At 39.9% G+C, this 72,089-nt stretch overlaps 1 non-coding gene across 1 annotated transcript; it reads right to left on the minus strand.

Annotated features, from left to right (window-relative positions):
• Positions 1-29,065: 29,065 nt before the first annotated feature.
• Positions 29,066-29,172, minus strand: LOC142180484 (small nucleolar RNA R71). Its single transcript, XR_012709107.1, has one exon. It is a non-coding gene; the product is annotated as a small nucleolar RNA R71 (small nucleolar RNA).
• Positions 29,173-72,089: the final 42,917 nt, after the last annotated feature.

Consider the following 72,089-nt stretch of genomic DNA (forward strand, 5'->3'; position numbering starts at 1 on the left):
TAAATCGGGTCAGATTTATCTACTCAGCACAATTATTGTAGAGGGGTATGTTATCGGTTAGGGCAGATCACATTTGTGTTCTTATATGTCAATGTGTTACTCTCCAATGCTGCGATGGGTTGTGATCTGTTGGTTATCTGCACACCGATGCAGTTATGTTTGGGCTTTGTAGCGAAATTCGAGTGAGATTGCTCTTGGGGTGATGAATGGTTGATTGTGCCTTGGTTATGGTCTTCTGGTTTGTGGTATATAGTGATATCCATATCTACATAGTTATGGTCACGTTCTTTGTGTGTTTGATTTTCATATGCTTATGGTTGTTGATTGGGAGTATCATGGCTCGACGTATTCCAGGTGGACCGGTGTCGGATTGGGTTATGCATAGCAGCGGCGTTATGCTAGGATATGTTCCTTTATGCTTATTTCGTGTGTTATGTTTCCCCTTGTGTGGTGGATTGATAGAATTGCGCTTCGTGGTGGTATTTGTTGAGCTGGCGGAATGGGTTCTTCATTTCCATTCTCTTTCCATCATTGCGTATATTTGAGTTATTGTTCGTTGGTGCTCGAATTGCATGGTATGTAGCTCTAAGTAGGATTTGCATGACATGTTGGTAGAGTAGCTTGTACTAGATGAGGTGAGGTTATTGGACTTGAAATGAGTGCCATCGAATTTGATTAACGTATGTTTATAAGAATTGTGTCACTAGTCGGCGTAGATTTTGGCTATGGTTCTTATCGGGCAAGAGAGCTCCATAACTTGTTAATCAGATGGGAAGTTATGATTTTATGTATTTATCTTTCATCATTGGTAGTGTACGAAGGTTCAGAACAAGATTTTAGTTGATATGCGGTTTGTTATCGGTGTCGGGGTGGTTATCGAGCAGCTATTGCAGTCGAAAGTTATTGCTATAAGTATTTAAGTTATGTGGTATATCATGTGATTATGTCTTGAGATATGGTTATGGATTGATACAGCTTGTTCAGAGTTATACGGTGCATAGATGCAAGAACCGGGTCATATAATAAGTTCTGGATGTTGGGGATTTGGGTTTTAAAGTTTATGGACTAAGGTTGAAGTAAGGATCCTCTGTTAGGTGGTGTTGTCGGGATTATATAGATTGGGGTGACGTGGGATCATCCATGTCTATGTGTATGGTGAGGGTATATGGCGATTTGATGGCTTTGGAACGACTTTGGCACGTTCGAGGACGAACGTATGTTTAAGTGGAGGATAATGTAATGACCCGACCGGTCGTTTTGAGCTTTAGCGTTCCATTCATTTGTTGAGACTTTGAGTACCTTAATATTATGTATTATGACTTGTGTCTATGATTGGTTTCGGTTTTCGAGGTGTTCGGGATTTGATTTGGAAGAATGACTCTCGTTTTAGAAGCTTTAAGTTGGAAGAGTTGATCAAGGTTTGACTTTTGGGTAAACGGACTCGGAATCGGGTTTTAATTATTCTAATACGTTTTTATGATGATTTTGGACATGTCCACAAAGTTTGGTTAAATTCCGATGCGTTTTGAATAAGTTTGGGTTGTATGGTGATTGTTTTCGGTTTCGACGTTGATTTGAGCATAACGTTACTATATTGACCAAACAACCTTTAATTCATGTTTTGACTAAACCATTATATCTTTATTGTAATTTTAAAACCATAGAAACTGGAATCATCAAGTTTCGATATCGTATGATGAACTTATGGTCCTTTTACTAAGAATTGGGTTGCTAGATTTTTCAGATTAATTACGAAATTGTCACTGAATTCATATTTAAAAATCTACACTATTTTCAAATATTGAAACCAACATATCACCTTCATCATAAGGTCAAATGGAGTGATTCAAAAGCCTAAATTGACTGGAATTTCATGAGGAATCTACTGAAGGCATCAAAAGTGAGTTTAGGGATCATTTGGCATGCAAAACGAGGCAGAACAACTGGGCATTTTTGGCTATTAATATTGTTGGAGTTTTTCTCATCTTGAAAGTTTGGGATTGGGAGAATTCAAGGATGTTCTTCAAGTTTCTTCCATGGGGTAAGTATTTTCTACTCGATTTTGATAATATTCCGTGAATCCATCTTCGTTTTTAGTATTTGATTGTTGATTTCAAAAGAGAAATTAGAGGTTTTTGTCTAAACTTTTCTAAGGTGAATTTTTGAGTTTTGAACACCGATTCAGAGTCAAAATTAAGTGAAATTAGTATGGTTGGACTTGTAATTTAATGGGTTGTCAGATTTTATGAGTTTTGTCAGGTTCCGAGGTGTGGGCCAGGGTTTTACTTTTTTGTTGAATTTGGATAAATGTGTAAAGATTCGACCTTTATCAGTTGGGTTTGCCTCATATGGCATTATTTGATGATTTTGAGTTGCTTTTGGCTAGTTTCGAGCTATTCGGAGGATGGTTTGAGCGGGATGGTGCTTCTAGTATATCGATTGGGCTTGTTTGAGGTAAGTATTTTGCCTAACTTTGTGTGGAGAAACTACCCCTTAGGATTTGGGTTGATTGTGCTATTTGTGTTATGTGAAGGCTGAGTACGCAAGGTGACGAGTGGGTACACAGGCTATATGTGGTATTTGACCCGTCTAGATTATCTAGACTCTCTGCATGCCCTTAATTGAATTGTCATAATATTTTATATCTCTTATTGTTAATCTACTCTTACACGCTCTATTTGACGTTGTTAGCACTTGCTCTACCTCTTACTTGTTATTTTGCTCTTATATGCTTTAGTTTAAGTTATTACCTTCCTTATTATCTTGTTACCTCTTAATTTTTGAATCACTTTTAATTGAAGTTGTTATTTCGTAGAATGTTATCTTGTTGAGTTATTGATGTTGAAGTTGTAATAGCCGTTATCACATTGAGGCGAAGTTGTTAATTGTTGAGATACCTTTCCTTGTTGAGCATTCTCATTCATTTTGTTATTGTTGAAATCTTGTACATATTGTGGTTGAGCCATGGGTTATTTGTTATGGAAATATTAGTGTTGTTGACTTTGTGGCAAGTTGTGGCATATGGGCACTTGTGGTGCGAGTTGTGATTGTGTTGTGATATTGATACGCATGTGGTGGTATAAGGCTAGGGGTTGATACGCATGCGGTGAGATAAGGTGGTCTTGATATGCGTGTCGCTATAGGGGAACTACTTGAAGCCACGCGGTGAGATAAGGTGGGCTAAACCGCGTGCAGCTATTTCGGGGAAAAGATGATTTTCAAAACTAAATGTAAGGCCCACGCGGTAATATAAGGAAAGATTGTGATTCAAATTGTGAAATGTGAATACAAGGTGGTACCTCGGTTGTGATTTTCATTGTACATTCCATGTTGGAACAATTTATTGATTTGAACGGTCATTGTTCTTCCTTTAATCATTCATCTACATTTTAATTGTGTTTGGTTATTCATTGTTATCTTGGTGTTGGAACGATTGTGGTTCCTTGTGCGAGTAATGCATTCTACGTGATTTGTTGTGTTTCTTTAAGATACCAATTTGTGCGTCCGTTATAACTTGGTGAATTGATTGTCAATGTAAATTTAATTGCGTGGAGTCACTAATATTCTGTTGAGTTGTTGGTAACATAATGGTTAAAATAAAAGAATTATTAATATGCTTTATTCTATGTGCCTCTTAAGATAGAACTCGTTATCTCACTCGGTGCCTTATTATTCTTAATTTTTATCGCACTTTCACTATAATTGGGTTCTCAAACTAAACTCATCACCCTGTTAGATGTTTACCTTACTTAAAATTGTTATCATATTTTTCTTTCAAAAATTCTATATTTAATTCGTTAATTTAACTTATGTTTTGCTTTGTTTAAAAAATGATACTTTTACTCAATTTTATTGATTTTAAACTAAACTCATCTTATACTATGTTTCGTACATATTGGATATTATTTTACTTTACTTGATTTCTAAAATAAACTCATTATTTCATTTGACACCTTACTTTATTCAAGATTGTTATTATGTTTTATGGTATCTAAATATATCTTTAGTTCATCTAAATTAATATTTATAACAGTTGTAAAGTACATGGTAGCACATGGGCTTTGCCGTGCGAAAGTGATTATTATTGTGGGCATGAGGTGCCATATGTGTAAGATTTAGAAATTGTGGTTCATGACTTGTGATTTATGAGGTGTGGTGCCTCGTGGTAATTCTTGTTGTAAGTCCATGCATTGGGAGTGATTTGATTGTTTTAGTTGTCATCCGTTTTTTCCTTATTTGAGTTCATTTACATCTCATCGGTGTTCTGATTATGTTGTTTCTTTATTACTCGTTTACTACTTGCTGCCATTTATGTTTCAATTACTTTATTGTTTGTTGTAAATTAATAATTTTTCCGCCGTTGGTCTTACATTGATGTTCTTTCCGTTGTTAGCTTATGTATATCTTGAACAGGTTTCTATGTCTAGTATGTGTGTTGACCTGGCCTCGTCACTACTCTATTGATGTTAGGCTTGATACTTACTGGTTACTCATGCTATGCTTCTGCACATTTTTGTGCAGATCCAGGTATTCTGATTGTGTTGTTGAGAGTTGCGTCTGCATGGCGGGAGACTTCAAAGAATACCTGCTTGACGTCCGCAGGCCTCGGAGTCACCATCTTACTTCAATATTCTACTGTTAAATTGTAATTCAAAATAGTATTGTGTTAAGAAATTCCAGTGTGTTTTAGTAGTGCTTATGACTCCGTACTACCGGTTTTGGAAAAATGTATAACTATTGGCCGCATGCGGTTATGTATGTCATTTAATTGTTTATGATAAATGATTAAATAGTTCAATTCTGTTATTAAATCAATATGTGTTAGGCTTACCTAGTCTTAGCGACTAGGTGCCATCACGACATTCTAAGGTGGGAAATTGGGGTCGTGACAGTTACAGTGTCGGGCCTATGAAAAAGATATTAATTTTTGAGACCTGGTGATGATATTCAGACTGATAAAGGACAAGATACTACACTGTCCCCCAGACCCGGAACAAATATATTTTAACGAGGCGATGACGAAAGTCAATGAAAAATAAAAGACGAGAATGTGAATGTCCGTACTTCAGGAGGCAACACGGTTGGCCACCGGCGTTGCTACCAAGTCGACATTCACGTTCTAATGTCTTATTGCTATATGGAATACACCATCCGAGCCTCCAAAGAATATTTTTAAATCATTTTCAAAAGAGTATTTTCCTATATTATTTTTAAAAATATTTCCCAAAAATATGTTTTCAAACAATCTTTCAAAAACAAAACATTTTCAATTCATTTTCATAGAGTATTTTCCTATATTATTTTTAACTATTTTCCTAAATTCTTTCAAAAACATTTTCCAAAAACACTTTCAAAAGCAATCTTCCAAAAACATTTAAAAACCAAAAACCATTTCAAAATATGTCGTTTAATTTATTTTACCTTATGTTATTTTATTAACAATTTCACTGCTCTTGTTTTACGAGGTACTATCACATGGAGTTGCTTTCAGGAGACGTCACCCAAAGACGAAAAGGCAAATCCCCATCAAAGCTCCCCGCTTCGTACTTTCTATTCTTGGATGTATCCAAAACGTAATAATCCGGAGTTGCTTGCTTTGATGTTTATCTATTTGCCAAACACTTAGGGTGAATTGAATTTAGTAATAATCCGGTTAACTTGTAACATTGTACATTAGATAATTCACATAATTTGTATGAATACTTAGGTTGTCAAATATGTATATTAAACTTGGTCAATCAATTAGAATTAACGTACACATAATCAATTAGGTTAGTTGTATACCTAAAATAAAACATGTGATCATCTTTTCATGAAAATAAAAACTATCATTTTATCGTATTTTCTTAAAGCTATACTAGCATGTCTTTCGAACCTCTCTATATGTAAATTATTCTTCAACTAATATATTTTGTGTAGGCATAATTTGTAAAAATATTGGAATTGAATTATTGTGCTTTTCTTTGAGCGATTTGGGCCTTGTAGTCATTTGGGCTGGACTCATAATTTGTGTTTCAAGACCATGACTCGAGAGATGGTCTTTAGTTACTCATTGAATGATAACTCTTTTTTAGTGCGAATATTTCTTTGTATTGATGGGATAATTTTCTATGTCATAAATATTTTGATACATTTTTCCCATGCCATACTCATTCCATTCATTAAATTAATTCTTTTAGTTTATCCATTATCTACTAAGATTGTTCAAAGATTATTCTTTTCCATTTAGAGTGAATTTTTATTTCTAGCTTTTCACTTAAATATTTAATTTTTGCACATAAATCAAAATCTTTCAAAGTGTATTCTTTAATAAATATTTATTTAGTTAATTTATAAACATTTCACATGTAACTACATAATATTTTATATTTTTCATTCCTTTAACACTTACTCATTCATGCTAATATTTTCGCACTTTGTTTCTTTGGTCGAATTACTCATATGCAAATAATCATTCTTTTCTTTTCACTTTACTCCTCAATGCATGTTCCCTCATACTTTAATCACTCATTCAAAGTTTTTGTCTTCAAATCGTAAGTAGATTCTTTTAATCTTATTCTTGTGAAATCCAAATCTTTATTTAAATATTTTGAGCCAATATGTATTCTTTAAGCACAATTCTTTTTTATTATTCAACTCACACTACGATACGATTCTTTAATTTATTTTTAATACCTTTCACACTCCATTCTTGTTGTATATTTTGTTACATATTTAATCGTTCTTTGTCTAAATTAATTTTCACACTTAGTCTATTCTTTCAAAACATAACTCTTTGTACACTTCATATATTCTATACGGTTTGATATACCTTAATCATTTCGTTTTCAAAACACAAAGTCAATGGCATACTTTCTTTGCACGTGATCTATTATGTATTTAATTATTCATTTGGGTACATGTTAATCACCCTCTTATTTGAATTCTTTGTGAATAGTAGTGTGTATTTACTTGAACCTCCCCTCTTATTTGATCGAACCCACATGAACCACATTTTGTTGATCTTGAGGGATGCCTAACACCTTCCCCTCGAGATAACTTGAACCCTTACTCAGAATCTCAACGGTTTCGTAGACCATAGTCGAAGTGTACATTATATAGTGTAATATGGGTGTCCTAGTGTACCTTAAATATTAGGTGATGATTATAAATTTTAACCAACCTTGTAGAGTACTATAAGTTGTAGTTTGTTTTGTCTTGTGCAAAATAGCGTGCAAAAACATGGCGACTCTGCTGGGGATACTTCAAGTTCTAACCACATCGGATTCGATCAATTCATTGAGGGATTACAGGTTCATTACAGGTTCTCCAATACTCCAATTTTTATTCTTTATGTCACATGCTTCAAGTCGTATATTCTCTGTTTCAAGTTGTATAATATTTGCTTCAAGCTGTATATTCTTTGTTTTAAGTTGTATATTCTTTGATTTAAGGTGTATATTCCTTGTTTCAAGTCGTATATTCTTCATCGCATATTTCAAGTTGTTTATCCTTTGTTATGCGCTTCAAGCGATATATTCTTTGTCGCACGCTTCAAGTGGTGTTTCTCTGTCATGCTCATGTTGTATATGCTTACCACATGTCTATGTTGTATATCCTTTCACATATGCCTATGTTGTATATTTTGTCACATGCTTATGGTACTGCTGTATTAAATTGTCATCACTTTTCTATCGACTCTTGGTCGTACACAATAACACACAAGTCACGCGAGGGTTGTCTTTTCACCCCTCCGAACCTTCTTTCAAAACTCTTTAGTTTCAGAGATTGGCATACGAGGTTAACTACGTACCATCTCACAGTTGTCCTTAACTCATGTCCGAATCTAGGTAAATCTATTCTTAGAATTCCTAGGTTCACACAATCTTGCAGCTTGCTTTAGCTGAATTAATCCTTGCATATCCTTTACTTGCTACATATTTTTTGTATATTTGTTATATATTCTTTGTCTTCCATTGTTATGTATCCTTTATCTGTTGCATGTACATTCTATTTGTTATTTACTATTAGGTTCTTTTTGTCTGACTAAACTCTGGTTGACTTGTGTTGAAGACCTTTCAAATATACATACCCATTCCGGTTTTCATGACCATCCACCATAATCATACCATCATTTGGACTCTACTATATTTCTTAAAGATACGTCAATCCAGCTTGGTACATATTCCAATTTGACATATGTTTCTCAACCATGCCTCATACTTTCACTGACTTTCGCCATTTGAGACAGATCCATGGACTATGCTACCGTCTATCTCTTATGCAAGAGTTATCAGTCTCCACCCACCCAAGAATTCTCATTCACTTTCAAATAACATCATTCTCAAAGAACAATCACCCACTCATGATAACCATAAAGATCCCACATAATTCCAGTAGTTGGCTCGAACTACGTTTTGACCTGATTCTTGCTTTGGCAAGATACGTAGGCGACCCTACATAAGGGTTTGATCTCCCCACTTTTTCATGAAACTGGGGAAGTTATTTTGAAATAGTGCAATGATGCTCTCAACCCAGAAATCTTCGAGAGCGTCAACCAAATATAACCCAAAAATCCAAACATCAAAATACCATGCCAACCTTACTCTGATCCTCACCCGACTTAAATCCCAACATATAGGACGCAAGTCTTTACTTCAAACATTTGGCTATGGAGTCTTAGTGTTCACTCCCACTTCCCAAGTTCAAAGGTTCAACACAAGTCAACCCATTATTACGACCCCAATTTCCCTCTGTAGGATGTCGTGACGGCACCTAGTCTCTAAGACTAGGTAAGCCTAACATTATGCAGAGATAACCGAAATAATAGTAAAAGGCTCAAAATCCAACAACTAGTATAAGGAAGATCTCAACAAATTAGTATATACATAATTGCCCAAAATCCGGCGAAATACAAGTCACAAGCACTATGAAGTGATACAGAATATCTCTATACAATAGTCTTTAAATAAGGACAAGGAAATAAAATAATCCAGGTGGAGGGGGACTCCGAGGCCTGCGGACGCTGGCAGGTGTACCTTGAAGTCTCCACGCACGGAATCTACTAGCTGACGCCCGGACTGGTAGGAAGTACCTGGATATGCACAAAAGGATGTGCAGAAGCATAGCATGAATACACCACAACAGAACCCAGTAAGTTCCAAGCCTAACCTTGGTAGAGTAGTGATGAGGTCAGGTCAAGGCCTTACTGGAATAAATAAAAGACTGAACAAATATAAGGCGGTGTAATAATGACAGTAATGAAATTGAAACAACAAATAGCATATCAAGGTTAGCTACACATAACTAAAGCAACTAGTGCAACACGGAGAAAATAATTAATAATATGCTAAAGAAACAACAACCAAAGACAAGTGCATAGCGGAGAAATGCCAACAAGAGTCACTACCGAGGTATCACCTCGTAGTCTCAAATCACAAGAATAAATCATAATCTTTTCTTATATCACTGCGGGAGCCTTTACGTTTGGTTTTGAAAATTATTTTCCCGAAATAGCATCCCGCGTTTTAGCCTACCTTATCACACCACATGACTTCTAGTAGTTCCCCTACTAGCCACGTGTATCAAGCCCACCTTATCTCACTACATGCATTTCAATCCCAAAACCTTATTCCACCGCATACGTATCAATATCACAACGTATCACTAATCGCACCTCAAGTGTTCAATATCACAGCTTGCTAGAGAAACCAAACAAAAATAGTATTTTCATAGTAAAGAGCCCATGGCCCAACCACAATGTACACAAGAATCTCAACAATAACAACCGAAAATGAACAACTCAAAAGAATGGTATTTCACAGCTTAACACTCTGCCTCAATGTGAATCACGACCTTTATATCTCAATACCAATTTCAACAACCAAATACTCCACAATTTAACAACTTCAAGTAAAGGGTTCAACGATCAAACAATGCATACGGAATAAAGGGAACAAGAACTTTAATTAAACATGTAGGGAAATTAGCATGTAAGAGAATAAGACAAGTAGACATGTAAAAATAGACTAGAAATGATGACTATAACATGTTAAGGTAACTTAATTACGGCATGCAAGGAATCTACATAGCTAAAACTGGTAATTTCCACATTTAGCCCGTGTACAAACTCGTCACCTTGCGTACACAGCTTTTACATATCACAATTATCACAACCAATCACAAATCCTAAGGGGTGATTCCCCCATAAAAGGTTAGGCAAGTCACTTACCTCGAAACACGCAAACTCAATCCACTAGAAGGTCTTTCTCACGATTATCCAACTACGAAGGGCTCGAATCTAGCCAAAACAACTTCATATTATAAATATAAACTATAGGAAACTAATTCAAACAATGAAATTACGATCTTTGCAAAGAATTATAAAGTCAACCCAAAAAGTCAACTCGGACCCGCATCTCGGAACCTGACCAAAATTACAAAATCCGAATACCCATTCGATAACGAGTTCAACCATACAAGAATTACTGAAATCCGACCTCAAATCGCCTTTTAAATCCTCAAACTTTAGCCTAAGAAGTTTCTACTTTTTTCCCCAATTTTCCAACTCAAACCACTAATTAAATGATGAAATTATCAATAGATTTATGTAAATTAATCAAAACCGAGTTAGGAATTCTTACCCCAATAATCTCTCTGAAAATCCCACGAAAATTCGCCTCACACCGAGCTATCTAAGTCCTATGAAATAAGAGATAAAACCCTCATTTTGAAATTTAAGTTCTGCTGCCCAAATTTCCTCTTATGCGAACGTGAGAACCCATTCGCGAACGCGATGACCAAAGCTCCCAAGCTTCGTGATCGCGAAGCCTCACTCGCAAACACATAGACCAACTGCGTGATGTCCCCCCAGCCTGCCTTTCCTCTTCGTGAATGCGGCTCCCTGTCCGCGATCGTAATGTATAACTCCCTGACCCTTTGCGAACGCGTGGCCTTCTTTGCGAACACGAAGGGTAAATCTCCAGAAACTCCTAAAGATTCTACGCAAATGCGGGAACACCTTCGCGAACGCGTAGAAGGAAACCAGACTTATAGAGAAACCAAAACTTTTGTAATCCTCAATGTTCCGAAATGCGCCGAACATGGTCCGAATTACACCCGAGGCCTAGGGACCTCATCAAAACATACCAAAAAGTCCTTAAACATCATACGAACATGCTCGAGGCATCAAATCACCTCAAACAACAGTAGAATCACGATTCACAAGCCTAAGAAACTTATGAACTTTCGAATTTCAAAACAAATGTCGATTCATGCTAAAACAACTCCGATAGATTTCAAATTTCGCACACAAGTCATAATTGACATTACAGACCTATTCTAACTTCTGAAATCAGGATCCGACCCCAATATCAATAAAGTCAACTCCCGGTCAAACTTTCTAACCTTCCAAACCTTTAACTTTCCAACTTTCGCCAATTCTCGCCGAAACGACCTACAGACCTCCAAATCAACATCCAGGCACGCTCCTAAGTCCAAAATCACTATACGGAGCTATTAGAACCGTTAAAACTCCATTTCGGAGTCATCTAGGCAAAAGTCAAACTATGATTAACTCTTTCAACTTAAAGGTCCAACTTAGGGACTATAGGTCCCATTTCACTGAGAAACTCACAAACCAAAATCAAACACCCTAGCAAGTCACATAATCACAATGTAGCATAGAGGAGGCAAAAAATAGGGGATCAGGGCTAAAACACTCAAAACAACCGGCCGGGTCATTACATCCTCCCCCTCTTAAAATAAACGTTCGTCCTCGAACGAGTATAGAGACATACCTGAAGTGGTGAAAAGATGAGGATAACGGCTAAGCATATCATGCTCGATCTTTCAAGTTGCCTCCTCGACTGGCTGACCCCTCCACTAAACCTTCACTGAAGCAATGTTCTTCGACCTCAACTTTCAAACCTGCCAGTCCAAAATGGCCATCGACTTCTCAACAAAAGACAAATCCTTGTCCAACTGGATTGAGCTGAAATCCAACACATGAGACGGATCACCGTGATACTTCCGGTGCATTGAAACATGAAATATTGGATGAACTGCAGCTAGACTTGGTGGCAGTACAAGCTTGTTGGCCACCTCTCCAATCCTCTCAAGAATCTCGAAAGGTACGATATACCTAGGGATCAACTTACCCTTCTTCCCTAACCTCATAACACCCTTCATGGGAAAAACCCGGAGCAAGGCCCACTCCCAAACCATAAATGCAGCGTCGTGAACCTTCTGATCTACATAACTCTTCTGTCTGGATTGGGATGTGCGAAGCCGATCTTGAATCAATTTAACCTTTTTCAAAGCATCCTGAACCAAGTCTATACCCAATAGCCAAGCCTCACATGGCTCAAACCATCCCACCAGAGACAGACATTGCCTCCCATACAAAGCCTTATATGGAGCCATCTGAATGCTTGAATGGTAGCTGTTATTGTAGGAAAACTCCACAAGCAGCAAGAACTGACCCGACGAACCCCCAAACTCCATCACACACGTACGAAGCATATCCTCCAATATCTGAATAGTATGCTTGGGTTGTCCGTCTGTGTGAGAGTGAAATGATGTACTCAATTCAACCTGCGTGCCTAAATCACACTGTACGGCCCTCCAGAATCATGATGTAAACTGCGTACCCCAGTTAGAGATGATGGATACTGGCACGCCATGAAGTCTGAGAATCTCGTGAATATAAACCTGAGCTCGTTGCTTTGAAGAATAAGCAGTCAACACTAGAATGAAATTAGCTGACTTGGTCAACCTATCCACAATCACCCAAACTACATCGAATTTCCTCTGAGTCCATGGGAGCCCGACAACAAAATCCATAGTAACCCATTCCCATTTCTATTCTGGAATCTCTAGCCTGTGAAGCAATCCACCTGCCCGCTGATGCTCATACATCACCTGCTGATAGTTTAGGCACCGAGCTACATACTCCACTATGTCCTTCTTCATTTTCCTCCACTAATAGTGCTGCCTCAAGTCCTGATCCATCTCGGCGGCACCCGGGTGAATGGAGTATCGCGAACTGTGGGCCTCCTGAAGAATCAACTTAGGTAAACCATCCATATTGGGCACACATAGCATGCCCTGCATCGGTAACACAGCGTCATCCCCAATAGTGACCTCCTTGGCATCGTCGTGCTCAACCGTGTCCTTGAGGACAAGCATATGGGGGTAGTCATACTGACGCTCTCTGATACGATCATATAGAGAAGACCGAGAAACCACACAAGCCAAAACTTGACTCGGCTCCGAAACATCCAATCTAACAAATAGGTTGGCCAAGGCCTGAACATCCTATGCTAATGGCCTCTCTGTTGTCGGTAGATATGCTAAACTACCCAAGCTCTCTGCCATGCGAATCATGGCATCGGCCACCACATTGGCCTTCCTAGGATGATATAGAATGGTGATATCATAATCCTTAAGCAACTCTAACCACCTCCGCTGCCGCAAGTTAAGATCCTTCTATTTGAACAGATGTTATAGACTCCGATGGTCGGTATAGACCTCACAAGGGACACCGTACAAATAGTGCTGCCAAATCTTCAAGGCAAGAACAATAGCTGATAACTCGAGGTCGTGGACATGATAGTTCTTCTCGTGCACCTTAAGTTATCTAGACGCGTAGACAATCACCATACCATCTTGCATCAACACCGCATCGAGACCATACGCGACGCATCATAGTACACAATATAAGACCCCGGACCCGTAGGCAATACCAACATTGGGGATGTAGTCAAAGCGGTCTTGAGCTTTTGAAAGATCTCCTCACACTCATTGGTCCACATGAACGGAGCACCCTTCTGGGTCAATCTAGTCATAGGTGCAGCAATAGATGAGAAACCCTCTACGAATCGACAGTAATACCCTGCCAAACCAAGAGAACACTGGATCTCAGTAGCTGAAGGCGGTCTGGGTCAACTCTGCACTGCTTCAATCTTCTGCAGATCTGCCTTAATCCCATTAATCGACACTACATGACCCAAAAATGCCACTGAATCAAGCCAGAATTCACACTTTGAAAATTTTGCATATAACTTCTTTTCTCTCAAGGTCTGAAGCACGGTCCTCAGGTGCTGCTCGTGATCCTCCCGGCTCCAAGAGTACACCAAGATGTCATCAATAACACAATGACGAATGAGTCAAGATATGGCTGGAATACATTGTTCATAAAATGCATGAATGTTGCTGGGGGGTTTGTCAAACCAAATGACATCACAAGGAACTCGTAATGACCATACCGAGGCTCGAAGGTAGTCTTCGGGATATCTAGCTCTCCAATCTTCAACTGATGATAGCCTGAATGCAAGTCAATCTTAGAGAACACTCTAGCACCCTGTAGCTGATCAAATAGGTCATCAATACATGATAATGGATACATGTTCTTCACTGTAACCTTGTTCAACTGGCGATAATCAATACACATGTGCATAGAACCATCCTTCTTCTTTACAAACAAGACCGGAGCACTCCAAGGTGATACACTGGGCCGAATGAAACCCTTACCAAGAAACTCCTACAACTGCTCCTTTAACTCCTTCAACTCTGCTGGGGCTATACGATATGGTGGAATAGAAATGGGCTGAGTGCCCGGTAACAAATCAATACCAAAATCGATATCCCTGTCGGGCGGCATGCCCGGAAGATCCACCGGAAATACATCTGGATAATCCCTCAGTACCAGAACCGACTCAACGGTAGAAGTATCAACACTGACATCCCTCACATAAGCTAGATACGCATCACATCCCTTTCCAACCATCCGTTGTGCCTTAAGGAAAGACACCACCCTACTAGGAACATAATCTAAAGTACCTCTCCACTCTAACCACGGCAAACCTTTCATTGCCAATATCACCGTCTTGGCGTGACAATCAAGGATGGCATGATAGGGTTATAACCATTCCATGCCCAAGATAACATCAAAATATACCATACCGAGCAATAATAGATCGACTCTGGTCTAAATACCACCAAGAACAACTAAACACGGCAGATACACACGACCAACAACAATGGAATCTCCTACAGGTATGGACACAAAGACAGGAGAACTCAAAGAATCACGAGACATACCCAAATACGGAGCAAAATAAGATGATACATAGGAATAAGTGGAGCCTGGATCAAATAAGACTGATGCATCTCTATGACGAACCGGAACAATACCTGTGATAACTGAGTCGGATGCAACCGCCTTCGTCCTAGCAAGAAGAGCATAATATCTGGCCTGGCCTCCCCCTCTAGGGCGACCTCTACCTGCCCGACCTCCACCTCTAGCTGGCTGTGCAGGTGGAGTGGAAACTGGTGCGGTAACCACGGCCTGAGAAGCCTAAGGGCCTTGTGGAATGCATGGGGCCTGAGTAGTCTGTGGATGTGCACCCCTCCTGAGTCTAGGGAAATCCCTCACCATATGACGAGTGTCACCACACTCAAAACAAGCTCTCGGAAGACGTGGCTGCTGAGACTGACTCGGGCCTGGTCGGCTGGACTGACCGTTGAAAGCACCCCTTGAAGGAGGTACACTAGACAATTGCGGTGCATAATGGGGAACCTGAGGCCTGGGAGTGCCTGGAATACCACTGGAAGCTGGAAGTACTTAATGAACAGGGCAGCTCACATAGCCCCCACTTTGACGGGCTACAACTGGGGCACGGGCACCACTATATGTGCCAGAATTTTGAGGCCTCTTGTCCTCCCTCTCCTCTCTCTCTCCCAGGCCCACATACCCTCCAATCTCCTAGCGATCGCCACTACCTGCTGGTATGAGATGTCCATCTCCAACTCTTGGGCCATACTAAATCTGATACCAGGGTTGAGTCCCTTGATAAATCGACGAACTCGTTCTCTGACAGTAGCAACTAAGGTTGGTGCATGCGTGGACAAATCATTGAACCGGACTGCATACTCCGATACGGTCATAGAACCCTAGTGCAACTACTCAAACTCTGCGCGCCATGCCTCGCTAATCCTCTAGGGAACCAACTCCCTCCCAAATATCTCTAAGAACTGATCCTATGTGAGTGAAGGTGCCCCGTCCAGACTACCAAACTCATACGCTCACAACCACTAATAAGCCGCTCCCTTAAGCTGGAACGTAGTCAAAGCAACCCCACTCGACTCCACCATTCCGATAGTACAAAGGATACAGTGGTGCTTCTCAAGAAAACCCTGGGCATCCTCTGAAGCCAAACTCTGAAAGTAGGAGGGTGGTACTTCTTGTACCCCTCGAGCCTAAGCTGCTCTCCCTCAGAAGCTATTGCCCTAACCTCGGGCTGAACTGGGACAACCGGCTGCACTAGTATGACCTTTGGGACCTGATCAACCTAGACCCGCTGCTATGGGGTGAAGGAGGCGTGAGTCTGTGCTCCTCCCCCGGCCTAAGATGTGGCAGGAGCTAGTGGAATCAACCCTGCCTGAGCTAAAGTACCGAACATGCTCAGAAACTGGGCGAGAGTCTCCTGAAGTGCTGGGGTAGTAACATGCGTCTCAGGTGCGTTCTCTCCAACTGGAGCTACTGGTGGCTCCTCTGTAGCAGCTCGAGCAGGTGCTCTGGCTGCACTGCATTCCCGTCCTCGGCCTCGGCCTCTCACGGCTCTAGCAGGGGGCTCGGGTGTCTGATCATCAGATCCAGATGTACGTGTCCTCACCATCTGTGAGAGAATAAAAAGATAGAGATTTAGAATTTTGAAATCAACAAATTCGCACGATAAGGAATCAAAGAAATGAAACTTTTCCTAACAGTTCTATAGCCTCCCGAAGATAAGTACAAACGTGTCCATACCGATCCACGAGAGTCTACTAAATTTGCTTCTGACTCATAATAACTATAAACCTAGAGCTCTGATACCAACTTGTCACGACCCCAATTTTCTTTCATAAGATGTCGTGACGGCACCTAGTCTCTAAGACTAGGTAAGCCTAACATTTTGCAGAGATAACCAAAACAATAATGAAAGACTCAAAATCCAACAACTAGTATAAGGAAGATCTCCACAACTCAGTATATACATAATTGCCCAAAATCCAGTGAAATACAAGTCACAAGCTCTATGAAGTGACACAGAATATCTCTATACAATAGTGACTAAATAAGGATAAGAAAATAGAATAATCCAGGTAGAGGGGGACTCCGAGGCCTGCGGACGCTAGCAGGTGTACCCTGAAGTCTCCACGCACGGACTCTACTAGCTGACGCCCGGACTGGTAGAAAGTACCTGGATCTGCACAAAAAGATGTGCAGAAGCGTACATGAGTACACCACAACAGAACCCAGTAAGTTCCAAGCCTAACCTTGGTAGAGTAGTGATGAGGTCAGGTCAAGGCCCTACTGGAATAAATAAAAGACTGAACAAATATAAGGCGGTGTAATAATGACAGTAATGAAATTGAAACAACAAATAGCATATCAAGGTTAGCTACACATAACTAAAGCAACTAGTGCAACATGGAGAAAACAATTAATAATATGCTAAAGAAACAACAACCAAAGGCAAGTGCATCCCGCGTCTCAAATCACAAGAATAAATCACAATTTTTCCTTATAACATCGCGGGAGCCTTTATGTTTGGTTTTGAAAATCATTTTCTCGAAATAGCATCCTGTGTTTTAGCCTACCTTATCACACCACATGACTTCTAGTAGTGTCACGACCCAATTCCATGCTAGGACGAGACTGCACCTAACGCCGCCGTTAGGCAAGCTCATAAGCGCAACTACCATTTATTTATCCCTTTTTAACATATATTTAACTACACTGAATTTCATGCAACTGTGACAAGTCTTTTTAAACAAAATAGCAACATAATAAGTACATAGTCTAGGGTGATCAAAATGACAAGTACAACAGTACATAAGTGATACAAATCCCCAAAACCCGGCGTCACAAGTACATGAGCAATCTAGAGAATATACAAAACTACTAAAAACTATTGTCCGAAAGTAATAGACAGGAATAGTAAATAAGATGGAAGGAGACTCTGTTGCTGCGGATCGTAGCAAGGCAAGTAGCTCACCCCTAAGTCTTCGTAATGACCGGCTACGCACCAACGTGACCACTGGTGGAACCTGTCTTAGTACCTACACATCGGTGCAGAACTGTAGCGTGAGTACGAAGAATAACGCGTACCCAATAAGTATCTAGTCTAACCTCGAAGAAGTAGTGACGAGGGGTCGACTTGACACTTACTAGAGGTCAATAATAATAATGAAAGTACATAAAGTAGACATGGTGAATATACAACAAGTATTAATGAGACAAATAAAAACAAATACAATAAATACAACAGGGATCTGTAACACATCACCAATATCTCATAACTGGTCGTGAAGACCCTAACTCAATTATATCCAATCTGGAACCCGTTACGATTATTTGGCACGAAGTTTTCGAGGTGAATGGCCCTATCCCATAAGAATAGTAGTACTCAGTATTGCCGAGGCGAACGGCCCGATCCTATAAGAGTAGTGTTACCATCATACTACCGAGGCGAACGACCTGATCCCATAAGAGTGGTGTTACCATACTACCGAGGCGAACGGCCCGATCCCATAAGAATGGTGTTACTATACTACCGAGGCGAACGGCCCGATCCCATTAGAGTGGAGAAGTTTACCTCGTTCATGAAAGTACTTGCGACACGAGAAGACATGGATTTTTCATAGTTATTTAGTATTCCTCAATTTTCCAAAATAAGAAGACTAAGTCGAGAATTGCAACTTTAAAATCCCTGGTCTTGGCCCTATTCAAGACAGTTAATACGCATGATAAACACAACAATACCATTAAAGGCATGAAGTGGGTCTAATTCTACCCGGATATATCATGGAATATAGCTACGCACGGACTCTAGCCAACTAGTGTATACGTAGCTCCCCACACAAGTAATACACAAAAAGATACACCTAAGGGAATGAGTTCACTCTTACAAGGTTAGGAAAGAGACTTACCTCATTTTCAAGCTCACTTCCGGTCCACTAATCCGCTCTAAAAGCCCCAAATCGATGCTGAATAATCCGAAACTAGTCAAATATTGTATAATTTAATAAATATATACTCAAAAGTTCATAATTTAGCTATTAGAGTAATTACCCGACCCAAATTAGAAGATTCTAAAAATTTGCCCCCGGGCCCACCTGCCCGGATTCCGAAAATTTTCGAAGATAAATATTACCCATAGCCTCACGAACTCAAATATATAATTTTTTTACTTAATGCCATAACCAATTTCGTGGTCAAATCTCAATTTTACCAAAATCCTAGGTTTTTCAAAAATCCCATTAATTTCACCATTTTTCCATGTTAGATCTACCTATGATTCGCGCATTTAGCTAAGGAATTGATAGGGATCACTTACCTCTTGATGTTTATGAAATCCCTCCACAAAATTCTCTCAAAATTGCTTAAGACCAAGTGGGAAATGAGGGAAATAAAGCTAAGTCCCATAATAAAAACTCTTGCACCAGCCGCAGATGTCGCATTTGCAACATCTTGTTCGCAAATGCGACAAAATCATTGCAAATGTGAAGGCTGGCCATCTCTGCTATGGTCGCAAATGCGACCAAATCATTGCAAATGCGAAGGGTGTCAGGTTCGCAAAAGTAGCAGGATCTTTGCAAATACGAAATCCTCAGTGCCTTCCCATCTTCACAAATGCGAGCTCACAAATGCGAACAAAACTTCACATTTGTGATACCTGAGGCACCAGCAAAAAATACCAGAAAAACTGAAGTTCTTCCACCCCTCCGAACGCGTCCGAAACTCACCCGAGCCCTTGGTACTCCGCACCAAATGTCCACACAAGTCTAAAAATATCATACGAACTCGCTCACACGATCGAAACACCGAAATAACATCTAGAATCACGAATTGGACGCCAAAACACATGAATTAAATCATGAAACTCAAAAACTTCTAAAAACACTTTCGCGCGTCCGATTCCTATCAAATCAACTCGGAATGACGCCAAATTTTGCGTGAAAGTCTTAAATGACATTAAGGACCTACTCTAACTTCCGGAACTAGAATCCAAACCAGATATAAAAAAGTCCACCCTCGGTCAAACTTTCCAAAAACTTCAAATTTCTATTTTTCGCCAAATAACCCCGAAATGACCTACGGACCTCCAAATCCACTTCTGGATGCGCCCCTAAGTCCAGAATCACCGTACGGAGCTATTTCCAGGTTCAGAATCCCAAACGAACATCTATAACCTTGAAATGCACTTCAACCAAAATTTATGAAATCCTTCCAAAATACCAATTCTCCACAATAGGCGCCGAAAAGCTCCCGGGTCATCTAAAACCCGATCTGGACATACGCCCAAGTCCAAAAATTATCATACAAACCTGTTGGAACCTTCAAATCTCGATTCCGAGGTCGTTTACTCAAAATCACACATTAGTAAATTCTTCCAACTTAAAGCTTCCGAAATGAGAATTTTCTTTCTAAATCAACTGCGGACTTCCCGAATTTCAATCCTGACCACACGTACAAGTCATAATATATGAAGTAATGCTACTCATGGCCTCAAACTGCCGAACGACATGCTAGGGCTCAAAACGATCGGTCGGGTCATTATAGAGACATCCCATATGTATTTCCAGTAGATCTTCCGGGCATGCCGCCCGATAAGGATATCGATTTTGGTATTGTCTTATTATAGAGCACTCAGCCCATTTCAATCCCACCCTACCATATGGCATCAGCAGAGTTGAAGGAGTAGTTGAAAGAATTGCTTAATAAGGGTTTCATTCGGCCTAGTGTTTCGTCGTAGGGTGCTCCGGTTCTGTTTGTGAAGAAAAATGATGGTTCTATTCACGTATGTATTGATTATCGGCAGTTGAACAAGGTTACAATAAAGAACAGGTACCTATTACCACGCATTGATAATGTATTTGACCAGCTTCAAGGTGCCAGAGTGTTCTCAAAGATTGATTTGAGGTCAGGGTATCATCAGCAAAAGATTCGGGATTCGGATATTCTAAAGACTGCTTTCGGATCGGTATGGTCACTATGAGTTTCTTGTGATGTCATTTGGGATTACCAACGCCTTAGAAGCATTTATGCACCTGATGAATAGTGTATTCCATCCATATCTTGATTCATTTGTCATTGTGTTTATTGACGACATCTTGGTGTATTCTCGCAGTCAGGAGGATCATGAGCAGAATCTTAGGATCATGCTCCAGACATTGAGGGAGAAGAAGTTGTATGGAAAATTCTCAAAATGTGAGTGCTAGCTCGATTCGGTGGCATTTTTGGGGCATGTGGTGTCGAGTGAGGAGATCAAGGTAGATCCAAAGAAGATTGAAGTAGTTTAGAGTTAGCCCAGACAATCTTGGGCTACAGAGATTCTGAGTTTCCTTGGTTTGGCCGAGTATTATCGTTGTTTTGTAGAGGGTTTCTCATCCATTGTTTCACCTATGACTAGATTGACCTAGAAGGGTGATCCTTTTATATAGTCCGAGGAATGTGAGGCGAGATTTCAAAAGCTCAAGACTATTATGACAACAGCCCCAGTGTTGGTGTTTCCTATGGGTTCGAGGTCTTACACTGTGTATTGTAATGCATCACGTATTAGGCTTGGTGCGGAGTTAATGCAAGAAAGGTAGGGTGATTTCCTATGCATCTCGGTAGTTAAAGGTCCTTGAGAAGAACTATCTGATACATGCCATGGAATTGGCAGCTATTGTTCATGCATTAGAGATTTAGAGGCACTACTTGTACGGTGTGCTATGTGAGGTCAATACCAACCACCAGAGTCTCCAACATCTGTTCAAGAAGAAAGATCTTAATTTGCGGTAGCAGAGATTGTTAGAGTTTCTTAAAGACTATGATATCACTCCCTGGAAGGCCAATATGGTGGCCGATGCCTTGAGTCGAAAGGTATAGAGTATGGGTAGTTTGGCATATTTACCAGCAGTAGAGAGGCCACTAGCCATGGATGTTCAGACCTTGGCTAATCAATTTGTGAGATTGGATGTTTTGGAGCCCAGTTGGGTTCTTACTTGCGTGGTTTCTCGGTCTTCCTTATATCAGCACATCAAAGAGCGTCAGTATGATGACCCTTATTTGCTTGTCCTTAAGGACACGGTACAGCACGACGATGCCAAGGAGGTTTCTATTAGAGATGACGGTGTGTTGCGGATGCAGGGCCGGTCATGTATGCCCAATGTAGATAGGTTATGTGAGTTGATCCTTGAGGAGGCCCACAGTTCGCGGTACTCCATTCATCCGGGTGCCGCTAAGATGTATCATGATTTGAGGCAGCACTATTAGGGGGGAGAATTAAGAAAGATATAGTGGAGTATGTGGCTCGATGCCTAAATTGTCAACAGGTGAAGTATGAGCATCAGAGGCCAGGCGATTTGCTTCAGAGCCTTGAGTTTCCGAATGGAAGTGGGAGCGTGTTACCATGGATTTCATTGTTCAGATCCCACACACTTTCAAGAAATTTGACGCAGTATGGGTGATTGTAGACAGGTTGACCGAGTCGGCTCATTTTATTCTAATCGTGACCACCTATTCTTCGGAGTTGTTGGCTCATATCTATATCGGTGAGATCGTTCGTCTCCACGGTGTGCCGGTGTCCATCATCTCTTATCGAGGCACACAGTTCACGTCGTATTTCTGGAGATCTGTGCAGCGTGAGTTAGGCACACGGGTTGAGTTGAGTACAACATTTCACCCCCAGATCGACGAGCAGTCCGAGCGCACCATTCAGATATTAGAGGATATGCTTCATGCTTGTGTTATGGATTTCAGGGGTTCTTGGGATCAGTTCTTGCTGCTTGCAGAGTTTGCCTACAACAACAGCTACCAATCAAGTATTCAGATAGCTCCTTATGAGGCCCGATAAGGGAAATAGTGTCATTCTCTAGTTGGTTGGTTTGAGCGGGGAGAGGCTAGGTTGTTGGGCATAGATTTGGTTCAGGATGCCTTGGAGAAAGTCAAGTTGATTCAGGACCGGCTTCGTACAGCCCAGTCTAGACCAAAGAGTTATGCTGATCGAAAGGTTCGTGATATACCATTTATGGTTGGAGAGCGGGTTTTGCTCCGGGTTTCTCCCATGAAGGGTGTGATGAGTTTCGTGAAGAAGGGCAAGTTGAGCCCTAGGTATATCGGTCCTTTTGAGATCCTTGAGACAGTTGGTGAGGTGGCCTACAAGCTTGCATTGCTACCTAGCTTATATGCAGTTCATTGGACAGAGAGGTCTGGAAGTTGGGATCAAAGAATATTACTTCATTGAAGGTTCAATGGAGGGGTCATCCGGTCGAAAAGGAGACCTAGGAGACCGAGCACGGCAAGCAGAGTTGTTATCCTGACATTTTCATCACTTCAGGTATGTCCTTACCCATGTTCGAGGACGAACTTTTATTTTTAGGGGGGGGGAAAATGTAATAACCCGACCGGTCGTTTTATATAATTGCGCCACGTTTCCCCTTTTGATGCTACACACATGTGTAATTTAGGTTTTATGTTGCGGGGTTGATTGGTTAAATTCCGAGAAGAATTCGGGTTGATTTAGACCCTTTGGTTCTTGGCTGAGAAGCTTAAGTTAGAAGTGTTGACTAAACTTTGACTTTTGTGAAAACAACCCTGGAACAGTGTTTTGATGGGTCTGATAGCTTCGTATCGTGATTTTGGACTTGGGCGTATCCCCGGAATCGAATTCGGATGTTCATAGGTTGATTATGTTATTTCGCCGAAAATTGGCAATTTAAGGTTTAGAAGTTTGACCGTAGGTGGACTTTTGGCTATCGGGTTCAGAATTGGATTTTGGGACTTGAAATAGGTCTGTTATGCTATTTAAAACTTGTCTGCAGAATTTGGTATAGTTTGGAGTTGATTTTGATAGGATTCGGATGCTTAGTTGCAATTCTAGAAGTTCTTGAACTTTACTTTGAAATTCATGCGTTTTGGTGTCTGATTCATAGTTCTAGATGTTATTTATGTGTTCTGATCACGTGATCGAGTTCGTATGATGTTTTTACACTTGTGTGGATGCTTGGTTTGGAGCCTTGAGAGCTGGGATGGGTTTCGGACGTGTTGCGGAATGGTTTGGACTTAAAACTAAACTTGATGGTGTGTTAGTGCTCTGATGTCACAATTGCGAGCACCAGCCTTGCAATTGCGGACATAACAGGGGGGTCTCAGGTGTCGCAATTGTGATGTCTAGTTTTCAATTGCAAAGAATGGGTCTGGGTAGGAAATTTTGCATTTGCGATGAAACTGTCATATTTGTGAACCCACAGTCGCATTTGCGAGGTTCCCCTTCAGTCTGTCATTGCCGCAATTGCGAGAAATTCTTCACAATTGCGAGGGTTCGCAATTGCGAGAAATTCTTCGCAATTGCGAGGGTTCGCAATTGCAACTTCTGCAACTGAACAAAAGATAGAAAAGTCAGGATTTCATCTCATTTCTCTTAGTTTAGAACCCTAGGATCGGTAGGAGGCAATTTAGAGAGGGGATTTTCATCTACAGACATTGGGTAAGTGATTCTAATCAAATTCTTACTATATTTCATGAATATATCTTAGATTTAACATCAAACTTATGTGAATCATAGAGGAAAATTGGTAATCTTTTTAAGTTTTTGAAAAATGAAGAATTGAGTTTTGAGACTTAATTTGGACTCGGATTTGAAAACAAAACACATATATGGGCTCGTGGGGTTATGGATAGTCAGAATCTACCCTTGGACCCGAGTTTTGACCAGGCGGGTCCCGAACGGTGTTTTCATGGCTCCGATAGCTTCGTATCATGATTTTGGACTTAGGCGTATGCCTGGAATTGAATTCGGATGTTCGTAGGTTGATTTCTGTTGTTTCGCCGAAAATTGGCAATTTAAGGTTTAGAAGTTTGACCGTAGGTTGACTTTTGGCTATCGGGTTCAGAATTTGATTTTGGGACTTGGAATAGGTCTGTTATGCTATTTAGAACTTGTCTGCAGAATTTGGTATAGTTTGGAGTTGATTTTGATAGGATTCGGATTCTTAGTTGCAATTCTAGAAGTTCTTGAACTTTACTTTGAAATTCATGCGTTTTGGTGTCTGATTCGTAGTTCTATATGTTATTTTTGTGTTCTGATCATGCAAGCGAGTTCGTATGATATTTTTAGACTTGTGTGCATGCTTGGTTTGGAACCCCGAGGGCTCGGATGGGTTTCGGACGTGTAGCGGAAAGGTTTGGACTTAAAACTAAACTTGATGGTGTGCTAGTGCTCTGATGTCGCAATTGTGAGCACCAGCCTCGCGATTGCGAACATAGCAGGGGGGGTCTCAGGTGTCGCAATTGTGATGTCTAGTTTGCAATTGCGAAGTATGGCACTAGGTAGAAAATTTTGCATTTGCGATGAAACTGTCACATTTGCGAACCCACAGTCGCATTTGCGAGGTTCCCATTGAGTTTGTCATTGCCGCAATTGCGAGAAATTCTTCGCAATTGCGACTTCTGCAACTGAACAAAAGATTGAAAAGTCGGGATTTCATCTCATTTCTCTTAGTTTAGAACCCTAGGCTCGGTAGGAGGCGATTTAGAGACGGGATTTACATCTACAAACATTGGGTAAGTGATTCTAATCAAATTCTAACTATATTTCATGAATATATCTTAGATTTAACATCAAACTTATGTGAATCAAAGAGGAAAAATTGGGAATTTTGTCAAGTTTTTGAAAAATGATGAATTGAATTTTGAGAGTCGATTTGGACTCGGATTTGAAAATAAAACACATATATGGGCTCGTGGGGTTATGGATAGTCAGAATCTACCCTTGGACCCGGGTTTTGACCAGGCGAGCCCGGGGTTGGCTTTTGTTGACTTTTTGGAAATTTTGTAAAGATTAAAGCTTTATCTATTGTAATTGTTTTCCCTTGCACTAGTTGATGATATTAAGTGTCTTTTGGTTATATTTGGGCCATGTGGAGGTGACTTTTAGGGGGAAAGATATTTCTGATGGTTGAGTTGGCCTAGTTGAGGTAAGAATCTTACCTAACTTTGTGTGTGGGAACTACCCCTTAGGATTTGGGTTGATTGTACTATTAGTGTTATGTGAAATTAGTGTATGCAAGGTGACAAGTGGGTACATGAGCTATATGTTATATTTGGCCTCTTTAGGTTATTTAGGCTCTTTCCATGCCTTTAGTTCAATTGTCATAACATGTAATATCCCTTGATATTAGGCTTAAAGTATGTATATTTATATGTATATTGCCTCGCATTTTATGCATCTTTCGTAGATTTCGAATGTGTAATTTAATAATTTGTTCTAATTCGTGGTATTTGTATGTGTAGGATTCACCCGAAAGCAATGTAGGACGAAGTTTAGCGATTTGAAGCAAAAAGGGAACGAAATGGAAAAATGCCACAGTGTAGCGCCCAGGCTAGCGTGGGGCGCTACCTGTGGCGTAGTAATAGGAAGCATTAAATTCTCCGACGCCAGGGCCAGCGCCCCATGCTACCCTGGGCGCTGGGTGAAGGGAAAGTGTCCTACCTCGACCGGGACAAGGTTATTTCGACCCAAGACACCCCCCCACTCATATAAAAGTAAGTCTAAACCTATTTTGGAGGGGGGAGGCTAGATTGACAGAAAAATACACACACGGAACACTCGGTAGTTTTTCCTCATCTTTCTTAGTATTTTTAACTATTCAACACTTGTGAAATTATTTTGATATTATCATGAGTGGCTAAAACCCATAAGTTCTGGGCTTGTGATATAGCCATGAATATTGTTGTTGGAAGTTGACTTAACCTTGATTATAATTGGCTAATATATGGTTGTTTCTTCAATTATGTGATTAATTGCTTAATTGTGTGGCCAACAATTGGGTTCTATTTACTATCTATACTATGCTTGGGAAAGCTATGTCTAGATTAGTGAAGAATTGAAGAGGGCATGATTTTAACTCTGAGTGGGGCGGATTTGTGGTTAGGATAGGAATATACCTAGTCATCATGCTCAATTGAATATTGTAATCTTAATGTGTTCTTAATAGATTGATTTCATAGGAATATAGGTGTTCATCTATTTTGAATGGGCGAGTAGTAATTCGGGAGAATACTACGAGAGCAATTATTTGATTAATTAGCAACCATGAAAGAATTGTATGAAAGGGAGAGTTAATTAGAACGCAATAGGATTGGTGAATCAATCACAACCCTAGAATATTCATCTCTACTCAATAACAACAACAACAACAACCCAGTATAATTCCACTAGTGGGGTCTGGGGAGGGTAGTGTGTACGCAGACCTTACCCCTACCATGAGGTAGAGAGGCTGTTTTCAATAGACCCTCAGCATCCTTGCCTCCAAGAACTCCCCACCTAGCTCTTGGGGTGACTCGAACTCACAACCTCTTGGTTGGAAGTGGAGGTTGCTTACTATCAGAGCAACCCCTCTTGTCATCTCTACTCAATACACAACAGCTATTTTCTACTTGATTAATTAGTTACTTGTTACATCTATTTATTAGTATAATCAAACTTTTGAACTCTGATTGACTCGACTAAATGATGTGATTCTCCGAGTTAACAAAGAACCAACTGACCAGGATCAAGATCTTGAAACGAAAATGTGGTTTATGGGTTGATTTCAAGAAATAGCATATCTCAAGTTTTAGGACTCGAAATCTGATGATTCAAAAACGAGGTGAAAGATGACGATCTGAACTATAAGAAAGACTATCTATTCGTTCAAAACAAGTAAATGCTGAGGCCATAACGGTTCAATGAAAGTTCTGATTCTAAAATACTAAATGAATGAATTTAGTTAAATAAACGTGTTCTTGAATGATCAAGAACTAAAAAGTTCCTATAGTTACCACTTGGAATCAATTAACGTGATAAAGAAACACCACACGCAATTAAAAACAAGATAAAGAGTATCACCACCTTGCTTGGAACCAAAAACAAGGATAAAGAAGACAAAATAGAGAAAAACACTCTATTGCAAATTAGGGTCAAAGCCCAAAAACGTGAATCGCATTCTACAAGGCAAGAAAACCCTTTATCTACACCTAGAGTCTCTTCTTTGATGACTACAATTCCTATTCTAATAAGAAAATAAAATAACTAAAGACAAGGAAGGTAAAATCCATATTCTACAAGGAAAAGAAACTAGAATCATAATAAAAGGAAAATCCTTATTCTAAAAGGAATAAAATAAATCCTATTTTAATAAGGAAAGGTTCTTGGCTTCTTGAAATCAATCTTGGGCTTTTTGACCTTCTTGCGCTTCATGAAAAGAAGTCCATATGTTTAGACTTGAGCTCTAAAACATGATCTTAGCCAAAATTAATAAAATTTAACATAGATTCTTCTTTTACATCACTGAATAACAATCTTTGTGAAATTAGTGGGTAGTTAACACAAGTCTTTGTGGGTTCGACACTCGACTTATCATTTTATTACTTGTACGACCACGTGTACTTGCGTATGCGTTTGGGAGCAAAACGTTTTTGGCGTCATTGTTGGGGACTTAAATATTGACTACTTTACTAGCGTTTACTTTAGTTGTTTCTCATCAAATCCAATATTTCTTATTGGTTGCTCTGCTCTCGGGAACTTCGATTGAATGCAAAGTGTCAGAAGCCAGGATAAACTTCAAGGCTTTGACCCCGAACCTGAGAGAACATTTCACATGAGGTTGAGAGGAGCAAAAGACACAGATAATCATCAGGCACTTGTTCAATTACCTGTGAACATGGCAGAGGAGCAACATATGGTTGTTTAGGAGGTGGCGATGCCCAACATTGCTAATGTCACCTCCAGCATTGTGAAGCCCATAATCACTGGGCACTTTGAGCTAAAACGGAGCATGATCCAGTTACTACATGCAAATGGGCAGTTTATAGGTCTTCCACACGAGGATCCACAATAACATATTCTGAACTTATATCACTAACGGAGTCACTGCAGACTATGTGAGGCTCACACTATTCCTGTTTTCTCTTTTGGGCGAAGCAAAGCGGTGGTTGAAGGAGCAACCAGCTAATTCTATTACATCATGGAATGACCCCTTTGTGGCACGGTTCTTCCCTTTATGCAAAACTATAAAGATCATAAGTGAGATAGTGGCCTTTAAACAGAAATCGGGGAAGTCTTTATATTCAGCTTGGGAGAGGTTCAAGGGGCTGCTCGGAGATTGTCCTCATCACAACCAGAAAAATAAAGTGTTAGCTCATACCTTCATAGAAGGGCAATATCCAGAGACAAAGATTGTGGTGGATGTTGCAGCGGGAAGTCAAGTGTTGGAGAAACGTTTCGATGAAATATATGCATTATTGAACAAATTCTCCAAAAGTAAATCCTGATTGGCAAGGAGAGATGGGCAGACACACCGTTCAAAAATCTTCATGGGTCCTCGAGTTAGATGTTGTTTCTGCATTATCAGCGCAGGTTGCCACATTGGCCAACTAAGTCAATAAGATGACCTTGGTTATTAACAAGCAACAAGCTCAGCCAGTGCAGCAGGTTCAGATATTTTTTGAAGTATGTGTAAAGGGTCATACGAGAGACTTATGCCCAGCTAATCCATAGCCTGTATGTTTTGAAGGTAATGCAAATAGGGTCCAGACAAATCAGTATGGGAACACCTACAATCCTAACTAGAGGAACCACCCAAACATCTCTTGGTGCGGAAACCAAGGTGCACAGAATCAGTACAGGCCACAAGCTCCTCAATAGCAATATACACCACCACAGGCTGAGCAACCTACAAACTCGACGAGTCATATTGAGGATATTCTAAAGAAATTGATGGTTGATCAGTAGGCCCAAGCAGCATCCCACTCAACTGCTATTCAAAATTTGGAGCGACAAATGGGGCAACTTGTCTGTTCCCAAAATACTCGACCAGTTGGAGCTCTTCCAAGCGACACTAAGGCTAATGCTAAGGCATTTATTAATGTTGTGTCATTGAGGAATGGGAGACATTAGAATAAGTCACATCGAAAAAGAGAAAGCAAGTGACCTTTAATGAAAAACAGTCCACCATAGAAGTAGAATTAAAAAAAGCAAAGGATTCAGAGAAACCAGTTGAAGAGGCAGTGGCAAAGCAACCCCAACCACTAGTTGCGAGGCCTCCACCTCCGTTCCCTCAAATATTGCAGAAAGTGAAGGATAATGCTGCTTATAAGAAGTTTCTTGATATTTTGAAGCATGTGCAAATTAATATTTTGATGGTAGATATCTTGCAATAAGTGCCCAAATATGCGAAATATATCAAATACATAGTGGAAAATAATAGGAGGTTGGTCGAGTTCGAGACTATGGCACTCACCGAAGAATGTAGCTCAAGAATTCAAAGCAAACTACCTCATAAATTGAAGGATCCAGGTAGTTGAACTATCCAGATCTCGATTGGTAAGCATGCAGTCAGGCAAGCTTTGTGTGATCTTGGGGCGAGCATTAATTTGATGCCGCTATATGTTTTCATACAATTGGGGTTGTGTGAGCAGCGCCTAATTACGGTGATTCTATAGTTGGCTAATCGCTCCCTTGCTCATCCAGAAGTGGTGATTGAAGATGTGTTAGTTCAACTGGATTCTTTCATATTCCCTACTGATTTTATTATCTTCGACTATGAGCCAGATCAAGAAGTCCCATTTATTTTGGGGCGTCCATTCTTAGCCACGGGTCGAGTTATTATTGATGTGTGTGAAGGAAAGATGACAATGAGAGTGGGTGATCATGTGGAGGTATTCAATGTTTATAAAGCACTCAAATTTCTAGCCCACTATGAAGAGTTATCCGTGATTTTTGTGGTGGAAAGTGATGTGACTTCACTAGTGCCTTATATGATCCCCATAGACCCCCTTGAACGAGTTTTGATTGGGGATGAAGAAGAAAGTGAAGATGAGATAATGGAAGAAATTGAGCAAGTCCTTAACATGTCTTGCAAGTATGTCCATGGGCATGGGAGATTTGAGGAGTTGGACAGACCTGTTACTCTGACCCCTCCTAAACCATTTGTTGAAGAAGCTCCAAAGCTCGAGCTCGAGCCTCTTCCAGTGCACATGCGCTATGCCTACTTGGCAAATTCGAAAACGTTGCCAGTGATTATTTCATCCAGATTGACCAATGTGCAAGAAGAAAAGATGCTAAGGGTGCTTCGTGAGCACAAAAGAGCTATTGGGTGGACAATTGCTGATATCAAGGGAATCAGTCCATCATTCTACATGCATAAAATTTTCTGGAATATGGACACCACCCCAGTGTTGAGCAACAAAGGAGGTTAAATCCTATTATGAAGGAGGTCGTGAAAAAGGAATTAATTAATTGGCTTGATGCAGGTATCATCTTCCCTATTTCTGACAGCAACTAGGTAAGCCCAGTGCAATGTGTGCCCAAAAAAGGGGGGATGACTGTGGTGGAAAATAAAAAAATGAGCTAATTCCTACTCGTGCTTTGACGGGATGGAGAGTTTGCATTGACTATAGAAGGCTCAATAAAGCAACCTGCAAGGACCACTTCCCACTTCCATTCATTAACCAAATGTTGGACAGGTTGGCTGGGCATGAGTATTATTGCTTCCTCGATGGTTATTCGGGGTACAACCAGATTGTCATATGCCCAGAGGATCAGGAGAAAATGACTTTAACATGCCCTTATGGTACTTTTGCTTTCAAGTGAATGCCATTTGGTCTTTGTAATGCACCGGCCACTTTTCAGAGGTGCATGATGGCCATTTTCACTGATATGGTGAAAAACTTTGTAGAAGTCATCATGGATAATTTTTCAGTCTTTGGGTCTTCTTATGATGATTGTTTGAAGAATTTAGGCAAGGTATTGGCACGTTGTGAAGAAGCAAATTTGGTGCTTAATTGGGAAAAGTGCCATTTTATAGTGCAAGAAGGCATCTCGTTGGGTCATAGAATATCGAAGAGTGGCATTGAAATTGATAAGGCGAAGGTGGAGGCGGTTGCAAAATTACATCCACCCATCTCTATGAAGAGTGTCTGGAGTTTCTTGGGACACACAGATTTCTATAGATGCTTTACTAAAGAGTTTTCTAAAATTGCTATTTCATTGTGCAGGTTGCTTGAAAAAGATGTGACTTTCAAATTTGATGAAGTCTGCCTGAGGAACTCGAAGAGAAGTTGGTAGGTGCCCCCATTATTGTGGCACCGGATTGGTCCTTACCATTTGAACTTATGTGTGATGCAAGTGACCATGCTATTGGGGCAGTGCTAGACCAGAGGAAAGACAAGATGTTTTACTCCATCTACTATGCGAATAAGACTCTTGATGATGCTCAACTTAATTACACCACCAGTGAGAAGGAGTTGTTGGCAGATGTGTGGGCCTTTGAGAAATTTCGGGCTTACTTGGTGGGAACAAAAGTTATAGTCCTTACCGATCATGCAGCAATCAGGTATCTATTTACAAAAAAAGAATCCAAGGCTAGATTGATGCGTTGGGTTTTATTATTGCAGGTATTGGATGTAGAAATACGAGATCAGAAGGGGATAGAAAACCAAGTGGTTGGCCACCTGTAGAGGCTGAAAAATCATGCGCACGTGGAGGAATAATATACTCTAAACCTTGAGCTTCCTCAAGGATCAACTCCCACAAACAATTAATACTAGGAACAAAATCTGACCCTGAAGTTGCAATACACCGCCATCTCCGATGACCACCTCCTAAGCACCTCGCAACATTGTGTCATTAGGAACCAGCAAATAGGAATCATTATACTGATGAGCCTTAATGTGATCAAACAAGGACGACTACACAACCACACACGGAATAACTCTACTAGACTCAGAAATATCCAATTTCACCACACTATTAGCCAAGGCATGGACATCCATATCCAAATGCCTCTCCTCCACTGGAGTAAATGCCAAACTACGCATACTCTCTGCTGCCTCAAATTCAAATCCTCCTGCCTGAACCAATTGTGAAGACTTAGATGATCAGTATAAACCTCTCATGACACATCATATGTACAAAGCCTCCAAGTCTTAAGTACGTCCATAATAACCGCCAACCCCTAATCACGAACTGAAAAATCCTTCTCATGGGGATTCAATTGTCGCAAAAAGTAAGCAATCACCCTACCATTCTACACCGACACCACACCAAGACTAGCACGTGAAGCATCAAAATACACTATGTATGGCCCTGAACCTGGGAGCAACACCAACATCAGTGCTGCTATAGATGGAAACCTCTCCATAAAGCGACGATAGTAGTATGCCCTAGTAACACATGAGAAAATTATCGCATACCACATCTGCAACATCATCACTGCTCGTCAGTGCCCAAATAATATCGAGTACTCAATGTCATGTACAAATGAATAGGAAGGAATTGAAGATATAGGCTTCAAGCTAAAATAAAGTCGCACGACAAGGAATTAAGAACTGAGGAAAGTTACTAAATCCCTATAGCCTTCACAGTTAAATACTGACGTCTCTGTATCGTTCTACAAGATTCTACTAGGCCTGCTCGTGACTTGTGAGGCCTTTAGAACCTAGAGCTCAGATATCAGCTTGTCACGATCCAAAATCCCACTAATGGTCATGATGGTCGTGATGACGCCTAACCTGCTTGGTAGGCAAGCCAACACTTAACAACATTATTAGACTCCAATTATCAAGTCTTTAATATAGATCTACAATAGTCACGATATAAATAAAAATGAGGAATAAGTCACAGATCAATATCATGAGTAAATAACCAAAGATAGGGTCTAAAGTCTACCACAACTGTCTAACAAATGCCCAAAACCCAGTGTCACATATTTAATAATAGTAACTAACATCAACTGAAAAAATGCATTTGTCTGGAAAAGAAATACATAGGGAAGGGGATACCATCAATAAGAGATCCAACCAAGTGTCAATACCTCGATCCTCACACAAAAACATGATGTAATTCAACTAGTATTTATATAAAATCCACCACATGAGTCCAAATTATGTAAATATGCATGCTCAGGAGATATGTAAATATGCATGCTCAGGATCTCTACTCAACCTCACAGCACAAATCCATGTGCCTGACACAGGCCACGGGTCAAAAAAAGCACAAAATCTTGGTGCCTACGCTCACTGTGCCCAAAGTAACATGGGTAATCACCTGACTCCGGAGGTACAAATCCATATCCAAGCGTTTATCATTTAACAATCAATGAACATTAACGAATCATCACGGCGTGAGACCCAATACAATCATAATACCATCAATAATCAATATTTTCTTGCAATGTCCTTGGTACCAAATTCCACAAATTTCCACACCATCCAACTCTCCAACTCATAAATATGTATGTGAAATAATTTAATTAAAAAGAACCGGACATAACAATAAAAATAAAAATAAAAGCTCAAAGGGCTAAAAGATGACTATGGCTAATCGTGTAATTTAATTTATCACAACAGCTAAGTAAGCAATTTTAACATTCAAAAGTTTTTCACAGCCATAACATGAAACAATTAAGCCATGTAGCCACTAATTATGAATCAAATAAAGACAAATGTATGACTATGGCTCGATAAGAAAGCTCAACATGGAAAAACAACTCTTTATGCCCAGTTCAACAAGCCATAACCTTAAGTATGTTTCTAAGCCATAATTACAAGTCATCACGTAGTCATAGAATCAATGAAACGTGGATAATAAGTTTGCATAGTCCAAAATAGGCATAATCACAAGCCAATACACCAGAAATGGTCATAACCTAGTTATGCATATATGCTCGTCACCTCGCATATACGTGGCTCCTAAATCTAGTAACAAATAGATCACCTTTGGGTTGAATTCCCTCTTACAACAAAAGACAAGAGACTTACCTCCAACCGGTAAGCTATAGTCAATCAAACACTTCCTTTCCTTTCAAATCCAACTTCAAACGATTCGAATCTAGTGAAATATAACTTAATTTAATCAAATCCCCAAAAGTCAACTCAGGCCCACATGGTCAAAACCCGTGTCAAGGGATAGATCCCGAAAATCATAATTCCTCGAGTCCAAATATATGATTAGATTCTAAAATTGAGTCCAGATGGACCCTTAAATGCCCAAAATACACCCTCTTAAGTTGTAGACCAATACCTCAAATTTCTAGAGAAAGGATAAAATCGTGAAATCCCAAAATTAAGTAGTCTGTCCAGTACTACCCTTCGCGAATGCGGCCACTGCCTCGCGTTCGCGAAGTGCAAATCTACCACCTGCTCAAGTCCTCTTTTGCAATCACAGAAGCACCCTCACGATCGCAAAGCTCACACACTACGAAAATACGACAAACACCTAGCGAACGCGAAGACCAATCCCCCGCCTGAATTCACTCCCTCGCGTATGCGATCACCCACACGAATGGGATGTACCTCCCCACTACCCTTCAAGAATGCGACCCCCTGTGTTGCGAATGGAAAGAACAAAAACTAGTCGGCTCAAAATACTTATCCATGATTGCGATACCTGCTCTACGATCATGAAGCACTACTGCACACCAGCATATCAGCTGCTCCAAAACACATAAAAATGGTCTGAAACCACCCGAAACACACCCGATCCCCACATAACCCCGTCCAATCATTCCAATAAGTACATATACTTCTTAAGAACTTGTACCAAGTCTCAAAATACTAAAAACAACAACAAAACGAAGAATCATAGATCAAATCCATCTCTTAACTTTCAAACATTCCAAATTCGCCGAATGCGTTCCAATTACAGTTAGACATTTGGATTAAAACCAAAAGTTTCACACAAGTTCCATTCAATCAAATGAACCTTACCGAATTCCTAGAATACCAGTTAGATCCCGATAATAACAAAGTCAATTTCCGGTCAAACCTATAAATTGTTTAATCCTTCAAATTGCCAACTTTTAGCAATTAGAGCAAAAACCTTCTAGGAGCCTCCAAATCGAAATTCGAAAATATGCCCAAGTACAAAATCACCATTCGAACCTATTGGACCATCAAATCACCAGTTCGAGGTCATTTACTCGAAAGTCAAACATTGATTAACTCTTCCAACTTAAAACTTTCATAATAAGGATTAATCTTCCAAACCAAATCTTGAACATATCAAAAATTAGAACCAACCATCCAAGAAAGGCGCAATGCATCATATGAAGCTAATCAAGGTCTCAAACGATTGAAAAAAATGATAAATCTAAAATTGACCGATTGAGTCGTTACATTCTCCCTCACTTAAAAATGCGCTCGTCCTCGAACGTGCCAAGAGTCATTCTAAAGCCGTCAAATAACTGAATAAACTCATCATACACATACCCATGAGTGATTGCATGCCATATTAATCCATATAAATCCATTAACACATTCCTGACTGAAGGTTCTTCCTTCAATCTAAGCCTTAGAACCCAAACTCCAACATTCGGAACCCCCTCTAAGATCTGATTCTTGTATATATACTTTGTATCAATCCCCACAAGATGCATCAAGTCAAAGATTTACTCCCAAGATGTAACCACACGACATACCTTGTAACTCACATGCCCATAGCCATATCTTCTGCCAACAACAACTGCTCATTACCAGAACTAGTACCAATAATATACCTCACATCTAATAAAATATTATTCCAAACCTTGGCAGCACTGCTAATGATGAAAGAATCATATAGAAACTCATAACCACCCATCAAATCAATAAGTCATAGAGTTCTCTCACCGACAAGAACCATTGTCAAATCTGAGCTGACTAATGGCATTCTTCTTTCAAACATACCTTATCCAAATCTGATTGTACTAATTCAAGGTCCAATAACCTCGTCTCACCCAGTGCAAGCTGCTCGACTGATAGGCCACATCAAATGTAACCAAGAACCTTATACAACGCAATTTGTGTATCAATCAAGCAATAGAAAGAATATGACCAATAATGAAAAGAGAGCCAAATAGAAGAACTATCCATCAAATTTACCAGATAAATCAACAAAGCATAATTCTATGAACCCATATCACGAAGGGGTAACAAAACACATGAAATAAGCACAAGGAATTGAATCCAACATAATAGTATTACGGCTTACCACTCGATCTAACATCATACCATCGTTGCATGCAACCTGATCCAACTAAACATCCACATAATAATACCCATTGAGCCAAAATTCTCATGCTTACCAAACTCATGTGTATCAATAACAAGAATGTAAAGTGCATAAACACAATCATTGGGAGACGGGTAGCATAAATTTCTACGAAAAAAAGGTAAGCACGATTATGGCGCACTAAGCAAATCAACATCTCAAGAGATCATGATATACATAATAACGTGAAATAAGTCTCAAATCAATATCATAAGTACATAAACAAATACAGGGTCTAAACACAACCGTAAGTTTCTAACAAACACCCATAACCCAATGTCACATCATCACGAGCATCTACTAAGACTAAATAGTATCAACTGAACAAACACATATGTCCAAAAAGGTAATACATAGAAATAAATTGATAAGTATGAAGGGGAATGCATGTGATGCGGATCGGATCAAGTAAAACAGCTCATCACGAAGTCTCCAATACACACTACTACTCAGTTGGATGGGTACCACTAGTACCTTCCTCAAAACCTATACAAAAATGTGAAGAAATATAGTATGAGTACAAAACTACGTTACTCATTATGTATCAAGTCTAGCCTCAAAGAAGTAGTGGCGAGAAAAATGACATCGACACTTACTAACAGTAAATAAATCAGGTGAAAGCATATATAGGATTCGAAGCAAGGCATAGTATCATCAAATAAATATGAAAGCTAGAGCCACATTGCATATGAAATTTTAAGCATGCTTAACAGATATAAAAGATCCAACCAGGTGTTAATACCTTAATCCTCGTAGAAACACATGATGTTATTCAACCAGCGTTTATATAAAAAAACATTGCATGAGTTCAAGATATGTATATATGCATGCTCAGGAGATACGTAAATATGCATGCTCAGGATCCCTACTCAACCTCACAGCACAAATCCATGTGCCTGACATAGGCCATGCGTCCAAACTAATTACCAAATCTTAGTGCCTACACGCACAGGGCCCAAAATAACATGGGTAACCACTTAACTCTGGAGGGATGAATCCATATCCAAGTGTTGATCATTATACAATCAATGAACATTAACCAACCATTGTAGCGTGCAACCCGATACAATCATAATACCATCAATAATCAATGATCAATGTCCGCTCGTAATGTCCTTGGTGCCAAATTCCACAACTTTACACAACATCCAACTCTCCAACTTGTGCATATGTATGTAAAATAATATCATTTAGAATCACTGGACATAACAATAAAATTGCATATAAAAGCTCATAGGGCTAAAAGATGGGTATGGCTAATCATGTAATTCAATTTATCACAATAGCTAAGTAAGCAATTTTAACATTCAAAAGTCTTGCATATCCATAACATGAATAAATTAAGTTATGTAACCACCAATTATGAATGAAATAAAAAAAGTGTATGACTATGGCTAGATAAGAAATCTCAACATGGCAAAACAATTTTGTATGCCCAATTCAAAAAGTCATAATATTAAGCATATTTCTAATCCATAATTACAAGTCATCACATAGTTATAGAATTAACGGAACATGGATAATAAATTCACATATTCCTAACAAGGCATAATCACAAGCCAATCTCTGGCGAATATGGTCATAACCTAGCTACGCCATATACGCTCGTGTAGTGACCCCATAGGTCATTTTGAGTTCTTGCTTCCCATTTCATGATTTGAGACCTTTCATAGTTCTATTTAATTATTTATGACTTGCATCAGTGGTCCGTGTTGATTTTTGAAAAGTTTAAATGTGATTTTCTAAGAAAACTTGATTTTTGAACTTGAAAATAATTACTTAGCCACTGTCAACATTATTGGCAAATGACCTCGGATCGGTATTTTGATAATTCTGGTTGGTTTGTATGATGATTTTGGACTTGAACGCATGTTTGGTAGGGTTTCGGGTGACCCGGGCCTGTTTTGGGGCTTAATGTGAAAAGTTGGAATTTGAAGTATGAACTTTGAATTCTTTGAGTTTTGATATTTGATTCTTGGTTTTAGATGTTAATTTGATGATTTGAGCTAACGATCAAGTTTGTATGATGTTATTATACTTGTGAGGATGTTTGGATTGGGTCCATGGGGCTTGGGTGAGTTTTGGATGAGTTTCGGACTGATTTGTTAGGATTGAGTTGATGGTGTTGTAGACGTCACAATTTTGATATCTGATCGAAAATGCGAGCCTCATATTTGTGAGTTCTAGCTCGCATTTGTGATGCTGGGAGGAGAAGGGGCAGTTTCGTTTTTACGAAGCTTAGCTCACATTTGCGAGGATTCCACTCTTCGCATTTGCGAAGCTTTTGTCGCATTTGCGACTACCGCAATTGTGATACTTGTGTCGCATTTGTGAGATCTGAGGCTCAGTGGCTGGATCGCATTTGCAACAATTTAATCACTTTTGTGAACATCGCAATTGTGAATAAGAGTTCGCAATTACGATACCTGCAACTGGGTAAACGGTAAGCATTTCGGGATTTTGCTTATTTTATTCTATTTTTGAGACCTAGACTCCACATAGAGGCGATTTTGGAGAGCAATTTCTTCTCCACTTCATAGGTTAGTAACTTTAACTTGTTTTTGATTAAATTCCATTACTTTTCATTGAATTTCATGTCTAAATCTAAGATTTCATAGAGTAGAAATAGGGTTTTGGGTAGAGATTTAGGATGTTGTATTTTTTAGATTTATACCCTCGAATTGAGGTCAGATCACAAAACAAATCACCTATTTGGACTCGGGGTGAATAAGTAATCGGGATTTAGTCTTAATTGCAGATTTTGACCACGTGGGTTCGGGTTGACATTTTGTTGAATTTTCCAAATATGTTAAATATTGAACCTTTTTTATACTAGGGTAATTTCTAAAGCTTGTATTGACTTATTTGAAAATTAAATTGGCTAGATTTGAGTGGTTTGAAGGCTTGTGCTAATGGAAAGGCAGTGTTAGAGGGTTGATTTTTGCCGAAAAGAGGCAAGTGTCTTGGTTAACCTTAATTTGAAGGATTTAGGATATAATTATGTCTAATTGTTATGTGTTATTCGTGTTAGGGCGGCATATAAGCAAGGTGACGTGTTAAGCTTGTTGTGATATTGGGGTTGAGCATGTGGGTAAAACTAGTTTATTTACATCTTGTTGCCTTATGTATTGCGTTTTCATGCTTTGTCTAGATTGTAACTCCTTGGTTGTTTTCATTCGTGTTAGTAGCCGTGTTAAGCTTGTTATGATATTAGGATAATGAAAGTATTGAATTGTTGATTTGGCTATTGGTGCAAAGTGATGAATATTTCCTTAATTTCAAGCTATGTTTAATCGCTCTTTCTTGATATCATTTACGCTTCCTACCTAGCTTGGAATTGCCTTATATGTATATGCTTGGTGAGGACGAGTGAGGGCACGAAGGGTGCTTCCGTGCTTGAGAGGAAGAGTTAGTTGCACGAAGGGTGTTTCCATGTTTTCTTTATATATCAATATCATTGCACAAAGGGTGTTACTGTGCTTGAGAGGAAGAGAGAATATGCGCGAAGGGTATTTCTGTACCTGCTATTATATTGTGCTTGTCAGATGAGAGTGAAAGCACAAAGGGGTTATCGTGCCGTTCTCGTCGGGGTTAGGCTTGACACTTATTGAGTACATTGGGTCGGTTATACTCATACTACACTTATGTGCTTCTTGTGCAGATTTTGGTGCTGGTTTCGGTGGTACTCAAACGACAGACTAGCTAGCTGGTGGAGGAGACCCGAGGTAGTGTTACACTCTCGTTCGCATGCCTTGCAGTCTCCCTTCTCATAGTCTTACTACTGTTTATTTGTTTCGAACAGTGTACTGTTATTCCAAACTTCGTATTTTGGTTAAACTTGCATACACGCACACTAACTGACTCTAGTTTCTGGGAGATGTTTGATGGTTGTGGTTTTCAAACTTGATCTATTTTTTCTGAATTCTATCCTTTAATTATAGTATCATGTTATTTACATTTCGCATTACCTTTATTATTTCTATTTGTTGGCTTTTATAGCAAGTGGCGTTGGGTGCCATCATGATCCCTTGGATTAGGAATTTGGGTCGTGATAGCTCGTCACCTCACATATATGTGGCTTCTAAATCAAACAATAAGTAACTAATAGATCATACATGGGGAGAACTCCCTCTTACAAGGATAGACCAGTGACTTACCTCTACCTAGTAAGCTTTAATCAATCAACCGCTGCCTTTACTTTCAAGTCCATCTCCAAATGAATCAAATATAGTCAAATATAACTCAATAACATCAAACAAAGCCATAGAAATCAATCCCAAACAATAAAGCTTCAATCTTTAATAAAATTCTAAAAAACGTCAACATAGGCCCAAATGGTAAAAACCCGAGTCAAGGGGTTGATCCCGACTACCCATAAACCCACAAGTCCAAATACATTATTATATTTTAAAATCGTGTCCAAATTGACCCTCAAATCTCAAAAATACACCCTCTTAAGTTGTAAACAAAAACCTCATATTTCTCTTTATAATTTCATATTTTAGGTATAGACCCCGTCCAAGCATTCTAACAAGTCCATATACTTCCTACAAACATGTCCTAAGGCTAGAAACACCAAAAAGAACAACAAAACCAAGAATCGGAGATCAAATCCATCTCTTAATTTTCAAATATTCCAACTTTGCTGAATGCATCCGAATCACACTTAGAAATTCCGGATTACAACCAAACTTTGTACACAAGTTCCATTTAACCAAATGAACCTAACCAAAGTCCCATAACACCAATCGGAACCTGATAACACCGAAGTTATGATGACCCGATAGGTCATTTTTAGCATTAGCTCCTCAATTTGTGTTTCAAGACCTCTTGTAGTTCGACTTGATGATTTATGACTTCCATGTGTGATTCTTATCGATCTACAGAAAGCTTATATGTGAAATTGTAAAGAAAATGTGATTTTTTAATTTAAAAATGACGAGAGTTGACCACTGTCTACATCTTTGGTAAACGACCTCAGATATGTGTTTTAATGATTCTGGTAAATTTATATGATAATTTTGGACTTGTATGCATGTTTGGTTGGGATCCCAAGTGACCCAAGTCCATATTGGCGCGTTATGTGAAAAGTTGGAAAATTGAGTTCTAAACTTGAAAATCATGAGTTTTAATGATCGATTCTTGAATTTTGATATTATTTTGATGATTTGAGCTTGCAAGCGAGTTTTTATGATGTTATTATATTTGTGAGATGTAAGAAGTGGAGCCCGAGAAGCTCGGGTGAGTTCCGGATAGGTTGCGGACTGATTTTGGCTTAACAGGTGACTAATGTTGTAACTGGCCTATAGGTATCGCATTTTCAATGACCTATTCACAAATGCGAGCTTCACTTTAGCAAAGTCAGCTTCGCATTTGCGATGACTAACATGGATGGGCAGCTTCGTATTTTGTAAGCTTTGCTCGCATTTGCGATGGGGTCTTCTTTCGCAATTGCGAGGAATGTGTTGCATTTGCAACATTGGGAGTTAGAGGGCAGCTTCGCAATTATGAAGCATGGATCACATTTGCGGAAGGTGGGCCTTTGCATTTGCGATGGCTTTGTCGCATTTGGGACATCAGAGGCTTAGGGGATGGTTCGCAATTGTGACCAACTATTCGCATTTGCAACCATTTCAAATGCGAACAAGAGTTCGCATTTGCGATATCTGCAGCTAGGTAAAATGTGAGCATTTCGAGACATAGCTCATTTTACACCATTTTTTAACCCTAGACTCCAAATAGGCAATTTTTGGAGAGAAATTTCTTCCAAAATCCATAGGTTTGTAATCTTAACTTGTTTTTGCTCCATTTCCATTACTTTTTCATGAATTTTATCAAACTATCTACGAATTTTAAAGTACAAATTGAGGGTTTTGGGAGGAATTTAGGGATTCTATAAAATTGAGATCGAATTTTGGAATAAATTACATATCTAGGCTCGGGGGTGAATGGATAATCGGGTTTTGGTCTAAATTTCAGATTTCGACCACGTGGGCCAGAGTTAAGTTTTTGTTGACTTTTTCAATTATGTTAAAGATTGAACCTTTTTAATTTTTGGGTAGTTTTTAAAGCTTGTTTTGACTTGGTTGAACAATAAATGACTAGATATTGGTCGTTTTTAGGCTTGTTCTAAAGGAAAAGTTATTTTGGATTGTTGATTGTTTTCTGAAAAGAGGTAAGTATCTTGGCTAATCTTGCTTTTAGGAAAATGGGGTATAATTGAGTCTATTTGCTATGTGATCTATGTGTTGGGGACGACGTATATTCAAGGTGACGAGTGTATATGTGTTGATTGCGGGATAAGAATGCGGGTAGGGTTAGTTTTACTTTTACCATGTTGTTTTATGTCTTATGTCTTCCATGCTTTAGATATATTGCATAATTCTTTTATTTCTCGTATTCATGTTATTTCGTATGTTGAGATTATCGAGATATTGGGTGTAGATATCATTGAATTATTGATTGGTTGTTGGTGCTAATTGTTGGAAGATTCTCATATGACGAGTTGTGTACAAATACTATTGTTGATGTTGAATTTGCTTCCCATCTTGCTTGGTATTGTGTTGTATGTGATGCTTGGTGAGGAAGAGTGAAATACACAAAGGGTGTTGTCGTTCTTGTGAGAAAGATTGAAATGCACGAAAGGTTTTGTCGTGCTTGTGAGAAAGAGTGATTGTGCACGAAGGGTGTTTTCGTTCCTTACTTATACATTGATATTATTGCACGAAGGGTGTTTCCGTGCTTGAGTGAATGTGAGGATATGCATGAATGATGTTTCCGTGCTGGTTTTTATATTATGATGTGAAAATGAGAGTAAAAACATTAAGGGTAATGTCGTGCAGTCTTGTCGATTTCATTTCTCTTTACTTTGATATTTGGAATGTGGATTTGGATTTGTGGCTTCATTAATTACTTTTGAAAGGTTGTTCAAAATATTTGTAAAACTATGAGTTGAGGCTTACTCGGTGACACTTCACTTTATTTCCCTATTTTGAGACCTTTACTTGTGTACTTGGTATCCCTTTTACTTGTTGTTATCCCGACATTATACTTGATACTTTACATGTTATTTCGTTACTTCTTGATATATAACTACACAAGTTCCTTTTAGGTGTCTTGTCTTAGCCTCGTCGGGGTTAGGCTCGAAACTTACTGAGTATATTGAGTCAGTTATACTTATACTACACTTCTGCACTTCTTGTGCAGATCCAGACTTTGGTACCAGCGGAGTCTCGAGAGGTGCTTAGCGGATACCATACGGGTGATTCGAGGTAGAGTTGCATTCCACTCGAAGTCCTAGAGTCACCTTCTTATTTCTATAGTACTATTTCTACTTTTCAAATAATATTGTACTTCTTTCAAAATAATGCATGTAGTAAACTTTAGAAGCTCATGTACTTGTGACTCCACGTCTTGGGATGGATGGAGTGTTAGCATTGATTCTAGACTTATTTTGTATACCTTTTGAGTTTCTTTTATTGTATATTGTTACCTTGATGTTAGCGATAAATTGCTATTCTTTCATAATATCTATTGCGTGTTTGCTTTCCTAGAAATCGATGTTAGGCGCCATCACAACCGACTGATTGAGATTTTGGGTCGTGACAAGTTGGTATCAGAGCCCTGGGTTGCAAAGGTCTCACGAGTCATGAGCAAGCTTAGTAGAGTCTTGAGGATTGGTATGGAGACGTCTGTACTTATCTCCTAGATGCTATAAGGCTTTAGGAAAGTTCACTTTCTTTCTTTCTCTATCATGTGACTTTGTTCTATCATAAAGTTTGAATCATTCTCCTCTTATTCTCTCACAGATGTTCAGGACACATAAGTCATCCGCAGTTGATCAGGAGCTGGAGCCCAAGATTGCAGCCACTACCAGGGGTAGGGGTCGGGGCAGAGCACGTGGTAGAGGCAGAGCTCATCCTAGAGCAGGTGCAACGGCACCTATTGTCGAGCCTCAGATAGAGTAGAATGAGGAGATCCTTATTCCAACTGAGCCAGTAGGACTAGCTCGGGTCCTCTGACAAGAGGCCCCATCACTTTGGAGGATTCAGTGGTGCCTCGTCTGTAGGAAGGGGCTCCTGTGGTAGAGGCCATCCTATCAGGCTGGTTCAGTCAGCTCTACAGGTCACCGGGGTACTTCAGACAGCCACAATGCTCATGGATCTCATCCCGAGAAGCTAGCATACAGTGCACCTCCAGCTCTGTTTAGTTCACCTCCGATACAGAGTCACCAGGGTAGTTATTCAGGCTGACAAGGACAGCTCCAGGTTCACCAGTCATGTTAGCCAAGGGCTTGTTATGTATGTGGGGATCTGAGGTACGTAGCGAAGGTTTTCCCCAGGCCATAGAGTAGTATGCCGCATCAGAGTACTTGTGACATGATTCCGGCATCGGTTGCTCTACCATCCACTCAGCCAACCAGAGGCTGGGGTCCGGTTGCACAGGGTGGAAGCCACATAGTTAGAGGTGGAGGTCAGTCGGTGAGATGTCGTTCCAGAGGTGGAGGAAAGGTTGGTGGGGCTCAGACCCATTGTTATACACTAAACCCCATACGATCACGATCCTACACCTGCGACTGTGAATCACAAACAGCCAGCAAAATTTCTTATCCGCAATTGCGAGCCCCTGCTCCATGATCACGAGCCCCTACTCTTTGATCGTGAAACACTACAATACAGCAGCAAATGCAATAACATCTGAAACGGTCTGTAACCATACCGAAACTCACCTGATTCCCTCAGGACCCTGTCTAATCATTTCAACAAGTCCATATACTTCATACAAACTTGTACAAAGACTAGAAACATCAAAAACATCATCAAAACTAAGAATCGAAAATCAAATTCATTCCTTAATTTTGAAACCTTCCAACTTCTCTAAACGTGTCTGAATCATACTTAAACATTCTGGGTTACAACCAAACTTTGCACATAAGTTCATTTAAACCATTAGGACCTTTCAAGGACTCCTAATACCAATCAAAGATCATTAACCCAAAAATTAACTATTTGTTAAACTTATAAACTTCTAAACCTCCAAATTTTCAACATTCGATAAATATGATAAAAACCTTCTAGGAACCTCCAAAATCAAATCCGAACATACGTCTAAGTCCAAAATCATCATACAAACCTATAGGAACCCTCAAATCCCAATTCTGATGTTGTTTACTCAAAAGTTAACCCCTGGTCAACTCTTACCACTTAAGCCTTCCAAAATGTAACTAAGTATTCCAATTCACTCTCGAACCTTCCCGGAACCAAACCGACCATCCCTACAAGTTACAAAATATCAAAAGAAACTACCAGAAGAATCAAATAGGTGGACATAATTCTAATAGCCAAAACTATTGGCCAGTTCGTTACATGCGTACAAGTCCAAAATCACTACAAACCTATTGAAACATTCAAATCACCAATCTGAGCATGCTTTCCCAAAATATTGACTTTGATCAACTCTTTCAACTTTAAGCATATAGTAGGAACTAAGTGTTTCAAATCGAACTCGAACCTCTTAGACCAAACCATCCATCCCCACAAGTCATAAAATATAAAATAAACCTAAGAAAACTATCAAATAGGGAAATGGGATCCTAGAACTCAAAATAACTGGTTGGATCGTTGCAATTTGCGGCTTAAGCGAGGTATATGGGTGCTTTACAACCCAACAATCTTGTCACAGTTGGTGAATAGATACACGATCGTCGTCCTGAAATTCAACAAAACAACTTTAGATATGTGTTTTGGGCCTTTAAATGATCTATTGATGGTTTCCTGCATTGTAGGCCTATCATCTCCATAAGATGGCACGCATGTCTATGTGAAGTACAACCAAACATTGTTGGTTGCAGTGTATTTTCTCTTGCATTTGCTATTTTCACCAATGAGAGTACTGAGACTTGGACATAGATTTTGAACCATTTAAAGAAGCATGTTGTGAAGTACAGTTCAGGTATTTGTCTAATATTTGATCGACATTGTGGTATTTTCAATTGTGTTCATGATCTGGATGAATGGAAAAAGCCTCACGGCTACAACCAATCCTATGTTAGGCATTTAAAGATAAATTTTCAGAGGGCATATCCCAACCAAAGCCTACATAACCTTATGTGGCAAGCTGTAATACATCACCAGGAAAAGAAATTTCTACAATGGATACAATTGATTAAAGAGACAAACAATGAAACATAAGATTGGTTTCAAACAACTTGCGGAGCAATTTGTGGGTAGATTACGCACGGTATCGTTTCCTGTTGAAAGGGGAATAGAACATATGCAAAATTCGATGAAACATTTTGAGAATTACAAAAGGTGAGCATCATGGCATATATATTTTGAATACTACAGTAATCGTCATATATTTTATGTTCGGACCAGTTCACTTCAAGGGCATGGAAATAACTTCCACACAACTTGTGAGCAAATACAAACAAGTTTATGTAACAAATAGACAAATTACCACATGCCATGGTCACACGCACAAAAGTATTTCTAGCATGCTGGATTTCCGGTTAAGCGCAGAATATAGTGTTGAAGCATATGTAAAAGCCTATAGTGGGTATTTCTAACCACTAGGTGATGAGTCTTATTGGTCACCAAAATTATTTACAATGATCTGTAACAAAGTATTTTTGCATCGAAACAAAGTGCAAAAAAGAAGGATTCACAACTAGATGGATATACCAAATAGCACATATAGACAAAAATATGGACAGTGCACACAAACAAGACACAATCGATGTAAGTATCCTCTAAATTAGAGAGCTGGTAATTTAAGTTGTGGTGGCAGTTCCTATAATGTAGGCGTTTCTCAGGCATATTTTTAGTGTGTTATATGTCGTTTGATGTATTTATATGTTTGTAAACTGTATAAAAATATTTGGTGAGTGAGTTCTTAAGTTAACATGTATGCATTGTATGCATTAAATGATAGTTTACTTTTTCATAAAAACCACAAGCATACATGATAAAATTTAGCGCAATGAGAGGTTTTCACCTATGTTTCATCTTCCTCACAATTAGGCACTACTGGAACCTCATTTTATTAGTCGTCTCTACCACCATCATCGTCTACACAAACATTTGGCCCAAGTGCATCATAATTTACACCCCAATTGTCATATATTTCTTGCATTTTCTGACTATCGCCAATAATACCACTAGCTTGATTTCGGAAACAATATCAACACATAGGCAATCATATCAGTATACAGGTTAAAATGATTACCATTGAATGTGTCCATATTATAAGTATATACGCCGATGTATTTATCAATCACCCATATTTTGATTTCACCGCCTTGCACGAAGCATCCAACTGCGGCCTTTCTCCCAGCGACGACAAACCACTTTCCAAATTATTTTTGTCGACCTAGTAACCTCAAATTCCCTCAAACTTTTGATGCTATAAATTTTATAGCCCTTTGCAGGATATACTTGCTGTTGAAAATTATACTTTTTTGAATATCAAGGGGCCTTTCTTTATCCCACATTGCTATTCGAATATTATCCATATCTATGGTGAAAGCATCATCATTGGGGTAACCTAGAAGGTATTAAGGAAATAAATCTCCTTAAAAGATACTGCAAAGGTGTCGTGTACACCTGTAACGACCCGACCGGTCGTTTTGTGTAATTGTGCCCCATTTTCCCTTTTGATGCTTCGCACATGTGTAATTTAGGTTTTATGACTTACGGGGTTGATTGTTTCGCTCCGGGGAGATTTAAGGTTCATTTAGACCCTCTAGTTCTTGGCTTAGAAGCTTAAGTTAGAAGTGTTGACCAAACTTTGACTTTTATGAAAATGACCCCGGAACAGTATTTTAATGTCTCTGATAGCTTTGTATCGTGATTTTGGACTTGGGCGTATTCCCAAAATTAAATTCGAAAGTCCGTAGGTTGATTTCTGTTGTTTCGTCAAAAATTGGGAATTTGAGGTTTAGAAGTTTGACCGTAGTTGACTTTGGCTGTCAGGTTCGGAATTGGATTTTGGGACTTGGAATAGGTTTGTTATGCTATTTAGAACTTGTCTAAACAATTTGGTATCGTTTGGAGTTGATTTGATAGGATTCGGACACTTAGTTGCAATTCAAGAAGTTCTTGAACTTTACTTTGAAATTCATGTGTTTTGGTGTCCGATTTGTAGTTCTAGATGTTATTTTGTATTTTGATCGCACGAGAGAGTTCTTATGATGTTTGTAGACTTGCGTAGATGCTTGGTTAGGAGCCCTGAGGGCTCGGATGAGTGTCACGGAATGGTTTGGACTGAAACCTGAACTTGCTGGTGTATTGGTGCTCTGATGTCGCAGTTGTAAGCACCAGCCTCGCAATTGTGAACATAGAAGGAGGGTCTCAGCTGTCGAAAGTGTGATGCCTGGTTCGCGATTGTGAAGTATGTGTCTGGGTAGAAAATTTTGCATTTGCAATGAAACTGCCGCATTTGCGGAGGGAACAGGGTTCGCATTTGCGAACTCACAATCGCATTTGCGAGGCTACGCTTGAGCATGTTAGTGCCGCAATTGCGAGAAATTCTTTGCAATTGAGAACCTAATGTCGCAATTACAATGTCTGCATCTGAAAAAAAGATAGAAAAGTCGGGATTTCATCTCATTTCTCTCATTTTAGAACCCTAGGCTCGGTAGAAGGCGATTTGGAGAGGGGATTTTCATCTACAAATATTGGTTAAGTGATTCTAATCAAATTCAAACTATATTTCAAGAATGTATCTTAGATTTAACATCAAATTTATGTGAATCAAATAGGAAAAATTGGGAAATTTTGTCAAGTTTGTGAAAAATGAAGAATTGAGTTTTGAGAGTTGATTTGGACTCGGATTTGAAAACAAAATACATATATGGACTCGTGGGGTTATGAGTTGTCGGAATCTACCCTTGGACCCGGGGTTTGACCTGGCGAGCTCGGGGTTGACGTTTGCTGACGTTTTGGGAATTTTGTAAAGATCAAAGCTTTATCTATTGTAATGGTTTCCCCTTGCATTAATTGATGATATTATGTCACTCTTGGTTCGATTTAGGCTGTGTGGAGGCACAATTTAGGGGAAAAGCTATTTCTGAGGGTTGAGTTGGCCTAGTTGAGGTAAGTATATTGCCTAACTTTGTGTGGGGGAACTACTCCTTAGGATTTGGGTTGATTGTACAATTTGTGTTATGTGAAAGCCGTGTACGCAAGGTGACGAGTGGGTACGCGGGCTATATGTGAATTATCATAACATGTTATATCTCTCTTTGCTAATCTACTCTTACATGTGTTAATCTACCCTTACATATTTTATTTAACATTGTTAACACTTGTCCTATCTCTTACTTGTTATTTGCTCTTATATGCTTTAGTTGGAGTTATTGTCTTCCTTATTGTCGTGTTACCTCTTAAATTGTTGAATTATCTTTACTTGACGTTGTTATTTCGCAGAATATATTCTTGTTGAGTTATTGGCGTTGAAGTTGTAAAAGTCGTTATCACATTGAGGTGAAGTTGTTAATTGTTGAGATATCTTTCTTGTTAAGCAATTCACATTCAATTTGTAATGTTGAGATTCTTGTATACATTGTAGTTGAGCCATGGGCTATTTGTTGTGGAAACATTGGTATTGTTGATTCTTTTTGCCAATTGTGGCATATGAGCACTTGTGGTGTAGTTATGATTATGTTGTGATATTGATATGCATGCGGTGGTATAAGGCTGAGGGTTGAAATGCATGCAGTGAGATAAGGTGGGCTTGATATGCATGTTGCTAGTAGGGGAACTACTTGAAGCTGCGTGGTATGATAAGGTGGGCTAAAATGCGTTTAGCTATTCGGGAAAATAATTTTCAAAACTAAATGTAAAGGCTCACGCGATGTTATAAGGTGTGATTGAAATTGTGAATTGTGAATACGAGGCAATACCTCGGTTGTGATTCTTGTTGTGCATTTCATATTAAGAATTATTGGTTGAACAGTCCTTGTTGCTTTTATTCTTCCTTGTCTTACCAGTTTTGTCTGTATTTGATTATTTGTGGTTCTCGTTATTTGATTCCTTCTTGTTGTCTTTATTCTTACAATTTTGTCATTAGTTCACGTTATTAAACTGCTTTGTTATCATTCATTTCTCCATTTTCCATTACTTCTCGTTATTATATTTTTGTTCCGTTTATCCTGTCCTAGTAGGTGTCTTGACCTGGCCTCGTCACTATTCTACCGAGGTTAGGCTTAATACTTACTGGATACCATTTTGGTGTACTCATACTACACTTCTGCACATATTTTGTGTAGCTCCAGGTATATCTGCCCGTGCCGGATGCTAGTGATTGACTGATTTGCTGTTTTTTAAAGACTTCAAGGTATACCTGCTTGACGTTTGCAGGCCTCAGAGTCACCTTTCGTTATTTCCTTATTACGGTTATTTCCTTTATCAAACAGTGTTGTAGTAGAGGTTTTAGAATATTATGTAGAGCTTATGACTCAGTTTCATCGGTTTTGGGAATTATGTTGTTGAGGTTCTATTTTGGATGTTAATATGAGTTTATCTATTTTACTTTAGTATCTCAGTTTGGTCATTTCTATTAAGTTATTATTAAATGTTCGGCCTACCTAGTCTTAGAGACTAAGTCCCATCATGGCATCCTAAGTTTGGAAATTGGGGTTGTGACAAGTTGGTATCAAAGCTCTAGGTTCATAGGTGTTACGAGTCATAAGCAGGTTTAGTAGAGTCTTGCGGATCGGTACGGAGACGTGTATACTTATCTTCTAGAGGCTACGGAACTGTTAGGAAAATTTCACTTCATTGATTCCTTATCGTGCAAATTTGTTGACTTTGAAATCTGAATCTTTGACTTTCTATTCTCTCACAAATGGTAAGGACATGCACTACTGGATCCGACGATCAGACACCTGCGCGCTTTGCTAGAGCCACGAGAGGTCGGGGCTGGGCCCGGGGCAGAGGTCGAGGAGGACCACGTGGTGCAGCTAGAGCAGCTGCCCGAGTAGCGACTGAGGAGCCACTAGTAGCTTTGGTTGGAAGAAAGGCACCCGAGGTGCTTGTTGTCACCCCAGCACTTTAGGATACCCTAACATAGTTTTTGAGCATGTTCGGTATGCTAGCTCAGACGGGGTTGATTCCACTTGCACCAGCAACATCTCAGGCTAGGGGAGGAGCTAAGACTCCCGTGGCCTATACTCCAGAGCAGTGGGTCCATGTTGATAAGGTCCCAAAGGATATGCCAGCGCATTGTGTTGTTCTGATTCATCCCGAGGTTAAGTAAGTAGCATCTGAGGAGGAGGAGCTTAGACTAGAGAGATTCAAGAAGTATCATCCTCCTTCTTACAGTGGCCTAGCTACAGAGGATGCGCAGAGTTTTCTAGAGAAGTGCCACCGTATTCTCCGCACCATGGGTATTGTGGAGACGAGCAGAGTTGCATTTACTACATTCCAGTTGGCAAGAGCAGCGTATCAGTGGTGGTAGGCTTACGAGGAGGGTAGCCCAGTCGATGTAGCTTCACTCACATGGACTCGATTTTTAGAGATGTTCTTGAGAGAGTTCGTTCCCCATACCCTTCGAGATGCATAGTGCACGGAGTATGCCACCAGATTTAGTGAGATGTCCACACATGCACCTACCTTGGTCTCTACAATCAGAGAGCGTGTCTGTCGATTCATAGAGGGGCTCAACTATGGTATTAGATTCAGCATGGCTAGAGAGTTGGAGACAGATACTCCATACCAGCAGGTGGTAGAGATTGCGCGGAGGTTAGAGGGTATGTTGGGCCGTGAGAAAGAGGACAGGGAGGCCAAGAGACCTCGAGATTCGGGAGGATACAGTGGTGCCCGCGCCCTAGTTGCAGTCGGTCATGATAGAGGCTATATGAGTCGTTCAAGTCATTCAGCACTTCCAGCTTCTAGCGGTACTCCGACTATTTTGAGGTCTGAGGTTGCACATTTTGCTCAGCCATTATCTAGTGCACCTCCTACACGAGGTGCCTTCAGCGGTCAGTCTAGCCGACCAGGACCAAATTAGCTTCAACAATCACGCCCACCGAGAGCTTGCTTTAAGTGTGGTGATACTCATCATATGGTTAGAGACTGCCCTAGACTTAGGAGGGGTGCACCTCCACAGACTACTCTAGGCTCCACAGATTCCACCAGGTCCACAGACTTCATAGGCCATGGTTGCTACTCTAGTTTCCGCTCCACCCGCACATCGAGCTAGGGGTGGGGGTCAGGCAGGTAGAGGTCACCCTAGAGGGGGAGGCTAGGCCAGATTCTATGCTTTTTGGGTAGGACAGAGGCAGTCACATCAGATACAGTCATCACAGGCATGGTTCCAGTTTGTCATAAGGATGCATCAGTCTTATTTGAACTGGGATCCACTTATTCATATGTGTCATCTTACTTTGCTCCGTATTTGGATATATCTCGTGATTATTTGAGTTCTCCTATGTATGTGTCCACGCTTGAGGGAGATTCTATTGTTGTGGACTGTGTGTATCGGTCGTGTTTAGTTGTTATTGGTGGTTTTGAGACCAGAGTTGATCTATTGCTACTCAATATTGTAGACTTTGATGTGATCTTGGGCATAGACTGGTTGTAGCCCTATAATGTTATTCTGGATTGTCATACCAAGACTGTGACACTGGCTATGCCAGGTTTGCCGCGCTTAGAGTGGAGGGGTACATTGGATTATATTCCTAGCAGTGTTGTGTCCTTTCTAAAGGCTCAGCAGATGGTTGAGAAGGGGTGTGATGCATATCTAGCCTTTGTGAGAGATGTCAGTGCTGATACTCTTATCGTTGAGTCAGTTCCGGTAGTGAGAGACTTCCCACCCTACCGTATGGCATTAGCAGAGTTGAAGGAGCAGTTGCAAGAGTTGCTTGATAAGGGTTTCATTCGGCCTAGTGTTTCGCTGTGGGGTGCTCCGGTTCTGTTTGGGAAGAAGAATGATGGTTCTATGCTTGTGTGTATTGATTATCGGCAGTTGAACAAGGTTATAGTAAAGAATAGGTACCCATTACCGCGCATTGATGACTTATTTAACCAGCTTCAGGGTGGTAGAGTGTTCTCAAAGATTGATTTAAGGTCAGGGTATTATCAGCTAAAGATTCGGGATCCGGATATTCCGAATACTACTTTCAGGATCGGTATGGTCACTTTGAGTTTCTTGTGATGTCATTTGGGTTGACCAACGCCTCAGCAACATTTATGCACCTGATGAACAGTGTGTTCTAGTAGTACCTTGATTCTTTCGTCATAGTATTCATTGATGAAATATTGGTGTATTCACGTAGCCGGGAGGATCATGAGCAGCATCTGAGGATTGTGCTCCAGACTTTGAGGGAGAAGAAGCTATATGCTAAATTCTCCAAGTATGAGTTCTGGCTTGATTTGGCGGCATTCTTGGGCCACGTGGTGTCTAGTGAGGGGATCAAGGTGGATCCCAAGAAGATTGAGGCAGTTTAGAGTTGGCCTAGACCGTCTTCAGCTATAGAGATTCGGAGCTTCCTGGGTTTGGCAGGTTATTATCGCCATTTTTTGAGGGTTTCTCGTCAATTGCTACACCTTTGACTAGATTGACCCAGAAGAGTGCTCCTTTTAGATGGTCCAAGTGTGAGGCGAGATTTCAAAAGATCAAGACTATTTTGACTACAGCCACAGTGTTGGCTTGATGCAGAGTTGATGCAAGAAAGGTAGGGTGATTTCCTACGCGTCTCGGGAGTTGAAGGTCCATGAGAAGAACTATCCGCTGCACGCCATGGAATTGGCAGCTATTGTTCATGCATTGAAGATTTAGTGGCACTACTTGTACGGTTTTCTATGTGAGGTCAATAACAACCACCAGAGTCTCCACCATTTGTTCAAGCAGAAAGATCTTAATTTGCGGTAGCAGAGATTGTTGGAGTTTCTTAAAGACTATGATATCACTCCCTGAAAGGCCAATGCGGTGGCCGATGCCTTGAGTCAAAATGTGGAGAGTATGGGTAGTTTGGCATATTTACCGGTAGTAGAGAGGCCACTAGCCATGGATGTTCAGGCCTTGGCTAATCAATTTCTGAGATTGGATGTTTTGGAGCCCAGCCGGGTTCTTGCTTGCGTGGTTTCTCGGTCTTCCTTATATGAGCGCATCAGAGAGTGTCTGTATGATGACCCCCATTTGTTTGTCCTTAAGGATAGGTACAGCACGGCGATGCCAAGGAGGTTTCTAATAGAGATGACGGTGTGTTGCGGATGCAGGGCCGGTTATGTGTGCCCAATGTAGATGGGTTACGTGAATTGATCCTTGAGAAGGTCCACAGTTCGCGGTACTCCATTTATCCGGGTGCCGCTAAGATGCATCATGATTGGAGGCAGCACTATTTGTGGAGGAGAATTAAGAAAGATATAGTTGAGTATGTGGCTCGATGCCTAAAATGTCAGCAGGTGAAGTATGAGCATCAGAGGCCAGGCGATTTTCTTTAGAGCCTTGAGTTTCTCGAATGGAAGTGGGAGCGTGTTACCATGGATTTCGTTGTTGGGATCCCGTAGACATTGAAGAAATTTGATGCAATAAGGGTGATTGTAGATAGGTTGACCAAGTCGGCTCATTTCATTCCAATGGTGACCACCTATTCTTCAGATCAGTTAGCTCGGATCTATATCTGTGAGATTGTTCGTCTCCACAGTGTGCCGGTGTCCATCATATCCGATCGAAGCACACAGTTTACGTCGCATTTCTGGAGAGCTCTACAGTGTGAGTTAGGCACACAGATTGAGTTGAGTACAGCATTTCACCCCTAGATGGACGAACAGTCCGAGTGCACCATTCAGATATTAGAGGATATGCTTCGTGCTTATGTTATGGATTTCAGAGATTCTTGGGATCAGTTCTTGCTGCTTGTAGAGTTCGCCTACAACAACAGCTACCAATCGAGTATTCAAATGGCTCCTTATGAGGCCCTATACGGGAGACAGTGTCACTCTCTAGTTGGTTGGTTTGAACCGGGAGAAGCTAGGTTGTTGGGCACAGATTTGGTTTGGGATGCCTTGGAGAAAGTCAAGTTGATTTAGGACCGGCTTTGTACAGCCCAGTATAGACAGAAAAGTTATGTTGATTGAAAGGTTCGTGATGTAGCATTTATGGATGGAGAGCGGCTTTTGCTCCGGCTTTCACCCATAAAGAGTGTGATGAGGTTCGGGAAGAAAGGCAAGTTGAGCTATAGGTATATCAATCCTTTTGAGATCCTTGAGAGAGTTGGTAAGGTGGCCTACAAGCTTGCATTGCCACATAGCTTATCTGCAGTTCACTCGGTGTTCCATGTTTCCATGCTCCGGAAGTATTATGGTGATATATCTCATGTTTGTTTTAGACTTCACCTCAGTCTAATTAGACAAGGATTTGACTTATATTTAGGAGTCGGTGGCTATCTTGGACAGAGAGGTCCGGAAGTTGGGATCAAAGAATATTGCTTCATTGAAGTTTCAATGGAGGGGTCAACCGGTCGAAGAGGCGACCTGGGAGACCGAGCACGACATGCGGAGCCGTTATCCTCACATTTTCATCACTTCAGGTATGTCTCTACGCACGTTCGAGGACGAACTTTTATTTTAAGAGTGGGAGAATATAATGACCCGACCGGTCATTTTATGTAACTGCACCATGTTTTCCTTTTGATGCTTCACACATGTGTAATTTAGGTTTTATGACATGCGGGTTGATTGGTTACATTCCGGGAAGATTTCGGGTTGATTTAGACCCTTTGATTCTTGGCTAAGAAGCTTAAGTTAGAAGTGTTGACCAAACTTCAACTTTTGAGAAAATGACCCCAAAATGGTATTTTGATGCTGATAGCTTCGTGTTGTGACTTTGGACTTGGGCATATGCCTGGAATCAGATTCGGATGTTCGTAGGTTGATTTGTGTTGTTTCGCCGAAAATTGGCAATTTGAGGTTTAGAAGTTTGACCGTAAGTTGACTTTTGGCTATCGGGATCGGAATTGGATTTTGAGACTTGGAATAGGTCTGTTATGCTATTTAGAACTTGTTTGTATAATTTCGTATCATTGGAGTTGATTTGATAGGATTCGAATGCTTAGTTGCAATTCTAGAAGTTCTTGAACTTTACTTTGAAATTCATGCGTTTTGGTGTCCGATTCGTAGTTCTAGATGTTATTTTTGTGTTCTGATCACGCGAGCGAGTTCGTATGATATTTTTAGACTTGTATGGATGCTTGATTTCGAGCCTCGAGGGCTCGGATGGGTTTCGGATATGTCGCAAAATGGTTTGGACTGAAAACTAAACTTGATGGTGTGCTTGTGCTCTGATGTCGCAATTGCAAGCACCAGCCTCGCAATTGCAAACATAGCAGGGGGGTCTCAGGTGTCGCAATTTGCGAAGTATGGGTCTGGGTAGGAAATTTCGCAATTGCCTTGAAACTGTCACATTTGCAAACCCACAGTCGCATTTGCGAGGTTCCCCTTGATTCTGTCATTTCCGCAATTGCGACTTCTGTAATTGAACAAAAGATAGAAAAGTTAGGATTTCATCTCATTTCTCTCAGTTTAGAACCCTAGGCTCGGTAGGAGGCGATTTAGAGATGGGATTATCATCTACAAACATTGGGTAAGTAATTCTAATAAAATTCTAACTATATTTCATGAATATATCTTAGATTTAACATCAAATTTATGTGAATCTAAGAGGAAAAATTGGGAAATTTTGTCAAGTTTTTGAAATATGAAGAATTGAGTTTTGAGAGTCGATTTGGACTCGGATTTGAAAATAAAACACATATATGGGCTTGTGGGGTTATGGATAGTCAGAATCTACCCTTGGACCCTAGTTTTGACCAAGCGGGCCTGGGGTTAACTTTTGTTGACTTTTTGAGAATTTTGTAAAGATCAAATCTATATCTATTGTAATTGTTTTCCCTTGCATTAGGTGATAATATTAAGTCACTTTTGGTTATATTTGGGCCGTGTGGAGGCAAATTTTAGGAGAAAGGCTATTTTTGAGGGTTGAGTTGGCGTAGTTGAGGTAAGTATCTTGCCTAACTTTGTGTGGGGGAACTACCCCTTCGAATTTTGGTTGATTGTACTATTAGTGTTATGTGAAATCTGTGTATGCAAGGTGACGAGTGGGTACATGGGATATATGTTGTATTTGACTGCTTTAGGTTATTTTAGGCTATTTCCATGCCTTTAGTTGAACTGTCATAACATGTAATATCCCTTGATATTCGGCTTAAAGTATGTATATTTATATGCATATTGCCTCGTATTTTACGCATCTTTCATTGATTTCGAATGTGTAATTTAATATTTTATGCTAATTCATGGTATGTTTATGTGTAGGATTCATCCGGAGGCAACGTGGGACGAAGTTGCGCGATTTAAAGCAAAAAGGGAACAAAATGGAAAAATGCCACAGTGTAGCGCCAAGGCTAGCGTGGGGCGCTACCTGTGGCGCACTAATCAGAAGCATTAAAATCCCTAGCACCAGGGCTAGCGCCCAACGCTACCCTGGGTGCTGGGTGACGGGAAAGTGGCCTACCTCGACCGGGACAAGGTTATTTCGACCCAAGACACCCCAACTCGTAAAAGTAAGTCTAAACCTATTTTGGAGGGGGAGACACCAGATTGAGAGAAACATACACACACGGAACACTTGGGAGCAAGGATTCTTAGTTTTTCCTCATCTTTCTTAATATTTTTAACTATTCAATACTTGTGAAATTGTTTTCATTTTACCATGAGTGGCTAAAACCCATAAGTTCTGGGCTTGTGATGTAGCCATGAATATTGTTGTTGGAGGTTGACTTAACCTTGATTATAATTTGCTAATATATGGTTGTTTCTTCAATTCTGTGATTAATTGCTTAATTGTGTGGCCAACAATTGGGTTCTATTTACTATCTATATTATGCTTGGGAAAGCTATGTCTAGATTTGAGAAGAATTGAAGAGGGCATGATCTTAAATCTGAGTGGGGCGGATTTGTGGTTAGGAAAGGATTATGCCTAATCACCATGCTCAATTGAATATCGTAATCTTAATGTGTTCTTAATAGATTGATTCCATAGGAATATAGGCGTTCATCTATTTTGAATAGGCGAGTAGTAATACGGGAGAATACTATGAGAGCAATTATTCGATTAATTAGAAACCATGAGAGAATTGTATGAAAGGGAGAGTTAATTAGAACGCAATAGGATTGGTGAATCGATCACAACCCTAGAATATTCATCTCTACTAAATACACAACTATTTTCTACTTGATTAATTAGTTACTTGTTACATCTATTGCTTAGTATAATCACACTTTTGAACTCTGATTGACTCGACTGAATGATATGATTCTCCGAGTTAACAAAGAACCAACCGACTAGGATCAAGATCTTGAAACGAAAATGTGGTTTATGGGATGATATCAAGAAACAGCGTATCTCAAATTTTAGGACTCGAAATTTGATGATTCAAAAATGAGGTGAAAGATGACGATCTAAACTATAAAAAAGACTATTTATTCGTTCAAAAAAAGTAAATGTTGAGGTCATACCGGTTCAATAAAAGTTCTGATTCTATGATATTAAACGAACGAATATAGATCAATAAATGTATTCTTGAATGATCAAGAACTAAAAAGTTCCTAAAGTCACCACTTCGAATCAATTAACGTGATAAAGAAACATCACACGCAATTGAAAACAAGATACAGACTATCACCACCTTGCTTGGAACCAAAAACAAGGATAAAGAAGACAAAATAGAGAAAAATACTCTATTGCAAATTAGGGTCAAAGCTCAAAAACGTGAATCGCATTCTACAAGGCAAGAGAACCCTTTATATAGGCCTAGAGTCTTTTCTTTGATGACTACAATTTCTATTCTAATAAGAAAATAAAATAACTAAAGACAAGGAAAGTAAAATCCATATTGTACGAGGAAAAGAAACTAGAATCATACTAAAAGGAAAATCCTTATTCTAAAAGGAATAAAATAAATCCTATTTTAAGAAGGAAATGGTCTTGGCTTCTAGAAATCAATCTTGGACTTTTTGAACTTCTTGCGCTTCTTGAAAATAAGTCCATATGTTTGGACTTGAGCTCTAAAATATGATCTTGGCAAAAATTAATAAAATTTAACATAGATTCTTCTTTTACATCACTGAATAACAACCTTGGTGAAAGTAGTGAGTAGTTAACACAAGTCTTTGTGGGTTCGACACTCGACTTATCATTTTATTACTTGTACGACCACGTATACTTGCATGTGCGTTTGGTCGCAACAACTTTTTGGCGTTGTTGTCGGGAACTTTAATATTGACTACTTTACTAGAGTTTACTTTATTTGTTTATCTCATCAAGTCCAACATTTCTTATTGGTTGTTCTGTTCTCGGGAACTTCAATTGAATGCGTAGTATCAGAAGCCAGGATAGACTTCAAGGCTTTGACCCCGAACCCGAGAGAACATTTTACAAGAGGTTGAGAGAAGAAAGCGACACTGATAATCTTCAGGCACTTGTTCAATTACCTATGAACATGGCAGAGGAGCGACATATGGTTGTTCAGGAGGTGGCGATGCCCAGCATTGCTAATGTCATCTCCAGCATTGTGAAGCCCAGAATCACTGGGCACTTTGAGCTAAAATAGAGCATGATCCAGTTACTACATGCAAATGGGTAGGGGTCCTCGAGTTAGATGTTGTTTCTGCATTATCAGCGCAGGTTGCCACATTAGCCAACCAAGTCAATAAGATGACCTTGGTTATTGAAAAGCAACAAGCTCAGCCAGTGCAGCAGGTTCAGATATTTTGTGAAGTATGTGTAGAGGGTCACACGAAAAACTTATGCCCAGTAACTCCAGAGTCTATGTTTTTGGGTAATGCAAATAGGAGCTAGACAAATCAGTATGGGAACACTTACAATCCTAACTAGAGGAACCACCCAAACATCTCTTGGTGCGGAAACCAAGGTGCACATAATCAGTACAGACCACAAGCTCCTCAACAGCAATATACACCACCACAGGTTGAGCAACCTACAAACTCAACGAGTCAAATTGAGGATATTCTAAAGAAATTGATGATAGATCAGCAGGCCCAAGCAGCAGTCCACTCAGCAGCTATTCAAAATTTGGAGCAACAAATGGGGTAACTTGCCAGCGCCCAAAATGCTTGACCAGTTGGAGCTCTTCCAAGCGACACTAAGGCTAATCCTAAGGCATCTATTAATGATGTGTCATTGAGGAATGGGAGACATTAGAAGAAGTCCCATCGAAAAAGAGAAAGCAAGTGACCTTTAATGAAAAACAGTCCACCATAGAAGCAGAATTAGAAAAAGCAAAGGAGTCAGAGAAGCTAGTTGAAGAGGCGGTGGCAAAGCAACCCCAACCACTAGTTGCAAGGCCGCCACCTCCGTTCCCACAAAGATTGCAGAAAGTGAAGGATAATGTTGCTTATAAAAAGTTTCTTAATATTTTAAAGCAGGTGCAAATTAATATTTTGATGGTAGACATCTTGCAGGAAGTGCCCAAATATGCCAAATATATCAAAGACATAGTGGCAAATAAGAGGAGGTTGGCCGAGTCTGAGACTATGGCACTCACCGAAGAATGTATCTCAAAAATTCAAAGCAAGCTACCTCAGAAATTGAAGGATCCAGGTAGTTGCACTATCCAGATCTCGATTGGTAAGCACGCACTCGGGCGAGCTTTGTGTGATCTTGGGGCGAGCATTATTTTTATGTCCCTATCTGTTTTCATACAGTTGGGGTTGTGTGAGCAGCACCCAATTACAGTGATTCTACAGTTGGTTGATTGCTCCCTTGCTCATCCAGAAGGGGTGATTAAAGATGTGTTAGTTCAATTGGGTTCTTTCATATTCCTTACTGATTTTATTATCTTTGACTATGCGCCATATCAAAAAGTCCCATTTATTTTGGGGCATTCATTCTTAGCCACGGGTCGAGTTATTATTGATGTGTGTGAAGGAAAGATGACAAAGAGAGTGGGTGATCAAGTGGAGGTATTCAATGTTTATAAAGCACTCAAATTGCTAGCCCACTATGAAGAGATATCCATGATTTTTGTGGTGGAAAGAGATGTGACTTCACTGGTGCCTTATATGAGCCCCATAGACCCCCTTGAACGAGTTATGATTGGGGATGAAGAAGAAAGTGAAGATGAGATAATGGAAGAAATTGAGCAAGTCCTTAACATGTCTTGCAAGTATGTCCATGGGCATGGGAGATTAGAGGAGTTGGACAAACCTGTTACCCTAACCCCTCCTAAACCATTTGTTGAAGAAGCTCCAAAGCTAGAGCTCAAGCCTCTTCCAGCGCACATGCGCTATGCCTACTTGGGGAATTCTGAAATGTTGCCAGTGAATATTTCATCCAGCTTGACCAATGTGCAAGAAGAAAAGCTGCTAAGTGTGCTTCGTGAGCACAAAAGAGATATTGGGTGGACAATTGCTGATATAAAGGGAATCAGTCCATCATTCTGCATGCATAAAAAAATTTTGGAAGATGGACACCACCCCAGTGTTGAGAAACAAAGGAGGTTAAATCCTATTATGAAAAAGGTTGTGAAGAAGTAATTAAATGGCTTGATGCAGGTATCATGTTCCCTATTTCTGACAGCAACTAGGTAAGCCCAGTGCAATGTGTGCCCAAACAATAGGGGATGACTGTGGTGGAAAACGAAAATAATGAGGTAATTCCTACTCACGCTTTGACAGGATGGAGAGTTTGCATTGACTATAGAAGGCTTAACAAAGCAACCCGCAAGGACCACTTCCCACTTCCATTCATTGACCAGATATTGGACTGGTTGGCTGGGCATGAGTATTATTGCTTCCTCGATAGTTATTCGGGGTAAAACCAGATTGTCATATGCCCAGAGGATATAGATAAAACAAATTTCCCGTGCCCTTATGGTACTTTTGCTTTCAAGCGAATGCCATTTGGTCTTTGTAATGCACCGGCCACTTTTCAGAGGTGCATGATGGCCATTTTCACTGATATGGTGGCAAAATTTGTAGAAGTCTTCATGGATGATTTTTCAGTCTTTGGGTCTTCTTATGATGAATGTTTGAAGAATTTGGGCAAGGTATTGGCACGTTGTGAAGAAACAAATTTGGTGCTGAATTGGAAAAAGTGTCATTTTACAGTGCAAGAAGGCATCGTGTTGGGTCAAAGAGTATCGAAGAGTGGCATTGAAGTTGATAAGGCGAAGGTGGAGGTGATTGCAAAATTACCTCCACCCATCTCTGTGAAAGGTGTCCGGAGTTTCTTGGGACACACAGATTTCTATAGACGTTTTATTAAAGAGTTTTCTAAAATTGCTACTCCATTGTGCAAGTTGCTGAAAAAAGATGTGACTTTCAAATTTGATGAAGTCTGCCTGAGGAACTCGAAGAGAAGTTGGTAGGTGCCCCCATTATTGTGGCACCGGATTGGTCCTTACCATTTGAACTTATGTGCGATGCAAGTGACTATGCTATTGGGGTAGTGCTAGGCCAGAGGAAAGACAAGATGTTTTACTCCATCTACTATGCAAATAAGACTCTTGATGATGCTCAGCTGAATTACACCACCACTGAGAAGGAGTTGTTGGCAGTTGTGTGGCCCTTTGAGAAATTTCGGGCTTAATTGGTGGGAACAAAATTTATAGTCCATACCGATCATGAAGCAATCAAGTATCTATTTACAAAAAACAAAATCCAAGGCTAGATTGATACGCTGGGTTTTATTGTTGCAGGAATTTGATGTAGAAATACGAGATTGGAAGGGCACAGAAAAATAAGTGGTTGACCACCTGTAGAGGCTGGAAAATCATGCGCACGTGGAGGAAGGTGGACAAATTAAGGAGACATTTCCTGATGAGCAACTTTTTTCCATCACACATGACCTTGCCCCATGGTATGCGGACTATGTGAATTATATTGTGAGTTGGGTACTTCCTCCTGAAATTCAATCTGAGGCTAGGAAGAGGTTTTTGCATGATGTGAACTTTTACTACTGGATGAGTCATTCTTGTACAGACAATGTGTTGATCAGTTGATGAGGAGGTACATTCCTGAAAAGGAAGTGGAATTGGTGTTGTATGACTGCCATGCCTCGTCTTATGGGGGCCATCATGGAGGCGATAGGACAACTGCAAAGGTGTTGCAGTCGGGGTTCTATTGGCCAATATTGTTCAAGGATGCCCATGCATTTGTTAAAAAGTGTGACCAGTGTCAGAGAACAGGAACAATCATGAGGAGGCATGAGATGCCTTTGAAAAATATCCTGGAGGTAGAGATTTTTTATGTGTGGGGCATAGACGTCATGGGACTATTCCCATTGTCTAGAGGAAACAAATATATTTTGCTAGCGGTTGACTACGTGTCAAAATGGGTAGAGGTTGTCGCATTTCCAATCAATGATGCCAAGGTGGTAACCACTTTTGTGAAGAAGAATATATTTTCTAGGTTTAGGACTCCACGTGTCTTGATTAGTGATGAAGGAACACATTTCTACAATCGGTTGTTAAATAACCTTCTAGCCAAATACGGGGTCCGCCACAGAGTTGCCATGGCATATCATCCGCAAACAAGTGGACAAGCTAAAGTGTCCAACAGAGAAATAAAGCAGATACTAGAGAAGACAGTGAGTGTGAACAGGAAAGATTGGGTTGTAAATCTAGACGATGCCTTGTGGGCATATAGAACTGCGTACAATACACCAATAGGGGTGTCTCCGTATAAGCTTTTTTATGGGAAGGAATGTCACTTGCCGGTTGAGCTTGAATATAAAGCGTATTAGGCTGTCAAGAGTTGAATATGGACTTTGAAGCCACGGGAAAAAAGAGGCTCTTGCAGTTGAATGAGTTAGAGGAGTTCAGGCTGCACTCCTATGAAAATGCTAAGCTTTACAAGGAGAAAACAAAATGATGGCATGACAAGCGTATCAAGCTGTGTCACTTTGAACCGGGCCAAAAGGTACTATTGTTCAATTCCAGGCTTAAGCTATTTCTTGGGAAGGTAAAATCGAGGTAGTCAGGTCCATTTGAGGTGGTGAGAGTCACTCCTTATGGTGCAATTGAGTTGCGCACTTTAAGTGGTGAAAGAAATTTTTTGGTGAATGGGCAAAGAGTCAAACACTATTGGGAAGGTGTCATTGATCGTCAGAATTCCAAAGTAATACTCGTTGATGAGTAATCAAGGCCCTGCGTCATTCCACGATATTAAATCAGGCGCTTGTTGGGAGGCAACCCAATGTTTATTGCTTTCGTAGTTTAGTCTTTCTCTTTGTAGTTAGAGTAGATTAGATTCTTTCTTGTTTTCTCTATAGTCATAGAAAGCATAGGTAGGAATGGTATGGGGTGTGTATAATGGATGTATATAAAGTGCTCTAGGGGATCGGGGATTTCATTCAAAAAAAATAGAAAACCAAAAAAGGAGCGCAGGCCAGCGCCCAAGCCAGCGCCCAGCGCTACCTGGGGCGCACAAAACAGGTTGTAAAATCCCCCCAGCGCAAGGCCTAGCGCGACGCGCTAGGCTGGGGGGTGGTAGGTAAGTAATTTTTCTTTCCTTGTTTTTCATTTTATAGTTTAAAAGAACCCACTACCCAAAAATCCCGACCGAACTACCTGTTTCTACCCACCCCTTGACCCATCTCCTATTACCAATACCCATTCCCCATCTAATTCAAAATAACTCTAACCCCTAAAACCTTCCTCTCTCACCCACTCTCTAACTCTCTCCCCGCTACTCTCTCTCTCTTAACTTTCTTGTATTCATTCCTTATTTTTATCCCCAGCCCCCAGGTATGTTCCTCCTTCTCCCTTTTCTTTTATTTTGTGAGTTATAATCCCCTTCCCCATCCTAAACCACCCCCAATACCCCATAGTAGTTCTTTAGAACTTATGTTTCTATGGTGGGTGGTCCTTATGTGCAAAGAAATTGGTTGTTAAAATTGGTTGTAAATTTTACGGAGTAGTAAACTATAATTTCCTCTACTTCGTTCAAATTATGGGAGGGTCACCATGTTCCAAAATTTTTGAATTGATTTGCACACACTTGATGCCCATCACGTGTTCGATAAAATGGTTGAAAGAATGTTTTGTTCACCTGTGAAGTCTGAGTAGCTGAGTATATTTGTATGTTATGTTGGGCTAAGTGTGGGGTGTTTGGGGGTGGTTTTACATAACCCGAAGCCTATCTTTGATATTCACCATGCCATAACCACACTACCCACACCTTGTATCATGTATTATGTATGTTGTATCTCTTTGTTAGAATTAGCTAGTTTAGTGTATTAGTTGTAGATATTGGGGACCATGTGTTGCTTGCTTGAACTAAGGCTTAGTCACTTTGCCATGATCGACTACTTGATTTGTGTGGAATAGTAAGTGAATTATAATTGTGTGGCATGGGGAACTTTTAAGTACCCATCACTTTGTGGTGCAACACGTGCACTTTTGAACCACTATTATGAGTGTATTAATAGAGCCTTCGGTTCTAAGTGCGGGGTCATCTTTGACTCTCACGATAACCTTAGGCGGATTTCTTGATTCATTCTCACATTCAATTTTATTGTGTTGTAGGTGCAATGGCTCGTGATGGTGCTAACAAAGGAAAAGAAATGGGGAAGTTATCTACTACTGCTCCCCCTCCTAAAAAGCGCAAGCAAGGTGAAGGGTCATCTAAGCAAGCAAAAGGGAAGCAGGTTGCTTACGGGTCAAGGAGGGCACCATCAGGACCACGGCCCCAATTGGATCTGGTTCGTGAGGAGCTATCCAGTGGTATCATAACTTTGAGCCATATGAAAGTTATGTCTCTGAAATAGGGATCAATGTGACCACTTTGGAGAAGAATCTCCCTGATGTGCCAGCCTGGTTGAGAGATATGAAGATGGACAAGTTCCTTGAGTGCCCGGGACATGCAAATTTGAGCATGGTAAGGGAGCTCTATGCAAATTGGAATGAGCATCGGTTCATGTCGTGGGCCCGAGGAAAGGAAGTGCCAATGGATAGGGATTCGTTATGCAAATTCTTAGGAGTTGATTGCCCTAACCCGAGGAGGCTGCAAAAGTTTGTAAAGTGCCCAAGCTACAAGGCTATTCATCACACTCTATGTGGCGTAGATTCTAATGCAAAATGGACGAGGACAAAGGGTGATACACATCTTGAGATGATTCGATTTGACTTCAACAAAACTGCCAAGGTGTGATAGAATTTTGTGCAGGCCAGACTAATACCGGTGGAGCACAACAATGAGGGTACTCAAGCCCGGGTGTGTTTGATCTTTTTTTTAATGACTCGGCGACCCATCAATGTGGGTGAGATTATGTTGGGAGAGATGGCCCGCACACGGTTTGGGCGAAAAATAAAAAGGTTCTTCTTTGGTAACCTGTTGATGCAATACATGCTCTCTCGCGAGGTACCTGAGTACCCCGATTATGATGATGTGGTGGAAGCTCCGAAGGGATTGATGGGCATTACTTCCTTGTTGGAATCTACGTCTAAGCTGAGCCAGGCTGTGCGGAATGAGTGGGATGAAAATTTCAACAGATATCTATATGGCTCCCTGAATTTGATAATGAGCAAGTAGGGTGTGACGGATGAGGAGCATATGACTCTACGCAATGATATGTCCGGTTCTTAATGAAAAGTTAGTTATTGCGCCTGGCAGTCCCATTCACCCATCAGAGGATGAAAACACCAACAAGGGCTCAGATGATGAGGATGATATTGGTGATAATGTCACTGGGCCAACGGCTTTAGTGCCCTTGGGAGTAGATGATGATGAGCCCGAAGCTTTGGCTGGTGGGCATTCTGAGGATGAAGGATCCGAGTATGACCCCCATGGGTCCGACTAGCTAGGAGTTCTTCTTTCCACCTTACTTTGTTTGAATTCTTATATGCATCGGGGACTATGCATAACTTACGTGTGGGGTGGGGGGAACTACTTTCTGAAGTATAATTGTATAAAACTATTTTTTTATTAGTTTTTCTTTTAGAACTTGTAATAGACATAGTCTAGTTTCTTCAACAAAAAAACGAGAAAAAAAAAAGCAGAAAAATCTTGGACTTTTTGCCGGCGATGGACCTCTTGGACAGCTTTCTTAAGGGATTAAGGTCTGATTAAAAATACCAAAAAGATTTTCTTTTGTTTTCTAGAATAGTTAGGTAGTATCCCTTGGTTTTTCTTTGGACGCCGGTTCTTTTCCAAGGGTGTAGCTTGAACCGGATATTTTATTTTTATCTTTTTAGGAGTAGGATAGGAAGAAAACTAAGTTGCTCTAAGATATCTGTTGACATATTTGGTGCTGGCACATTAGGCTATGGCATGCGCTCTGTCTTCCTGTTATATTTGATTTGAAATGTGATGCCTAAGTGAAATAAATAGCCTACTCTGTGACGTTCTTTCTCAGTTGTTTGACTTGTATGTCCCCTAGTGCATTATTGCTTAAATTTCTCAACTATATGTGCTTGCTTGACTTGAGAGTTGAACAGAATCATCTTGATTGAGTCATGGGCAATGTATATATTAGAATATGTGATATTTTGTGCTATTCTATGTAGTCTAAAACTTTCCTAGTATGTTAATTGAAGCAAAATCATTACGTTGTGCTAGTCTAGGAGATGACGTAGGCGTTTCTTGATTGATCATAGATGTACTTGTCACTTACAAATAAAATTGTCCTGTTGCTAGCCCTTTTGAGCCTATAGACCTTTTCTTTGGCACCCACATTACAAGTTGTATCCCTATTGTGTTCTGAATTTGAGCTTGTTGAACCTTTACCTCCAAAGGCACTTAGTTGCTAAAAGAAGTAAGGTGAGACAGTGGGAAGTAGATTTTGAGTGGAACCATGGAAGGGCCCGTAAGGTTTACTAAAGTTGTGAAAAAAGGCCACTAGCCAATGAACCTTAATGTATGGAGTATGTGTAGAGAAAAAAAGAAAAAAGAAAATTGCAAGAAAAAAATATACAGATAATGTTGATAGTCAAAAAGAAGAAAAACACACACCTCCTAATCTTACTAATTCGTGCTAGTGGTGATGTTGAAGTGCTTAATTGAAGAAAGGGCTATGTTGTGTATGGTTTGTGGAGAGTATATTGGTTAAGAAGAAAACGTGCTCAATTTTTGAGTGTAGTGTATTAAAGTGCTTAGGAGGATTAGTCACTATTTCTAAATGTATCCTACACGTCCTATAGCCTACATTACAACCCATAAAGTCCTAATTGATCCTAGACATGGCTAGCTTATATTAGTAGAGATGTACACTACGAGCAAGCTTATGGTACGACCACGGGATGTACATGAATTCTTTGTGAGAGTAAGCGACTTTCGTTCAATTGTGTGATGTCCTTAATTTATGTTCAAAGTCATATTTGAATGTGTGGACTATTTCTATATTCACTCTCTTATTTGTTGGTGAGGGCAAATGATCTCATGACGGATTGGTAATATTGTGAACTTCTCTTGTTGGGTGAGTGCACGAATTGAGGGTGCTTAGTGGTAACGAATCGGCTCTTGAGGTAGGGTGGTTATGGATAGGTTGTTTGAATTGGTTGAATTAAATTCTTTATACTTGGGCATGTTTAAAACGGGAAGAATGTGAATTTCATATATTCATGCTTGATTGCCAGTATCGATCATAGTCAAGGATAGAGTGTATGATTAAAAATTAAATTTCTCCTACATGGTTGATATGAAGGTTGTCGGGGGGTAGTTTATAGTTCCATTGCTCGAGGGCGAGCAAGAGTCTAAGTATGTGGTATTGATATTTGGCTTAAAGTATGTATATTTATATGAATATTGCCTCGCATTTTACTCATGTTTAGTAGATTTTGGTTCTGTAATGTAATAATTTGTGCTAATTTATGATATTTTTATGTGTAGGAATCATTCGGAGGCAATGTGGGATGAAGGTGCGCGATTTGAAGCAAAAAGGGAGCGAAATGGAAAAATGCCACAGTGTAGCGCCCAGGCTAGAGAAGAATTGAAGAGGGAATGATCTTTACTCTAAGTGGGGGCGGATTTGTGGTTAGGATAGGAATATACCTAGTCACCATGCTCAATTAAATATCATAATTTTAATGCTTTCTTAAGAGATTGATTCCATAGGAATATAGGCGTTAATCTATTTTGAATAGGCGAGTAGTAATTCGGGAGAATACTACGAGAGCAATTATTCGATTAACTAACAACCATGAGAGAATTATATGAAAGGGAGAGTTAATTACTACGCAATAGGATTGGTGAATTGATCACAACCCTGGAATATTCATCTCTACTAAATACACAACAACTATTTTTTCTTCATTAATTAGTTGCTTGTTACATCTATTGCTTAGTGTATCACACTTTTGAACTCTGATTGACTCGACTGAATAACAATCATAGTGAAATTAGTGGGTAGTTAACACAAGTCTTTGTGGGTTCGACACTCAACTTATCATTTTATTACTTGTATGACCACATATACTTGCATGTGCATTTGGGAGCAACATCCCTCATTATTAATCTACTCTTACATGTGTTAATCTACCCTTACAAGCTTTATTTGACAATGTTAACGCTTGTTCTACCTCTTACATGTTATTTGTTCTTTTATGCTTTAGTTGAAGTTATTGCCTTCCTTATTGTCTTGTTACCTCATAAATTGTTGAATTACCTTTACTTGAAGTTGTTATTTCGTGGAATATCTTCTTGTTGAGTTATTATTGTTGAAGTTGTAAAAGCCATTATCACATTGAGGTGAAGTTGATAATTGTTGAGATATCTTTCTTGTTGAGCAATTCATATTCATTTTGTATTGTTAAGATTCTTGTACACATTGTGGTTGAACCATGGGCTATTTGTTATGAAAACATTGGTATTGTTGATTCTTTTGGCAAGTTGTGGCATATGGCCACTTGTGGTGCAAGTTATGATTATGTTGTGATATTGATACTCATGTGGTGGTATAAGGCTAGGAGTTGAAACGCATGCAGTGAGATAAGGTATGCTTGATACGCGTGTTGCTAGTAGGGGAACTATTTGAAGCCACGTTGTGTGATAAGGTGGACTAAAATGCGTGTAGCTATTTCGGGAAAAATAATTTTCAAAACTAAATGTAAAGGCTCACGCGGTGTTATAAGGAAATATTGTAATTGAAATTGTGAATTGTGAATACGAGGCGATACCTCGAGTGATTCATATTGTGCATTTCATATTGAAAAGAGTTATTGGTTGAACAGTTCTTGTTGCTTTTATTCTTCCTTGTCTTACCAGTTTTGTCTGTATTTGATTATTTGTGGTTCTCGTTATTTGCTTCCTTCCTGTTGTCTTTATGCTTACAATTTTGTCATTAGTTCGTGTTATTAATCTGCCTTGTTATCATTCATTTCTCCGTTTTCCATTACTTCCCGTTATTACATTTTGGTTCCATTTATATTTTCCTAGTAGGTGTCTTGACCTAGCCTCATCACTACTCTACCGAGGTTAGGCTTGATACTTACTAGGTACCATTGTGGTGTACTTATACTACGCTTCTGCACATCTTTTGTGCAGATCCAGGTACGTCTGCTCGTGTTGGACGCTAGTGATTGACTGATTTGCTATTTTCTAGAGACTTCAAGGTATTCCTGCTCGACGTCCGCAGGCCTCGGACTCACCTTCCGTTATTTCCTCATTACTGTTATTTCCTTTATCAAACAGTGTTGTAGTAGAGGTTTTAGAATATATTGTAGAGTTTATGACTCGGTTCCACCGATTTTGGGAATTATGTTGTTAAGGTTCTATTTTGGAAGTTAATATGAGTTTATCTGTTTTACTTTAGTATCTCAGTTTGTTCATTTCCTTGAAGTTATTATTAAATGATCGACTTACCTAGTCTTAGAGACTAGGTGCCATCACGACATCCTAAGGTGGGAAATTGGGGTCATGACAATTTGGTATTAGAGCTCTAGGTTCATAAGTGTTATGAGTCATAAGTAGGTTTAGTAGAGTCTTGGGGATCAGTACGGAGATGTCTGTATTTATCTTCGAGAGGCTACAGAATTGCTAGGAGAATTCC

This window comes from Nicotiana tabacum, chromosome 4, assembly GCF_000715075.1.
Source record: "Nicotiana tabacum cultivar K326 chromosome 4, ASM71507v2, whole genome shotgun sequence".
NCBI classification, from domain to species: domain Eukaryota; kingdom Viridiplantae; phylum Streptophyta; class Magnoliopsida; order Solanales; family Solanaceae; genus Nicotiana; species Nicotiana tabacum.